The sequence below is a fragment of the Balearica regulorum genome, chromosome 13 (assembly GCF_011004875.1).
Source record: "Balearica regulorum gibbericeps isolate bBalReg1 chromosome 13, bBalReg1.pri, whole genome shotgun sequence".
Taxonomy (NCBI): Eukaryota; Metazoa; Chordata; class Aves; order Gruiformes; family Gruidae; genus Balearica; species Balearica regulorum.
The window spans coordinates 3398953-3471041 of record NC_046196.1 but is presented as its reverse complement, the minus strand read 5'-3'; the positions used below and the strand labels follow the sequence as shown (position 1 = coordinate 3471041).

Here is a 72089-nt window from a genome sequence, read left to right as displayed (position 1 = left end):
GTGAAAGCTGGCACAGCCCGGCAAACTCCCTGGTGGCTTACACATGCTGAAGACTTTGCTCCAGTGCCAAATGAAGCAGCAGGTTTTGTTGCTTTCGGTCAGGAGTGTTTAAAAGACGAATAAAGTGACATTGGAACATGGCTAAATAGTTTCTTTAGAGATAAGCTGGGTTTTTTTTATAGGAGTTGGGCTGGTAGAACATAAGCTCCCAACCACTCCAAGCATTTTGAAACTTCCCAGGCTGAAGCAAAGAGCATTAATTACTACCAGGGTCCTAGTCATAGGAAAATTCTTACTGGTAAAAGGGTTGCAACAATTCTGACAAATTCGGAAGTCTTTGGGGAACACCATTTTGCCATTTCGAGACGCAGATGCCAAATGTGTAGGACTTAGTGAGTGACTCGGGAAGTAGGTGCTTTGCTGTTGTCACTTTTTATGGATGGCCATCATTGAGAACAATGGCTCTATCAGGAGCCATTGGGAGGGGAGCCAAGTGGAAATATCACATCACAGCCAGTGTTTGCTGTTAGTCTGAAACCTCAGTGCCTTGCCATGACTTCATGGACAGAAAGCGCATATAACAAAAGAACAATGCATTTTAGGCTTGGAAGAGTAATCCTTGTTTGAATGCATATTAGTGCTTATTGGACAATGAACTCCTTGTAAGATCATGGAAAAACCATTGTTGAAGGTCTGGAATACCTTTTTGCTGCCAGCCCTGGCCCAGATCGTTGTAGATTTTATTTCAAAGAGTTTCTGAGAGTTTGAATGTTTAGTTTGTTTCAGCAGGAATCACCCCTGTGTCAATGATTTTCTGTTAATTCTGATCTTTGCTTTGCTCCAACCTTCATATCCTGAGATGAGTTAATTCCAAGCCAATGAGCTTGAATCAGTGTTTTTCTTGGAAAAAAATGTTCCAAATCACCAGCATTTCCCTTGCCACGAGTGCAGTTGTATAGCACAATGAGGAAGTCTGTTTGAAGGAACTGTCTGCTCATACAGGATTGTCCCGGGGGAAAGACAGCCATGGCTCAAGCCCAGGAGTGAACTCACTCTCAAGAGTGCAGGATTGCTCAGTATTGAGGCCACACGTGAATGGGCTGCCATATTCTACAAAGAATCATTGTGTAAAGCCATCCAAGTCATCCTGGGATCCTACAAATCACATGGGTAAATAAAGCACCTCTCATATGACAGGCTTAGGGCTCAGTCCTCACCTTGAGTTGAAGAGACCTGAGATCTCTTCGCTCTTGGATTTGTTCATGCAGCACAGTGAAATACAAGAACAGGGTTTCTAAGCCATGGCTTAATGGAGACCCCAGTCAGTAGCTAGAGTTGGTTTTAATTTTTTTTTTCTTTTCCTTCCTTTAAAAATTCCTTCCAAGAGTGACAGAACTTTTAAAGAAGTTGGTGTCTCATCAAAACCTCCCTAACCCATCCTGTTCACTAGCAGGAAAGGACAGCTAGGAACAACCACCTTTCCAGGACACTTCAGTTCAGATGTAGATGGACCCCCATAGCCTACATCAGCATTTCACTGATGGTGTTACAGCAGGATAGGTGAGCTTGTACCGTGACGTGGGAGCAGGCAACAGGCTAAAAGGAAGCAAGTCCCTTTAGTTTCACTTTGCTCAAGGAAATCCATACATTGCTGCAGGTTTTAAGAGCTCCTATAGCTCTTAAAACATACATCCTTCAGCATCTCCATCAACTCCCAGCGTTTAAATTAAGGTTGCCAAATTCCTGTAATTCCCCCAGACTTCTGCCATCCACTAAAAAGTAGTGTGGGGGAGAAGGAACAGGAACAAAGGGTGGCATACAATAAAGCCTTGCATATGCCAAATGTGGATCAGTGCCCAGATGTTGTTATCGAGCAGATATTATGCCTGCTGCCAGGCTAACAGTGAGCCTGCAAGGGTTGGGCTTTTCAACACTTCCTGCTAACATGGGGTGTGATTTGTTTTGGATGCTGAGGGGGGGTAAAAATTGCAGCATCCAGAGCGCTTTTGTACAAAGGCAGGACATTTACTATGAGACATGATGCAAGTGAATAGCATCCTGCTTGTGCCATGTAGGGAAGGAAAATAAAATATTGCATGTTAAAAGCAATGTGGCATTTGAGTTCTGCTAAAGGGGCTGGACTGTGTCAGAGTACATCCAAACAAAAATTCTGTTAGTGCTTTTTTAGGAAAGCAGTTTCCAACTTTTTCTCCAACATTTTGGTGTTTTTAACCACCCTTCCAACCATCTTTCTGAGGGACAGAAGAGACTACCAGTTGCACAGTTGCATCACTATATTAGCTTGGGTGTAGCATGACCCTAACATGGCCATGTGGCTTCCAGGCGCAGGAGAAACATATCCAGCCCAGATGACAGCGTGGACAGGTTTGTCTACAGCCATCTGTGTAAATAGAGGGACCTCCTGTCCCAGATCCAGATGTGCCTTTTCCAGATGTGACAGTGACCTGCTCTTAGCCACCTACTCTGTGGAGGCTGCTGCCCATTGCTGCCCTAACACTATGTCCAGCAAATTCACCAGGGTTGTCCCAAGCCACCCATTTTTAAATAAGCCCCTGCATCATGCCTGACCTGGATTTGGGAGAGCCCACACGGCCATCTCTGCCAGGGGAAAGATACGGGAGAGGAGAAAAATTGAGAAAACCCCGGTGTCTGCAGAAATGAGAGTAGGTCAACAGATGCAGATAGCTATTCTCACTCAGTTCCACCTTGAACTTCACACAAGACCCCAACAAAATCAACAAGATTTGTGTTTTAAAGCATTAAACATTAACGTTAAACATGAAATATTCTTTTTTGCATTGAGTGGAATGGTTGGTTAATTCTCAGTCTCCAAATATAATACAAGTCACTTGAGCTATTTGGCATGAGTCATGGCTTGATTAACATTTTTGGCATTTTTAGTAGAACTCTTAAATAATAGAAGTGGCATCTGAATGGAAATCAGAATAGGCCAGTGAGAGGAAAAGTGCTTTTAAGGCTTTGGAGAATTAGCGAAAGCCTCCAAAATGTCAGAAGATGTTAAAAATTTGAAACCAGTCGAGGTCTTATTTTTAAAACAGTGTCAGAATTGATTTGTCCTTCATTTGTGGGTTTTTTTGTCTCCAGCACTGCCATTGTAAGCCAGGCAGACAGTAGTGTTTCAAGTCAACACACAATACACAGCTCCCTGCCTCCCTTTCCACACAAGCCTGAGTAGCTAAGGTATGTTTCTCCAAGGACTGTTTATGATGCTTGACATTGTTACATCAGTGTTAAAAATCTCCCTCTTTACTGATGTGAAAAACACATTTTGGAGCTTTCTAGGCCATTTACTCTGTGGATAACATATCCACTCTGTGGATATACGGTGGACTGTCATCCCTCCCAGGCAATGACCGTGTAACTGGATCCAAAGAAAATTCTTCAAACTTTATTGGCCACGGAAAACTAAAGTCAATTGGTTAAAAAGAAAAGTGTTAATTATGTTTACTCTGGCATCCTAACCGTGGAGAATTATTAATCATTAAGATCCAGATACATAAATTTTGCTTTTTTTTTTTTTTTTTTTCCTAAGCAGGGCTTTGCCAATTCATTAAACATCATTAAGTTGAAATAAGCCTCAGCAAGAATGTTTTTTCCTCATCTTTTAAAATTATTTTCCGTTATCACACTGCACTTGCTGCACTCCATCAAAATAGTCACCACTATATTCCTGAGGGCCTGGAGAGGGCAGAAACACTTCTTCCTCTTGTCCTGTATAATTTCTGGGGGGTCCTAAAGATGGACACAAGAGTGATCTCATCTTGAGCTGAATCAGACTGAATCCACGGAAAAGTGCAGATTTGTCTCCTTTGTCCTTCTGCAAAGCAAATTAGGACCAATGAGGTTCCTCTGTACACAGGACATATTAAAGGAGATAAAGTTGCAGATACACCACCAACGAACCGTGATTGTTATACTGGATCTCCTTTCTCCGCTGAGATGTTTTCTCTTGAGAGCAATAGCAGAAGTTTTGTAGGGAAACAGGCTCTCTCAACCTCACCAGCAATCAGAGACTCGTTGCACTTCCAGTTCTGGCACATGTTCCCTCTTTGAGTGGCCCCGGTTTTCCTTCAACCTGGATGGTTTAGTGCATTATAGTTTTGGTAGCAGAAGATTGGCACTATTCCTTGAACTCTGTTTTAATAGCGTCAATATAACTGCTGAAACAATATTTTTATTCCACTGACGTATGTAAAAATGCACTGGGCAAGGTTGCCAGGATCTGTCTTTCCACCCCTTTCCCAGCTGATACCACTAAGGAAGAGCTGAAATTGCAAATTAGTCTATCACCTGGTTTGGCAGGCTCCTGTCTCCTCCAGATTTTGCCTTCATCAAAGAGTCATCCTTCCTTTGAACGTGCGAGCCAGGAAGAGAGAAATTACAGGTCCTCGTATGAATAAAACTAATAATGACCTGATCCATGCTGTAACTCTGTCTTTGGTGATGTGTTCACATTGCTGTGAAATACGGAGGTACTCCAATGAGCCTTAAACAACTTCCCTCAGGTAATAGGAGAAGTTTAGTCAAGGATTATTCATTCTGCCAAAAGGTGGCCCTGTTTTGGCTTTGGACTCCCTTGCTTGATGTTCAGGGCACGTCATGATTTTACACTGAACTTCAAACATCTCGGGTAACATTGCCTTTAGACAAGTGTTGATTCTGATACAAGGTACAGAAAGAGCAGGGTCCCCTTCCCTTCCCTTCCCTTCCCTTCCCTTCCCTTCCCTTCCCTTCCCTTCCCTTCCCTTCCCTTCCCTTCCCTTCTTCTACTGCAAATGCATCATATTATTTCTCATTTCCAAAGTTTGAACTGAATTGTGCCCTTGTATTCACTGGTTTGCTTTCACCCTGATACAGTATGAGTGCAGAATGAGAGCAGGTGTCACAAGTCTACAGGTCAGATGTGGGATATTTTGTCTGTTATTTAGCTTAAACCTGGCTAGATCCAACCTGTACACACTGGACGAGCCAAGAGGCATCAGCAAACGCAAATGCAACAAATTCATCTCCCTGAAGATGTATCCCCCAGGGTGGTAGCAAGCAATTGCAACTCCACATTGATGTAACCGGTCTTGACAGCCTCTAGTAAGGACATAATTCAGTGGTACATTAGATAACTTACAAAAAAGTTAAACCATGACCTTTATTTCCTCCCTCTCCTCCTTTTTCCCCAAGGCTCTGGGGCTGTATCTGGGAATTAGAAAGCAACATGGGTGGTGACCCCCTGGTGCCAAGATTGTCATGAAGAATAAACCATATGTTGTGTCTTTGCATGTTGGGAGGTCCCAGCTCTGAACACCTAACAACTGTTTTTCAGCCCGCACAACTTAGCATGCCCAGGAGAACCATTTAGGAAGAAATGCCTGGGGAGCACAACCAAAAGGGGCTGACCTGTTCCTTTGTTTTCAAATGCAAAAACCAACCAGACCAACTTGATGTCCCACTAACCCCAGGTTTGCAGCCTTCTGAAAAATCATTGCAAACACTGACTGCAGCTGTGTTGTGACAAAATTCATAATTCTACCAGCTGGGAGCCCACTAGCAAATGCTCTCATGCTCTATCAGCAGCCAGTGATATCCCTTTTCCAGATAACTGGCCATCCAAGGGAAAACTAAGGGCTGTGAGCTAAGGTTGGAACAATTTTCTTGACAGGAAGACCCAGATGTGGGGCCGCCCGCTCTGGGCATGGGCTCATAGCGCCTGGGGCAGGAGCTGTGCCTTTCAAGCAAGAGCACCCAGCGCCTGCGTGTGATAGCATATCAGCCAGCTGTTTGAGATCTTGCAGAAGAGACATGAGTAGGTATCTCCCCCCAGTTTCCACCATCCATCACAGAGCTTTACTGGCTACTCGCATTTTTGTTCTCTAATTAAAGCTTCTGTCAGGTGCTTTTAAATTATAGCCCCGATTACGGACTTTAGATCAAAATTCAGCAGGCTTTGGAACCTGCCATTTTATTTAATTACTTGCAGTAAATTATTTTGACACCCTCAATTAACAATGTCCGTCACTTCAGCCCAGCTACGATGAGTGCGAGGAATTTGCCATTTGATCTGTTTTGTCTGGTGGAAGGGTGCATAGAGGAAAAATACCACCTCTGCATAAATGTAGTAAGTATTTTAGTAGGTTCTGCCACTCAAGTTAGAAAATATTAATAATTTCTTTTATTAAAATTTTGTTGCTAAAGGAGAGGGTGCATTTAGACTGGATAAAACCATTGCTGCATAGACAGGAATGGAACTGGTCTCTGGTGGAAGGACAGGACGGTTCTTCACACATGGGTGTGATGATAAGACCAGTCACTTAGAAGCAAAATTGCTCCCTGTGACACTCATTTAGGTGCTAAACATTTATCCATATACAAAAGTACTTGCTCAAATCCCCAGTGCAGCAACCCATGCCCACCAAGCCAAGGATGGCGTCTGCATCTCCTCACGTGGTATTGAGGAGGAGATGCTCTCTGAAGATCCCAAAGGACAACGTATGCGGACCGTGCTGTGAACCGAACGCTTCACTGCTTCACTGGCCAGAGCAATATTAAACTCCAGTGTTCTCAGTCAATTAACAGCCTCGTGGGTGTTGATGATGGAGCTAATTAGCCATGTTCTTTAATTTATTAAAATAATAAATATTTCACTTCAAGGGTTTTTTTTTTTTTTTGGGGGGGGGGGGAAGGGAGTGGGAAGGTTAAAGGGAGACAACTGCATGAAATTCTTTGCCTGATTAAACTTTCCATAAGATAGAGCAATATTTTACGTCTGTTAAGTGTTTCAATGGCACATCAGACTTGGTATCTCATTCTTTGCCCTGTTTATTTTTAATTATGACTATTATTTTATTTACCATGGATAACATTAGGATGTGGTATGGTTGGCTGGAAAAGTCAAAGAGCACAAAATCATTTCAGTGTCAGAAGCTTGAATAAGGAGCAAAGGAGTAGCAAAGCCGTAAAACAGATGGAGTTAGAAAGATGTAATATATTGCTCTACCGTGGAACCTCTAGAATAATTTTTAGTACAGTATGTACACAGACCTATGCTTCTTTTAAGAAAAAGTAACCTGATATCCAAACCTTACTTCTAACAAACAAATCTGCATATCAATATTTGCCGTCTTAAATAGACCATCTTGACACTTAAAAAATTTGTAAGTCTTGCTGCGTCATAGTCACCTTGGGAAAGCTTTGTATTTCTCATGGAAAATTCATGTTATGGCCGTTGCAGATTTCACCAGAGCTAGATTTGCAAGCAAAGGCAGAAGGTGAGGGCAGTGAAGGACCCCCAGTTCTGGTGTGGAACAAAAATAATTTAACATCCCTTGCCACAGCCACTATTGCCTAAAGTTAAAGAGATTAATTTAGACTGTCAGAGAGCAGCCTTTTAGTCCTTGTTTTTCTGTGGATGCTTTCTATGCCCACGGACACTGGAGAATGTAGTTTCTCTGTGGGCAGCCGTAAACGTGGTGCATGCTGCAACTCGACTGTTATGAGCAGGCTGGCTGGGTTGTCGTGGTACGCGCATTGAAGCTGTTAGGCACAGCTAATCGTGCCTCAGTTTCCCTGCTGCACAGCGGAGATGGATCTTTATCTTATAGTTTGGGGTGGGAGAAAAGGGAGCATTTGGGAAAGACAAAGATTGTGGGGTGCTCAGGTGTCCTAGAGCCTTTTATCAGCTGCAAAAGCCTGCGGCTATTGTAAATCATAAAGGAGGAGGATGAGAGGAGGAACTGATCCTGGAATGTGAGAGGTGAGATAAAATAAACGGAAAACGCCAGGGCTAAAATCCCAGCTCATTCCAGCCCAGCCCTGGCTGAACCCGGGGACACGCTTTCCCTCAGCAGCAGATAAAGGAGCAGACAAAATGATGCTAAAATACCTGGGATTACCTGTCCTCCTCTCCCCCTTCAAAATATCCCCTCCCTCCATCCCCAGCATGGGAGATGGCAGAGATATATGGCCCATTGTTCGGGGATGCTGTGGTAGATGCAATCTGTTCCTCATTGTCCAGTAATAGCTTGATTATCTAGGGGGGGGAAAATGCAGAGTGGTTGTGCCCAACGAACCATGAAATTGCCACTGCTCGGAGGAACAATTTATCATCAGCCTTTTAGAGTGAGGAGGGCCAGCGGCTCGGTGGGAGATGTGGGGCAGGTATTCATCCAGAGCCAGGATGCTGGAATGCGCCCGGGATCGTCCCGCGCTGAACTTTTCAAGGAGCAAGTGAACCCTGGAAGACGATGAACAGGGAGACCTTCCTGGGGAATTGAGAGCACTGCAATGCCGTGAGATAAATGGCTGCAAATTCTGAAGAACACATTAGTAACGTTGCCTGAGGAACGTGGCTGAGGCTTTTTGTTGCTTCCTCTTCAGCAGAGAGGAAATTTGGCTAAACCCATTAAGGTTTAATTCCACTGGGCTCTGGCCACGTATTTTGTGTCAAACCCATGGTTAAAATGTGAGTGAGTAAATTTTAGATGTGTACAAGGTGTCTGGACACAGACGGGTCTCCCCAGGGCAGATTCCTCTTTTAATGACTCTGGCCCCTAGCTTAGGAACTAATTTATAAGCTAAATCTAATTCCTTCTTGGAAACTGCTGCCCAAAGCTGTTCCTGCCAGGAGTTCCCACAGAGCTGAGCCGAGGACAGGATACTTCCCCACTCGCTAAGCTGCGATAAGTGAGCTACCCCACCGGGTCAGGTATTCATCCCAAAGTCCTGAAGCTTATCGAAAGTTTTTGCTATCATCATCAGATGGGAAGCAGAAATTCAGTTTTGCTGTGCATGAATAGGTCCAGGAGCTCCAACATGGGCCTGGACATGGTCCTAGCAAATAAGTCAATGTATTTGCACCTCAAAAGAGAAGAAATGCTGATTTCAGCTGAAATTTGCTTAAAAGTACAAATCCATCCCAAGTCAATTTAACTGAGTTTCCCATCGCTGGTGGCAAGGACTGATATTTTGTCTGGTGCTTGTCAGCTGAATCAACCCAGCAGGAACCTGGTGAGCTAGATAAATTGGGAGAGCTGAAATTTGTGGGGGCAAAAGACACTGCAAATAAATAGGGAGAGTGGGTTTTGCGAGCTCCTCCCTTCCAGCTCAAATCCAGGAGTTACGAAACTTGATACAGGGAATCCTACGGGGGCTTTAGAGGAAAGGAATTTACTCCCACCCATCCTGGGTTCAGCCTAACTCCTCATTTTTTTTGTTATTTGAGCCTATGGCCTGGAAAAGCGTCTGCACATTTTCTGCCCGGAGACCCATCCCACCCTAACCCTGTGCTCCTCCGTCCCTCTTGCAGAAAGGCCACCTGCAGCACAGAGGCTCCCATGGCTCGGACCCAAGAGCATCCCAGCACAGTCCCATGCGTGGGGGCAAAAAAATCTGCTATTGGCAGGAATTTCCTCCTGGGTGTATAAATACCAGAGACACAGGGATCCTGTGCAAAAGGCCGTTCTGCTCGGAAATCTCTAAAAACTTCCAGGAATTCAGTTCAATAAGTTTTCTCCACACCACATTATTTACTGAAATAAAGTCCCCAGGGTCGTACATGGCTTTTCGTTAATGGAGAATTGTAAATAACTGGGACACTACTTTGAATTCTGCTATTTATCGAAAGCACTGGTGTTTGTTGCCCTATTAAATGAGTGGTCATTGCCAGATCTCTGGCTGGATTATAACAGTCCCTTCTGATGAGTGTTTTATTAACTGGAGAAATAATGAGATTTTATGGTAATTCCAAATCTTATGATGGTTTGTTGAGTAAATCAGATTTTACAAGACTTGGCACCCAATTATCCAGTTTCCATCATCCAAATTGTGACGGGGTAGGTTTTACTCAGGGAGAAATGTAAGATAAATGCCTTAATTTCTCTTTAGCATTTCAGTGTATGGTGTTACATTTGTGCTGTAGCCTGCTGCTGTGTGATGAAGTATTGTAGTCTCTGAATATAAGAATACTGTCCTCTGTTGATCGGAAAGGAAACAACTGCTGTTCATACACCAGAAAGCACCGGCAAAAAGATTCCTACTAAAATCTCTCTGTGAAAATCAACCTGGCTTTCATAATTCCCCTTCATGGTTATTATCAGCCTGGGATATCTTTGAAAATCTGTGTATGCTGGGATTTGGAGGCTCCTAGATCATTCACGTAATCACATATAACAGCTTCTCTTGGGTATTGGCAAAAATAGTGATACATGTGATTGCTCTAGAGCTCTCCAGTTATTGATAGTTAAGACTTCAGTGGGCAGTAGAAGAAACACCCCACTCCCTGAAAATAATCTCTGGCTGATGCTGCAAAGAAGAAGGGTGTACTAAAATGAAAAGGGAGGTGAAATGAGTTTAAATGAGCAAAAGAAAGTGCATTTTGAAAAATCCAGGGGTTAGATCCTGCAGGGGCTGTGCTGGGTAATGCCTACAGCATTTTATCTGGTCGCAGTTTGCATTAAACACAGCACCTCTCAGTTCTTCCCTCTCTGCATCCCCCCGGCTCCAACAGCTCCCTCTTCTCTTGATGAGAAAGAAACCCAAACACCAATTAATTTGCAGGGAAAAGAGGCACGAGCAGCTGAGTCAATAGCTGCGTGTTATCGCCACGACCTGTCACGCAAAGCGCCGGAGCTCAGTTCAGCGGCTGCAGCCCCAGGACGTGGTGGCAGCGCTGGCCGCTCGCCCCAGCAGGGATGTTCAGATGGGGGGTTGTTCCTGCAGCACCATCCCAAAAAGCAAAAAAAAAAGCAGCAGCCTGATCCCTGCCAGCATAAGGGCAGCGCTGTGAGATGCCCTCTTATTAGTGGGAGCCAATTAGCAGTGTAACAGTACCTGACATACACCCTCGGGCTCAGCACTAGCGAGAAAATGTTGCTCCAAAGCAGGATAACATTTAATGCCGACTGCGTCACGTCAACGCCGGGGAGGGTTTGCTGGTGGGCAGTTGCCCTGTGGCCGTTTCAGCTGCTTTCACAGCCCTTTTTTCCCAGCCCGCTGGATGATGCTGCGGGACAGGCAGCGACAGGCTGTTTTCCCGAGAGCTGCCCTGCGGGAGCACGAAAGCGGCTGCTGCTGGAGCTGGGAGAGGAGCCCGGCTGGACCCCAGCTCCTCGCCCCCCGCCGACAGCTGAGGAGAGGTGTCTGTACCAGGCGGATGATGAACCAGCTCTGCTACGGGTGCGGGGACGGGGAGAGAAACAGATGAATATGCAGTTCTTTCTGCCTTCAAATTTCAGCTTCAGGCTTGCAGGGGCTACACCTATTTACATTAGCCGCAGGGTTGTTCTCTTAGGGTGTTTCTTACCGCTCGCTTGCAATGACCTTGTACAGCAGAACTGTAATGCAGCTGAATTATTGCCTAAATACTTAACAAGAGGAGGCAAACCGAGATTTTAAAGGAAACCCCAACTTTTGAGTTGTTTTCCTTCATCACCTGATGTCTTGGAGTTACGTTTTGTTCTGCAAACATAAAAGACAGGCATTGACTTGAAAAATAAAATTGAATAAAAGCTGGGGTTCTCATCACATCCAAGAACTGCAGCTTTAAGGCAGGTACCATATGTTGCAAGACTTGCTAATTAAATCATGCGAATTAGCCACACAGCACATCTGAGGTTCAGCAGCTCCAGGGTTCAGAGACATTTGCATCTCAGGATTTCGGGTTGGCCCAGGCTGACTCTTTGCAAGACTCTGATCCTAAGCCGAGTTCAGATTTCTGGCACCAGTAGGCATGAGCATGTTGACTGTATGCTTTTCATTTCAGCCTGTCCCTGAATATAATTAAACATCGCTCGCAATTTTACCTGCTCGGCTCTTTGCAGCACGCTGTTGAACCCAGCAGGTCTGCTCACCCGTTAGACTCAGGCTGAGCTCGTCACATCTCTTCCCCCTTGGGTTATCGTGTTGTTTTACCTGGATGTGACAAGGAAACCAATGACGCCATCACTTAGCGCTCTCTAGTCGAGTCTTGCTCTAAATTAGTCACTTGAAAGCAACAGTCCAGTCAGCTGGCAAGAAACTCTGGGAGAAAAATTTTCCATGTGCTATTTTTAATATGAAATGGGTCTGAAAGCAAAGACTGGGATGGGCTTTTGTAGCAAAGAAGGAGGTGCAGATGCCAACTGTCCCTATTTAGGAAGGATAGTTTCTATTTTGTTTTTAAAGCAAAATATCTCTTATTTTTCCATTCTGTCCTTCTTTGAAAGCTCTCACGGCCCAAAATATGTCAATGGACTTTAAAGGTGTGTCTCTATTTCTCTCTCCTAAATGTGCCTATTTATAGCTTCACGAATGCCACTAGCAAGCCTGGAAGAGGGCACAAATAAGGGTTTTACTTTCTAACGTAGGAATTACAGAATAAAATAGGGACGTCGCAAAGAGTGGGCTGTAGGTGGATCTTGCCATGATGCTGCACAAAACACCCAGACACCCCAGGATCAAACTTCTTAAATCAGTCCTCTATTAAACAAATCAAAGCAAAGTGACTCAGACAGGCACAAAAGTCCCAACGGATACAAGAAACCCGAAAGTGTCAAGGTCAGAGAGCCCCCCACGGCTCCCACGCGAGATGAGCCAACCTTCTCTACGCAGATGTTGGTGCAAATTTCCCATGAAAGCTCGTGTGTAAAGAGAAACCACTTCAATTTCTCCTATTGGTACAGTTTCCCTGCGTCAGCTCTGGGCTTTCTGTCTCTCTGACCCCAAAGCATGGAAGAATCTTTCCACCTCCTCCTACCAAGCAAGGAAATGACTCTTTTACCAGCTAAAAACAAATTTTCCAGTTTGCTGCAAACACTGTTTTGGGTGTCCACCCGCTGAATTGTGAAATTTGAGCTGTTTTGACTGGACACTGAGGTCCCCCAGGGCTGTCTTGTATTCTGCTGGAGTGTAATCATTGAGGGAAAAAAAACATTCCTGATGCAAACACTCTCGATTGTGAATGCGAAATTCTTCCTCCATGGAAATCCCATGGCTGCTGGAAACGTGCAGCTCCCACAGACTTCGCTGCCAATAAACTCCTTTTAAGGAACGATAGCCCAAAACAAAAGCAAGGCTGTAAGCGTATTTATCTCAAACGTCAAACGAACGGTCATGTATCACTTTGGTCAGATTTGCTCAGCACTGCTTAACAGTCGGTTTGAGCCAAATTTGGGAGTAGTGGGAGGAACAAGAATCCAGCTCCGTTGGTTATATGTAAAAATATGTTAGAGATTGTGTTCTAATGATCCATGAGGGAAAGGGAAAGGGAAAGGGAAGGGGAAAGGGAAAGGGAAAGGGAAAGAGAAAGGGAAAGGGAAAGGGAAAGGGAAAGGGAAAGGGAAAGGGAAAGGGAAAGGGAAAGGGAAAGGGAAAGGGAAAGGGAAAGGGAAAGGGAAGGGGAAGGGGAAGGGGAAGGGAAGGGGAAAGGGAAGGGGAAGGGAAGGGGAAAGGAGAAAGGGGAAAGGCGAAAAGGGAAAGGGAAAGGGGGAAGGATTTTTACAATCCTTTGTAGGAACTTCTGGCAGCAGCAATGACTGTCCCAGGATCCCTGCTCTGTTGCCATCAGCTGCTCTGTCAGCTCGAAGGATGTAGGACCATGTCAGAGGCGGTGTCTAAGGATTCAAACTCACGCCATCGAAACCTGGAAATGACTGGTAAGGCAACACGAGCTGCGGTCAGACAACATCCACATTCCTGTCTGCAGATATGGCATAGCACCCCTGACTGCTCAGTGCTGGGAGATCTCTTGAAATCCTTGATTCTTAGTTGCCTGCATGGGGATTGATAGAAATTCGTTCCTCTTTCTAAACAGTAGCAGAAAGAAAATAAAAATTAAAAAACCTTGTGCCTATTACTAGGAGACAAGCCAGATAAACCTCCTTTGGCACCATATAAGCCCATGGGATAGCAAAGTCTGTGAATCATACGCAGTAATTTTAAGTAACTATGTCATGGGATAGACCAAAATACAAGGCAGCTCTATCGATTTCAACATATTTCTAACCCAAATAACAGAGGTAGGAAATGTCCACTGGGAATATATCCCAATATTGCTTTTAATGGCACTCCATCACGCTGGGAACTGTGCACGCGCAATGGGGGATTTCTCACTGCAACTCAAAGTTAGGAAAAGCTGCTGCACGGTAGTGCTGTGATAAACCTCATGAATCGTCAGCTGCTTTATTTGTAATTGTTTCTTTCTTTTCATGACAACAGGTCACAACACAGTGCTGTTTTGAAGGTGCAAGATACCCATAAATCATGCAAACATTTCTTTTGCTTCTTCTGTCTCTCTCTCCCTGTCCTTTTTTTCTGCATTCCTCTACGATAAACACAGCCAAATGTATTTTTTTTTCTTAATCTGCAGGGGAAAATGACCAACTTTGCTTGCAGGCTGAGATTTCTCGCCGACTTTCAGCTGGAATGGATTTCCATCACTTAACCCCCCAAACAAGAACTCTTCCCTTTCCTCAGTGACTTTCTAACAACAACAACGACAACAATAACAATAACAACAACAACAACAACTTTGAATTCCAACAGGCATTTTTTAAATTTTTAGGATAAAATTTAAGAAATCAATAATTGCTAAAATGAAATATTATTTTCAATGGCAAAAAAGCAGACAGATTATAGATCTAATAGGATGTACGACACTATCAAAGAGCCATCCCAGAGCTTCACAGGTCTAAAATACAGCATTTCTTTCTGCTGCTGTCCTAGGACACTCTTTACCAAAAGCTGCAATTTGAGTAAAATATTTCTACACATTATAGCAGTTCTTCTGCGACCTATGGTTTTGTGACCAGTTGGATATTAATTTAGACTGGAGAGTTAACAGTTCACTTGCTATTTCTGAATGCACAAGCAATGAATCGCTGCCAAACTCGTTGCAGGCTAGTGCAGTCCAAGGGGCTCCTGGGTTATCATTCTGCTGAAGGTGGGAGTCAGAAAAAAACCACTTCTTGCCTTTCCCCAGCCTTGAGGCCAGGTAAGGGGAGAGCTGCTGCCCTGGGAAAAAAAAAAAAAAAATAGGAAGAGCCTGAAGTCTGCTGTAATTTTCACAGGTCTCTCATTGCAACTGGTCATCCAGCTGATGGCAACGGTGTTTTCAGGCCGCTGGAACAGCTTTTGCACCACGGAGGATCCCAGCATGACCTCCTTCTGGCAGTTGCATATTCAGGACTCGCTAGGATCTGTTTTATCCCTTTGGAGATGTGTATCATTTATAGCAGCAGGCACAGAGAAAGAGAACAGGACGGCCATAAACAGCAACGTTTGCTGTGCAAGGTACAATAAAGCAACGACCAAACTACGGTTTATAGTGCTGTTTGCTGGGAAAACTCAACAAACATAAATTCTCCTGACATTCGTAAGATCCATTTTATGATTCAGCAAGATGACATGAAAAAAACCTAATAACTCACCCAAAGCTACAGCAAGTCAGTGGCAGAAATTGAAACAAAATCCCAAGGACCTGATTCCAGCCCCCTCCACTAACTATTAGCCTGCATGTTTTTTCATTACAGAAAATGTTTGGATAAGTGTTCTGAATTGCCTGCAAGATAAAGCCTAGGAAATCTATGGTTTTCATATTTGATGGAGTGAAATGCACTGAGGGATAATCAAAGCTTTATGTACCAGCCTTAGAGAAAAGCATTTCACAATGCTAAAAAACCTTATTACTTTCATAAGGGGGGAAACGACTAATGATACACATATGCTGACTCCCTTCCTCCAGCTAAAGCTGTGGACGAAAGTGCATGGAGTGTGATTCGAGATGCAGATAGAGCCAGAGGGGACTTGCAGCACTATTAATTGACAGGATACATATCTAAGCTTAGGCAAGCAAATGTAGCCACAAACTTTCAAAACAATCTTTTTTTTTTCCTTTTTTTTCCTTCTTTTTTTTTTTTTTTTTTTTAAGAAATTGATGCCAAACTACCTGTTGACAGCATAAGCAACCGGCAGAAAAGCTCCCTTTTTGCAGGTGGCTGGTCCTTGAGCTATGGTTGAAATCAGAGCAAGGAAAATCCAAAATTGAGCGAGAATAAAGGCCACTCTTTGCTGTGGGAAGGAGGAGGTTGCTGTGAGTCGAGAGCACCGTTTCCCTCTGCCTAAAACACCATGGCCCTGATGCATCCCATTCCTCTGAGGAATAAGCAGATACCTATAGCAGACTGTCCTTAAACTAACAGAATATTAATCTGAGAAAAAGCAAGCTTAAGGTTAAGCCTTTCAAATTATCTTTCAATGACCAGGCTATGTTTTTTATTTATTAACATTAATCTAGCAGGAAAATATTCTTAGAAACAGGTAATGGGGTGAAATGTTTTATGATCCAGTGACTGGAGCAGGACATAAAACAAAGCACAAGTTTCGCATGTTTTCCAGCTTGCACCCAGTGTCAGCAGCCCAGTAACATAAGGGGTGGGAGCATTGCCTAAATAACTCTCGGAAGAAGATGTCCTTCCACAACCTGGAGGGCAAGGGTTTTGCAGAGCTCACATGTTCATGTTCTAACAAACCCATCACTTACTATAAGAAGCGCTGTATTTTGTAGGCACATATCATCCCACCATGGCCTGTGTTGGGGTAGGTGGTGTTCCTGATGACTAATATACACATGTCCATTATGAACATGCTCTGCTACAGCTGAAAAGACTCATGGTTTATTTCTACCCTTAATGGTCTCCCAGGTTCCCACATGGTTGCACAATCTGCCCAAGAAGGTCAATGATGCAGTTCCTGCATCCTGCTATGGGCGTGACCTCAAAGAACCTCTGTCCTTCTCTCACACATTTAAGCTACCAAAAAAAAAAAAAATTTTTTTTTGAAATAAAACCCCTATCTTTCCTTGCTGGGATGAATGGAAGATCATGGCACCATTAAAACTCAACTCTTCAAGGCTGCTATTTTTTTTTTCTTTCTAAATGGTACTATTTATCCAAAGGCATTTCTACTGACCACACATTACTTTCAATACCATTTGGCAATTAGAGTTTTGGACAGTGGCTTGGTGACCAGAAACTGTTCCAAACCACTTCCTAAGGGCCATTGGCCATTTCCTTGCGTGGTCCATGGGGTTTCTGAGCTAGCAAACTCTCTTTGTTATTGTGCAATAGGTAAAGAGAAAGTTCTTTTATTTGTACATCTTAGATAACAGTGAAACTCTAATGGCTTGAAAACTTCCTCCCCTTGGGTTTCCCTTTATTAGGTTAATGATTGTTTCGATTTGCCTCTAAAAATCCCTTTCACACTATGGCTGCTTCTCCTGCTCAAAAGCCTCTGCCAACTCTTAATGCAGTAAAGGGGGGGGGGGAAATTTAATAAAGTTCCTTAAATCTCAGGAAATGAAGCTTTGCCTCCTTAAGTTCCTTTTAAGAATGAATGTTCCACTGTGGCCAGCTGAAAGTGTGCTGAGGTTTTGCATGTGGCTCCTCTGGATATACGAATTTATTGATAACGCGTTCCTTCTCCCAGCGAGTTGCCAGTCAGAGCCCAAAACTGCTGACCTTGCAGTCAGCTTGTCTTTCGCTCCCGCATTGGTATTTTGGGGTGCGCCCTGCACTTTGTAAAGTTCACAGCAATCACGTAACAGAATAATGATTTTGTCAGCCCCATTCCTCACCACAGCGGTCACCGGTAACGCTAACCAGCTGGGCAGACACGACAGCTCAGATAGACCCCTGGGTCTGGGTCGGCGGTGGTCACCTACGCCCTGAAGTCCCAAATTCCTCCCTCTGAACTTAACCCCAGCTTTGAAAAGTGGGGAGGGAAAGATAAGAAGAAAAGCAAATCCCATATAACTGTCTTTAAAGAAAAGGTTTCTCTTTTCCTTTTGACTCATTTTTTCTGCTTTTTTATTTAACTACTGCCATTTGTTCTCTTGTAAAAACAGAGGGTCGAACCTTTCAAGCCCCACAGCCCTCCAGTGGGAATTTCATCATTTGAGTAAAAAGTTCAAGGATTGCTCCCACAGCATTTAAGAAAAGAGAAAACAGGGAAAGATGGTTACTTCTGTCAACATTTAGGAAATAACGGTTATTCAGCACCGTTTTCCGTTCCTCCTGCTTTCAGAGTATGGCAGAGCTAATCGCTGTGAGGTTTCCCTCCTGTAGGCATTCCTTGGACTGCAGCAAAGAAATTAACTCACTGGTGCATTTGCTCTCTGTGTAACGTCCATTGGGTTTCCCTCGCCATAGAAGGTTTTTGTGGACTAGCAGGTAAAAATATCTTGTTTCTGTGTCACCCTTTTGTGGAGTTGTGGCAGTGATGGGATTACTGGAAGTGTAAAATTATGATCAGAGCTCTGAGATCTGGTAATACGATGAGTGTTGTCTCCTGAGCCTTCCTCATTCACAAGGAAAATCCTTGGAGCTTCTTTCTAACATAGAGAACCAAACACCTGATGGCAGCACATATAAAGAATCTTAAGTGCACTTGTAATATCCCCACAGTTCAAGTTATTGCAATGACCTTAGGGACTGTTTTTTTGTGGGTTTTTTTTAATGCTTGGAATTTGATGTTTTGAATCACCAAATAGATACTTGGGTCTTCTGTTGCTGAAATGCTGGTTTCTAATTCTTGCTTTTCTGGTCTCTTTACAATAAAACCCAAGATGCTATTTAAGATTCCATTTAAGGAGAAAAACTCCTCTTGCCTTCAGTGTGTCCTGGATGATGCCTTGAGAAAGGAGATGGATGAGCAGGAAAAAATTAGAAAGCAATCAGAAGCAGCAAAAGTACAGAATCTCCGTCTGAAGTAGAACAACATGAATTGTAGCCATCCAGTTCATTCCATCGGTTGATTGTGTGATATTAAGGCTCCTCTCACTCTGTAAATCAGTTTTATAATTTATACCATTGGTTGAGGTAATATGGCAGATGATCTGCTGGGTTAGGAGCCCATTTACAGTAAATGTTTGATTTTCTAATTTAAAAGCCTTTATAGTAACATTTTGGCTCCTGCTGTCATTAATAACCCATTGTGCTATGCATCAGCCAGACGAAGAGCATTCTCCTGCAGCGTGCCAGGACCACCAACCAGCACCCAAGGGATTTCTGATACACAGGGAAGGTCCTGGTGCATTTCTGTTATCTCCATGCTGGTGAGCAAACAGCACTTTTAGTGCTTCAACTGATGTATCTTCTAAGACAATTGGTAACTTCACCATCTGTACTGGTTTTGGGTGGGATAGAGGGTATAGATCACTCAGTGGTTTGGAGCTGGAGGTGGTGGTGAGGACAGGGAGGGCACTTCTTTGGGAATCTAGGGTGGTTCTTGGGGCAAAGAGATGAAGAATGAGAGCAAAACAATCAACTAAAAAACCTTGGGTATGAGGAGGTAAGATTTTTCTTATCCACAAACCTGGGAAAACTTTTAACTGAACAGCATGTAGAGCTTGGAGAAAATAACTCCTGTCCTAACGAGGGCTTTAACGTATGGCCTTATGGCAGAGCATTGGGCTGGAGATCGCTGTATCCCACCTCTCCAAATGACGTCCTTCTAGGAGTAAAATGAGGTTGATTTTATTTGGAACATGTGTCACGAAAACTGGTATGTGGTGCGGTTTGGGAAGGCAAAGCCCAGCCATGCATCCAGGGTGTTATTAGCGACTTTTATCAAACCAGCATGGCTAACTACTGTATGTTCATTCCCTTCAACTATTTGCAGGGCTCTGGGGGTGGGTTGCAGAGTAAAAATATCTGTCTCTCACCCACAAGTTTATGCTATGAAATCTGCTCCAACAGCAGCCAGATAGCTGGTGTAGGCAATTAAAAGTGAAAATAGAGTTTCTCTCTGGCTCTCTCTCTTTCTGCAACTGGAAAGGGTAGATATCACTAAACCTTAGAAATTTTGCTTGATAGTGGCTGGGTTGGAGAGTGTTATTTAGAAAGCTGAAATAGAGGAACAGTTTCAGTAATGTTTCTGGTATCCCTTAATGCCTCTGAATGCATAGATTAGCATACTTGTGCTCAAGGATATATACATTCTTTTTCCCCAGCCTGTGCACTCTAGTCACTGGGAGCCAAGATAAGGGCTTGGTAGACCAGTTGTCCAGTCAAGTTCATAGCAACAACATGGCAGGGGAGGTTTTCAGCACTGAACTATTGTTACGGGAGAAAAATGTCTCCTACTACCAAACAGACATTTGCACTCATTCCTTCTTACTCAGCATTCTTTGCAACAAGCAGCTCCACATCTAATTCCTCTGCTTTCCTTCAACCTGTGATCCAAAGGCTTGAGGGCATCTGGACTGTACTTAAGATTTTCTTGCAAGATAGGTGAGAAAAATGAGGGGTTTAGTGGATTCATTCAAGGGCTGCAGGTCCACTGGGCAGACAGGTTAAAAACTACTGTCCTGGAGCGGACCATCTGAAGCTCCTTCAAGGGGCAAGTTCTCCAAACCTTCCTCAGTTCTGTTGTCATGCTTCATTTTGGCTTCAGATCTCCATAACTTTCTCAAAGTGAGATGCCCACGTAACACCACAACCAGTGGGTAGAGAAGAAAAATTATTTTATATGCAACATATCTGTTTGTTTATCTAGTGTGAGCCTTACTTTTTTGGACTCTGCTAGCCTTTACTAAGGCACTGCTGTGAAACAGCTAACTGCTTAAGGACTCAGTGCTCTGTGATTATATCCATCTAATCCAGCTCCCCGTGGGATTCAAATGGGAGCAGAATTGAATCCTTATGCAGCAGACAGGCTAGAAAAGTTCATTCCCATTTTAGAGATTTCTAATCCCAGAGAGTCCCTAGATGGAAGGTTTTCCACAGGCTGTAGTGGACTTTAAATCAAGCTGAAAATGGGGTATTTTGCTGGAAGCAGTGGGACAAATGTCAGTGCCAGGGGGATTACAGAGCTCGAAAATATTTTGTTCATGTTGGATTTTGGAGACAAGCAAGGGAGCAGCCCCACGAACCCGCACGCACAGACAAATTCAGTGGTTGCAACTCCCTGAGACTAAATTTGCTGTTGAAGAGGCAGAAACTTTGTGGCTGTTGGCAGAGCTGCGTGAGCCAAATTGAGCTCGCTGCCGTGTGGATGGACTGCTGAGGCCAGGTCAGGCCGGGCTACAGGGAGATGAGAAAAGCAAAGAAGAGTGGAGCTTGCATGAAGTATGGGGAAAAGTCCTAGAAATGCATGTGGCATTGGATTAAGTTGTCCCCGGAGTGTTTTAAGCACAGTAGGACACAACATCTGGCCACCAGCTGTTGCTCCAAAAAAGCACTGGTTGACAATAATTTCTGTGCTGCACCTACCAGTCCCATGCAGGTGCCCCAGGTAGAGATATGCCATTAGGAATGGATATACAGGCAACCCAGTCCCCCAGCCCTGAAAGAACATGGATCCGAGGACTAAAACAACAAGATCTGGCCTCTAAAATGAGCAGAGCGTTTCCAGGGAGGCTCGGAAGGCAGCAGCAGTGGCTCTGTGCCAGCTTCCATCAGTATCAGTCGATTTGTTTCAAAGTGTCGTTGTGCATCACCAGACACTTAAATAGCTCTGACGTGGTGGGCATCCATCACCATCTCATCCCTTCTGCTTTCCCAGAGGGAGGAACCTCTGGTGCTCTGGACCCTGCAAGACCTTTGGGGAGATAAATGAATCCTCCCACGGGTGAAGGCAGGAGACCGATGTACTGAATGGGGGTTCAGGGTGAAGCAAGAACCACAGGTAACACTGTCACTGTGAAAATTGATGGTCCCAGTGGAGCCACAGCAATGTTTGTCGTGTTTTGCCCCCTGTGCTGAAGGGCAGTCACATTTTAGCAAAAAAATCCTTGATGTGAGAGTAAGTATTTTCTGTATCACAAAGCACATTGTTTTCTAAACCTCAAAAAAGAAGATCTAGGTTAGGTTTTATTCTTGTTCCTAATGTCTTCCCTAGAAATCCTTTAGGGTGTTTTATTTTCTATGTGCATGGGAAGGCGGTGGTAGGAAACACTGTGTTACTACAGGGCATATGTTTCATGTGGAAGCATCCTACAGTGTCCAAGGCAAATGCCCTTTCTCACCCCAGACCCTAAAACTAAGGCACTGAGCGACCTGGGGACAGGAAGGGGCTCAGCATCATCCAGCACATCTGGATGGTGCCAAGCCCCTCTCTGTCAAGGGGATTTCTCTCTCTGCCAAGTGACTGAATATACAACACCTTCACAATCCCCACAGCGCTCGTAAAATCACAGCTCTGCATCTATTAATGTCAGGAAAGTCCCAATTTGTATATTCCTACTGTTTAGCAATGGCTCTTTTGGGGAATTCCCTCGCAGAATTTGAAAAAGAAACGTAGACTGTGCAGTCACTCGATGACATAATTTCTAGAAATTACCTAAGAAGAATAAATGTTCAGAAAAAAAATATAAACCTGATGTGTTCAGAGGCCTTGGGACTTTAAACTGAACATATTTTCTTTATCTATGATGCAAACAACAGCAGCAGCTCATAATTTACCCAAGGTCATCATGCCAAAACATAAATGCTTTTCATCTTATAAATTTAAATTGATCAAAATACTTATTCTCAGATGTTAGTGGGTAGCCCAGAAAGCACAAATTTGAATGTGGCCATGATGGAAATGAAAAAAAGAAAACACAATAAAAATACTCATAAATATTCATCCATCCTAACAATGTAAGCGCTCTGAGATTTGTATGTTTGTTCAGACTTGATAGTTAATTTTCTATACATGACGATGGAAAAATAGCCAGATGATGTCAGTTATGCTCTAGTATATCTAGAAGAACTCGTCTGGGCTGAGTGGAGTTACTTTGGATTTTACATCTGAATCTCCCCTCTGAATTTAAAGCCAGCCCACCTCCTAACAAGCTTACAGGGCACTTGTTTTTTCCCCTTGTTTTGCCAGGCTGTTAAAAACTTCAGAAAATTTTTATTTAAATGCAAAGAAAAATGCCAGCTGGGCAGACCTCCCATTTGCCTCAAGACTAGTTAGATGAGTGCCAGCACTAGTCAACTTCTTCTTCAGCCTTTGCTAGAAGTGTGCGTATGGATACAGACCTAGAAGCTGGCTATGTGCAAGATGAGCTACCCATGCTGGTGTCCATGCATGAGCGAGGGTGGGTGAAGCTCACGCTCTGCAAACAAGCTCTCAACGCTTGCTGTGGAGCAGATGTCCACTGGTGCAACATTTGCAGGGTTGCATCCCCTCTCGTAGCAGAAGGATTTGCTCTCCATGAGCTCCAAACTCGTGGAGAAAGTCATACACCTTGTTAGGATGGTGTTGCTCCACTAACGTAGTTTCCAGAACTGGCTTGCAACAATCTGGGTTGGAGCAATGCAACCTGGTTAAAGTCAGTTGACTAATGGGCTGAGAAACTTTCTTTCAGCTTGACAGGGAAAAAGAAATGTGATTATCTTTCTCTTTTTTTTTTTTTTTTAGCAATTATTTCTTGTTTCCAAATTCCCGTCTATTTCCTGGTTCCAGCGCAGACATGCCATGGGAAAGCCAGTTCTCACAGCGTTTGCACAAACAGGAAGCATGTGAATTTTCAAAAGAGACCCTATTTTTATGAGTTCTCCCGCTGAGTTTTGCTGACTCAAGAGACCTTGGCCAGAATTTAAATAAGCAACTTTGGAGTAACTGAACCAAACCTTTGCATTTCCAGACTGCTTATCTGCCATTCATTTTCCAAAACAAAGCAAACAGCCTGACTCAAAACGAAACCCTCTGCCCACAGCACTGACTTGCTAAGAGATTGGTACAGAGCTGTGCTTTCCTGGTAGGAGAGAAAGGCTCTAGCACTCGGAGCAGATACGAAGGATCCCATTTTACGGCTGGAAAATTGCTAGGGAATCCCTATTTCTTTCCACCCGTGGGAAGGGGGTCTGGCCAGCCATCATGCAGAGCTGTCAGAAAGCATCACTCCCTCCATCCTGATGCTGCACAGCCCCTGGGATGTCAAAAGCCGTCAGTCCTGAAGGGGATGTTTACTTCTGTTGATGGCAAAGTAGAGATTTGTTATCCTCTCTGAGCAGCACAAGGGCATGCCATCCCCTCCGATTGCTTTTCAGCTCAGCTGGGTTTGCTCAGCCTTTCCGAGGGATGGATTTCGATGCTCTCCCTCCTGGCAGGTGTCATTCGGGCACATGGAAATGAGCCTGATCGCACCGAAACCTGCCCAAGCGCTGCTCTGGGGTCTGAGGGTTGCGATTTTTATTCCCAGATGGAAAGGGAGGCTTTCAGGCGGGTTGGAAGGGGCGGGTGCTCTGGAAAACAACTGGCTTTTTGAAGAATAAGGTGAAAGAACCTTTCTGTGGCTTAAATTCTTTACGCTAATTTTAACAACTGTTCCAACCCCTTGAAAATTGCCACTCTGAAAAAATAAACAGGGCCCATATTCAGCCACTGAACTGGCACACAGGCTTTTCTCGGCCGCGACTGGGAATGCCTAACAGTAGCCAGCCTTATTCCTGCATGCAAAAGCAAAGGCAGAGAGAGGGAGAAGGAGAGAAAGAAAGAAAGCGAGGGCTACTCCAGGCTAATTGGCCCACTGCTGGATTGGGCTGCTGACATCGGGCTGGTTTTAAGTTACATGTAAGCAAGTGAAACGGTATATAAATAATAGCAGGGGGAGAGCTACAGTGGAAAAGCCAGCCAGTGTCTGCCTGACTTGATGTTCTGTTATTCATCAAATCCCAGTGTGGTTTGTGTCATTCGAGGCGCGCTCGCCAGGAGCCAGCGAGCTGCCCTTGGAGAGCACCCACCAGCCCGCCATTGCAACACGCTGGGGAGGACTCTGTCATCCCAAGTGGCATCGCCAAGTCAGGAAAATCCCCAGACAAGGGGGTCCCTTGATTTACAAGCCCTCGGTGAAGCTGCTTTCTGATGAGCTCCATTTCCCACCTTGGAAGAGCCCACCATCATCATCGGTCCCCAGGACCAGATTGAGATGGCCAATGGATGCAGTTTGGGATTTGTGTTGGGCAGGGGTGGCTTTGCTTCAAGAATGACTTTCAGAAAGACTGCAACATAAGTGATCATCTCTACAGACCTAGTGACCCAGCAAAGAGATCTTCTCATCCTTCTGCTTTTTCCCAGACACCCTCAACAGCAGAGCAGTCTTTTAAGTCTGAATAACAAGCCCTGATTGATCTGCTGCAGGTACTCATGGAGCTCAGCAGCTGACAACATCTCAGCCTTTGGGTCTGGCTGAAGGACTTATTTAGTCCCTCAGACTGGCTTCCTTTAATAAACAGTTCTTCCCTATAATTTTAGGCCATGCTTTTTTCTTTTTTTTTTTTTTGTCACCAATGATTCAGCTTTTTTTTTTCTTCTTTTTTCTTTTTTTAAAAATAATTTCAATTTTCAAAGCTCAGGCAACCTGCAGTATGTATTAGGAACAGAAAAACTCTATCACCCCTCCTACATACACAAATATACACCCTGGAGGAGTGAGTACCCTACATCCTAGATTTTGTATATAGCCACAGTTCTGTCTCCTATTTCCTCCTTGGCTGTTTTGTTGGTTGGGTTTTTTTTCCCCTGTAATCTCCTTAGTTTGGTTTATTGTTCTTTTCTTCTCTCTGCTACACTTCCTCTTCATTCCTCCACCATTTCCTGGCTGTATTCTCTCTGCCCTCCTTCTTACTATCTCTGCTGATGGGAGATTTACCCCCATCTCTGACAAGTCACACTTTCAAACCCATTAGGTAAATGGAGTTGGGTTTGTTTGTTTCTCGTTACACAGCAGACATGCTGAAAACCTTTTCTATATTAGCTTTTATTTTATATTGTATTTATAAAGAATCTGGTTTTCTGGTTTTCTCACCAGTACATCAAATTCTCCTCTTCCATCGTGGACTTTCTGAGACTGCAAGGGACTCAGGAAAGTGACGTGTTATCTTCTTGGCAAATCAGAGGCAAAATATGAACCCAGAAAAGGATTTGGAGGGAAAGCACCCCAAAACCAGGACAATCCTGAGAGCATGGCACAGGACGAGTCACAAGGAACGGTCCCCATGGATCAAAACCATGTGTCTGTACAGCCTTGCCATGCTTCAATTTCTGTAAGCAGGTAATGAAAGGAGATGTTTAAGGCATAAAGGAATAAGGTGTAATGGAATCCCGAGATATTTCTGTGCTAAAAATCATCTCCCAGCCCAGCCAGCCCAGCTGCACAGCGTGGCCATAGGACAATGCCTGTGCACCAGGCAGAGGTCACTTCTCTGAGCAATCGTGGGGTTTTCCCCATATATTTGTTCCTCATTTACCTGGTCCCCTCCATGCAACGCAGGGTAAATTTGGGTTGTTTTCTGACTTGCGTGCTGGGACAACTTTAGACACCACTCTGGGCTAAATCCTAAAAGGCAAATCGAAGCAAAAAGCCTTCCACACAGCATGACTGTAAGCACAAGTTTGTTTTAAGGTTTTACTACCAGGGAGTGTTCTTTTATGTTAGAAACTCTGTGATTATTAACCAATGGCCGCAGCACAAGGAGGAGACAAAAAGGAATCCTTACGGGATTGTTGAGCCAATAGTTATTTGCCATAAATAAAATCCAAGCCTGTCTGGTGCCGAGCCAAACATTGCAAGTTTGTCCTGGCAGACATGGTGTTACATCACAAACACAATTATGTCATGTTGTAATGTGAAGCTCCCAACTAGGAAGTCTGAGACAGCATCTCAGGGGCATGGGATACAGGGGATAACCGGTCGCTTCACCGCCGATGATCAAGAGCAGTCCAAGTGCTGAGAGGTGCTACCAACGCACAGGTGATGGGTGGAAAATAGAGGAAAGCAAGCAGCAGGTGGACTCCTGGAGGAGCACGGCTCCAAGGGGGGTTACACTGCAAAGGTCAATCTGGAAGAGGTTTGAGTTCCTGGTGTCCACCACATAAAAAAGGCACAGATTTGAGATAACTAAGTGGAGAAACTGCTGAGGCTCAACAGGAAACAGGAGAGCAAGTGCTGTTGTATGATGGGTAAATCATCCATTTTGGGGATTTTTTCCATTTCATTAACGGCTGCTGTACATTGGCTCATGGAGACCTGCAACACTCTCAGTCCTGGATGATGCTGTGTGTCTTGACCTTGAATCCAGCAAAGCAACTGAGGATAACCTCTACCTGACTTCAAACTTCTTCTTTTTTTTAACATGACTTCTTATCGGAAACAATAATGATTCAGAAAGCCCTGTGGATCAGCACAGAAAAGGAGACGGATCAGTACTGGAAAGCACCTGCAGAGCAGGCTGGATTTCAGCAAAAAAAAGCACAAATGACCACATAGGTCAGCATTTACACATGCAACCACACTTTGTGTGTGAGCAGGCACGTGCTGAGAGCGCACACCATTGTGCCTAAAACTCACATCTAAAAAGTCCAGGCTACAAAAAGAGAAAAAGAGGGGGGGAAAAAAGAAATATTTGGGCAACTGGAAGGAATTATTCTTTCTTCCATACCCTGAGCTCTATTCATAAATCATCCATAATTTTTAGATGTCTAGAACAATGTTACCATTCGATGAAATAAAATATCGAACCTATGTGACATCATCTTTTATCTTAAGAGTTCTGCACACTTGGTCATGTTCCTGAGCCACATTTGTTCTGCAGATATTTAGAACAAACCTGACATTTTATAGACTTCCTTCTGCTTGTGCATGTGTTGGAGACAGTTGTTTGGATTAGCACGATCAAAAAATTTAACACAGCCTTTCAAGATCCCATTTTCATCTGGATTTGCACAACACATAAGAGAGCATTATGCCAAAAATATGTTTTTTGAAAACACATACACTTTGTTGTGACTGTTTGTAACTGGTAAAATCCTGGGATGCCCTGATTACCATGACCTGTGTGCTTTCATACAAGCCTAAGATATAAAAGTACTGTATACAAATGAAAACCGTTAGTTTTCATACCACATGTGTTGTACTTATGCCAGTGGGAAATGACAGAGAATGTACAAGGTCATGGTTTACTAAAAATATAAAAGTTTAACATGTGGTGTTAATAGAACACACAACAGGGGTCACTGGTACAATGGAAAATAATTCATTTCCAATGTCAGGCCAAGTAATTCACTAGGAAAGAACATTTGAAAATGTGTTACTTATATCTTTCTCTTTCTGTTCTTTATGATGAGTTTTAAAAAGAAAAAAAAAAGCAAAATTACTACCAATACAAATGCATAAATAATAGACGCAATTCATATTTCAACTGTGTCTGTATTACCCAGGCACATAAGCCCTACCAGAGCTGGCAAAATTACACCAGTGTGTGCAACATCAGCATTGTACCCCCTCCTTCCTCCCAAATATTTAGCTAGTAGTAAGCACTAAATCCCAACCAGGACGTGTTTAAACCTTGATCACTGTCTCTCCAGCTAGCGGGGTGCCTCAGCCCAAAACTGAGCACCACAAAACCTCTGCCCAACTGCTGCCTAATCCAGGCAGCGCATCAGCCCAGCGGGCATCTGTGCTTCCAATGGTACATACCACGAGTGCAGGAATTTGTCTACACGGACCTGGAACTGAGATCCCACCAGAAATCATCTGACGCTGCTCCCCAGAACAACGTGCCAGGCTGAGCCTCTCACAAGCAGTAGCTACAGGGTGAGGTGGCAACGTCCCCTCCTTTTGCCCATGACATCCAGCCAGAAAGTGCTCAAAAAACCCCCTTGCAGGGGGCTGCCACCCACCCTCCCCACATCTCCTGGGACCACTGCAGCCCCCAGTACATGCACACACTGCTATCGGTCCTCCCTGCCCCATCACCCGGGCTGCGTGAGACCTGGCACTTCAGCATGGATCCCACACTTCTCAGGCATCCCTAATTATTTGGGTAATCAGGAACAGATGTTGCAGAGTTGCTTGTTAAAGCTGATAGATAAGTCTGTGAAATGAAGCTATGCTGGGCACTACGGCTGCCACTGCCGCCACGACGCTGGCTCTAAGGAGAGCACCCTGTGCGTGTCTGGAGCCAAACAGATATTGCGTTAATGCTGGAAGAGCTGATGTAACACCGTGGCTGGCCAGGAGCATCCCGAATAAACCTGCCACACAGCACCCGCTCCAGCTCTGTCTTTACCTGCCTCTTCCAACATGCCACACGCTGCTCTGTCAGCAGCTTTCGCCTAAAGAGAGCAGCAGGTGAAACTGTTTTTCTTTCCTTCACTCCCTTGCTGAAAGTGTTTTCATTTCTGGGTTGGCTCAGTCCATTTACGTAACATGCATCTCCCCGTCCGAATAGTCAAGCTGATTGAAAACATGTTTTAACTGGCTGTCCTTCCCCTCCTGTCTCCTGGTGTTTCTGCTGCAGTCTCCGGTGCATGCTCCGCAGAGCCGCCTGGCACCGGCACCTGGCAGAGGTGTTTTATGCTTTTCAAGCAAGAATGGCCATGGTCAAGCTGCAAAAGTTGTTGGAAACCATCTATCAGCTGGACCGTGGAGACCTATCTGTGGCGCTTCCTCGATGCCTGCTTTTGTAGGACTCGGTTCAAGCCACCGCCAAGTTTTTGTAGGTCAAATCTTGAAACTGTTTGCTTTCCCCTGGGAGCCCCAGAAAGAATCGCGAGCAAGGCTGCGGGCTGATTTGTGCCCATCTACATCACCCACAGTGTCACTAAAGTTTATGGGATTCTTCCAGTCTGACTCAGTCAAAGGATCGTTAAAATAATACAGTGAGAAACGTAGTATAAAATCCACAACGGAGCAATTAAACTGAGCAGAGAGATGGAAAGATGGATCAGAAGGAAATGTATGCTGGGCATTAAAAAATATAACATGGGGGCTGTGCATGTCTTTTCCTAAAAACAACTGTAAGGGTTTATATCACCTCCCGACTGGAAAAGGCTTCATTATAAATGTTTGTTATCTTATCTCCTGCAGCTCTGTGTATGCGCTAAAACCAGCTTTGCTGATGGCATTGGATAATGACACTCGTTTTCCCTCCCTTTGAGTGGCAAACGTCAGTGTGAAATTAATCTTTCATATACAAACATGCATTCGACACATCCTAGTTGCTACGATTAACAACCTGACATAAAAAATATTACAGGACATAGTACACTCATAATAAATTCCTAAGAGATGATATTAGCTGACTGTTGGAAAGCCAGCTGTGTTATGACACATTAAGTTCACCATAAAGGATGCTATTTAGTGAGATTCCATTGAAATACTATGGATGATATGATATACCATGCTTTTTTTTTTTTTTTTTTTCAGAAAAAAAGGTGAATTCTCCAGTTTTCTGTCAGTGAGAATTTGAAATTACATTTAAAAGTTATACTGTATGTGATATGTAGCAGCATCTTCGATGGGGTTAGGGATCACTGACAAGCCTGCTGAAGTTAGAGGAGTCGTCCCACCGCTCCTGGTGAAGTGTCAATGCATCTGTAGAAACACTCAGGAAAAATAAGAGTAAACAATTGTAGGAATCGGAAAAGTGAAATAGCTCAGCATATTGTTTTACAAGCTTCTTTCCTAGTCTCGAGCTGTCCTGAGTTATGTTAAACCACTTTCTTGGCAGCACGCAGAGCCGTGGTTGCAGTGCCCTGTGGGTTATTACGGCTCAGCTGATGGCTGGTAACCTGCTAACCCCCTCCGCAACTGTTTGCAATCAGATAAACCCACCCAGATGTCATATCGAACAAATTCAAAAGGGAGGAGACACCTTCTTTTGTGGCTTTATATACATTTAGAGTGGTTTCTCATCTCTTAGGGAAAAGAGAATCTTTCTTGTTTTTCTTAGGAGCAAAGGCAGTGTTTTGTTGCTGATGCATTGGATCACACACAAAAAAAAAAAATCCATCTATTTTAAAATAAAGAACTAAAGCAACTGTTGCAGATACGCTCATGTGTATGCTCAGAGAGACAGATACCCTGGCAACTATCATGGGGACATTTTTAGAAACTGTCTTAATTATCTGGCCCAGTGTTTTGTTATGACATGTAGCTAAGAGTAGGGAGAGATGTGGTTTCTTTGTCCTCTGCCAAACCCTCTGATTCTCACTGTTTGCTTTGTTAATTTAAAAAGTTAGTAACAATTTTAAGAAGTTACCCATATGATCAAATACAACTGATAGTCGTATCCTCTGCTGGCACGGGCTCGTGATAGGGAAACAGATGTGTGTGGGGCTGCAGGGAAGGAGAGGAGGGAAGGAGCAGAGGAGAGGATGCACAAAGCACTGAACTGAAAGAGCTTCCTCTTGCAATTCTCCTTCTCCAGTGCCCTATTACTTTTATGTCGTTTATTACAGTTAAATAAATTAATTCATACAAATGCCAGCTTAATAATTTGGGCTATGTAGCTTCTACACCATATCTGTCAGGATGTCCCTATTAATGGGGCAATATGAGGAATGTGAAACATCCAAAAAAATCCAAAAGCTAACTAATCAGGTGAGTATCAGTACTTTCAGAAAGTTTTCCTATTGTTAAATTAATTTCTATACAAGCTGTAGGCAGATATATCTCAGTTAAAATGGCTTTTTACATCCACATGAGGGGAAAAACAAAGCAAAAAAAAGGACTGGTATGAAGTCTCTATAGAAGGAAGCACACGTGAGGGTATTATATTATCATAAAAAGCTGTTTTCTCCCCAGATTATCTCCAGACAAACCGTTAAAGTAGCAGAGCTGCAGGGAGGGAAATGCCAGCGTGAAAGCAGGGTTGCGCACGTCCTTGCTCCCACATCACTTTTCAGAGACGCCCTCTCCCAAACACACACGGTTCAGCCGTCACTCCTTACCCCTCTCCCTGTCCTCCCCCCACCCCCGGCTCTTTGGAGAAATGGAATTAAAATAGTCCCACGATTGCTCACTACACTAAAAGGGAATGTGATTAACAAGGTCCTGACCTCTGCCATCAGCAAGTGACTCTTTTTTCCTGCCCCTCACAGGCAAATGCCAGCCGGGCGAAGCATCCTTTGCAGAGCTGGCACCAGTCCCACTTGCACCAGCACAAGCAAATTTGGCGTTTTCTCAGAGCGAGGTGGTTGGGTTCTTCATGGAGGTGAGGATTTGCCTGTACGCACACAGGGCTGGGATGCTGGGAGATGCTGAGGTCAATGGGAAAATTTTAACCGATGCTAATCGGAGCCCAGGAAGAGCCGGGCTCCTGGGAGGGTCATAGGCTGTGCCTACATGAGCCAGCAACGCAGCCCAGGACAAGCACATTTAGGGAGAACCCAAGTGGCACTGAGGACATAACACCCAGTGATGTGTCTCCCTGGAAAGCCCTTATAATGCAGCAGGCCAAACTGAGATACTCAGCGTGTGCCCATTTAATTGGGATGAGGGCTATAATCAAGGCTAAAAAGAGTTTTGTCTGCTTCTCACTGGGCTGTTACAAGATCTATTTGCATCTAATAACCCCTTAAAAGGCTGCGTTTAGGTAGGATAAATCTGTAGAAGAAAAGAGTGGCATGAACTCAGCTACACCCCTCAGAAATAAATCACACCCAGGCCTGAGTAAGGAGGCAAATCGGTCAAGTAAATGACAGCAAATTAATAAATTGCATCTGATCGGGAAGAAAGAGTCTGTAAAATACAGCTCCAACCAAGCTGTTTATTGCAGCTGGGGAAGGCAATGGTACAGGTTCAACACCAGGTTACTTTCCCACACATCATGTTCTCTGTTTGCGCAGACGGATCCGTCTGTCTGCATCTATATTTAACTAGTCCAGAAACAAAGTGAGATAACCAGGTTAAGGTTAGTGTTTGGGGTACATGTGTGCCTGTGTCAAATAGGGTATCCTGACTACATAATGCTTTCCTGTTGGAGTAATTAGGAGAGACATGCTGAGATTTATAGACGTCTAATCATTGCAGACATTCTCAGCTCCCTATCCGAGCGACTGAGCCTGTAGTTTTTGCCAGATTCTCATTTCCACCACATTTTTACAGTTGCAAAATTAGATTAAAAAATGAGACGAATGCAAAGGCTTCTCGCAAGCTAGAGCAAGCCGGCTGCTGGCATTTTTATTTGCAGCCTACTTACATGGACTTTGTTTATGTGTTGCTCCACTTTAAACAAACTCTCTCTTTGTCTTTTCCCGACAAGAGCTGTCTAGATGGAAATAGAGATCCAGCCAGCCCTGCTCTCACTGGGTGCCGTTGTACCTCTCTGGGAAAGGATGAAGCAACACGGACCACTTTTATCCCATTAGTACATGTGAAAAAGATGAAAACTGGCCTTGACATAAATTAAGTCGGGCAAACCAGAAATCTGGCTGGCTGTAGCCAACGTGGCAACAGCACAAAAGCCTCGGAAGATGTGAAGATTTAGGGCTCTGACTCACAGACAGAGCAGATTAAACTCAGACTTCCCACAGCTTCCTGCCCTGCCCCATTTTAAAGTCTCCCTCCTCCACAGCACGGACACTTCAGCTGCCACGGCACAAATCCCTGCCGGGCACCGCAAGCGAACCCATTAACATTCAGCAAAGGCATTTGCATGGCACCTGCGCCTCAACGATTCCTATTTCTTGCCCTCATTTTTGCCAGTGGGGAAAATGAGGTGTGGAGCAACTTTGCCCAAGATTTTTAGGACTGGGTGCTCAAAGCTGTATTTGTAGATCAGTGTACAGGCATCTACTAAAGACCTGTAAGGAAATTCAGGTGACTCGTGGAAGTATCTCAGTATGGAGTTAGGAACCAGGTTTTAGGCATCATTTTCTTCCACCCCTTCCTCCCATGACTTGCCTCTCATACTACGATAGAGGATGGATGTGAGTGCCGGTGTGGATACTTCATTACAAGCAGGATAGGAAAGCATTTTCGCTCCATTTTCTTAGCCCAGCTGAACACAAGCTAATGAGAAGTCCAGGTCCGACCTCACTCCCATCACCAGCAATCAGCTATAAACCCAAGCTCAAGGCCAATGATTAGCAATTACATCTTGATTTAGTTATCACAGCTAAAGATCTCAGGGACTGTGAATCACAGCCCCAGTTCGCAGCCAAGAGCATCAACGCAAGCTAAAATTGATGAGGGTCAGGATTAACACGGGACCAGCACTTCGGATGGGAGCCCTGGGGTGGCAGAGACAGGTATGGACTCAACCCATGCACAAACACTTGTGGTCATGAAGATTTTCCCTCTGCAGGTTGCTTTCAGAAATCCATGGTGCAGTGGTGTTTCTTTCTGGGGGTTTTCCCACTTATCAGCATTTAGCATCTGCCAAGCTATTGAAATGTGATTTAATTTCTCATCTATGTGATCTGGACATTAGTATTCTACTTCAGTGCTGAAAAGTTCAGAGTAAGCCAAGAGGTTCCTGGAACCCAACGGTTAATGAAGAAAAGTTGTCTTGGCAAGAGAAATGGTCTCATAGGCTGGTTCGAATATATTAAAGGTGAAATGTTTTGCAATGGGGAGGATGCTCTTTCCAGCCCAAGCTTTTAAGGTTGAGTTTCCTGATTTGCATTCTTTTGAAAGCATAGATAAAAGCTTGGAGTCATTTCTGCTTCCTTTGCTATTTTGAAAAGTCCAGGGGCTAGTGTGTAGATGCTGAGGGGTGTACTTGGCACATACCAAAAAAAAAAATGAGGGGAAAAAAAAAAAAGGCAGGAAGAAATTAAGGGTTTGGGCATGTGATAACAGGATATCGTTCCTCTGATTTGAAGACTAGTGACTTGCCACCAATGTGAAGAAACTCTCCTGTCCTGTACCTGTATCATGCCATCAGCTGCAATGTTTCATCAGGGAAACATGAAATAACTATTCTGTGCAGACCAATTGATATTGGTGGAAGAAGGCACCCCAGTGAGCTCCTTCCCATCTTGAATATCTCTTGGCTGCCTCCTTTGCTGCATTTCATCTTTTCACATGGGTCTGGTTCAGAGGAGAGTGGCTTGCCCATGCCTTGGCAAGCAGGGCATCTTGTTGTCTTCAGGAGGCTGCTCCAGTTTTTAAAGGAGATTGAGTAGTAGGGCAGTCAATGCTGGAGGAAAACCATCTCTTTAAATCATTGCCATTCACCATGCAGCGTGAGAGTCCCTCCTGCCCATTTTCACACATTCATGGTGGAATACGATAAGTCATAATCATGCTTTCAACCCTGCCTGTTTGTCTCCCTTCTCTCGGAGCGGCCGTTCGCCGCCGCCTGCCTTTGAAGTGTATCTAAGCTCCTAGTAGCTATAAGATGACACTTAAGTTACACCTCTCCTGCATTCTTATCTCTGTCAGCGGTCTTTGAATCGCTGACACATTGGCAGCCCGATGGCCTTTCTGGTGAACGGGTTGTCCCCTGTGTGACCTTTGGGTTTCTGAAGAAGACACCTGAAACCCCAAATGGAAGGGATCAGAGGCAGGGGGAATCCCACCTCTTCTTCATCAGCTGCCAAAGAGCTGTCTCCCCTTCCACAGGAAACAGCATCTGTCTTATCTCGTTATTTGTCTCCCTTTTTTAAACTTTTCTTTTAGACATAGGACCTTTTGAAATTGCTTCTTGTTTTTTCTTCTTTCCCCATGCGTCTTTGAACCCACGCTCTCCTCCAAGAAAATATCATTACAAAAGGGAGGGTTGCTAGAGGGAAGGAGGTTGCGTTGCTGTTAGTGATGCAGAATAAAGATGAAGCCCCAGAAAATGTCTGAGTTTTTGGTCAGCTGCAAGATTTTGGGGTACAAACCAAGCAGAACCACTACTGCAGCAGGCAAGTTTCCCCTCATTTCTTACTTCTTTTTGTACCAGTGTGAATACCACTAAAAAGGAGCAGCATGCTAATACTTTTATGTAATAATTAAAATACATTAAAAAACTAAGTCTCCACTCTACTTTAGATATTGCTGTTGAACATCAAAGAGCATCTTCCTCTCCCCATCTAAGTCTTCACCTGCACTCTTTTCTCATTCTCATCCCTCAGTGTTACACGGATAATAAATCTGGACTTTATCAGCATGTAAATTAGTTATTTTATAGTGTTGTCGAGTATAAATGGAGAAATCCCAGAAACAGCACCAAGCCTGGTACCTCCTCCCAGAAAAGTCCACTGCCGTTACTCATAGAGGACAGAAAAATTAAGTGTTGGCACGATGGTACCTGCAGGCTTTAAACTCCCCACATCCCAGACTTGGATTTGCTGAGTACCCCTGGCAGAAGGTCCCCTGAGCAGTGAGGGGCACCATGGGGCTCCTATATGTGTCAGATGGTCTTGGGCAGCGTCATGTAAACCCACCGCTCAGGGCTTGTCTTAGCTTTCTTACCTGGGCAGAAAAACAAGGAAGCCCTCATTTTGCCTCAGATGACCAACTCACTATTGAAAATCTGCTGCCGGCATCATTCCCTCTTCTCAACACCCTGTTTCTCTCTCCCCTGCTACAGACCCGCAGCCCCATTTGCATTTGTACTTTTCAGCCACGTAACGAAGACCAGAAGGGCTGCTGTGATGGACAGAACTAGTTCAGCTCTTGCTGGATTTTGATGAAAGGCAATTTGATTTCCACAGCCAAGTTATTTAATGAGCCTCTAAAATTACAGCCACAAATTATGCACATACAAAACTATGCATTTGTGCACTGAAGAGGCAAGATTTCCAAAACAGGAAGCCATTGGTCTGCATTAAAAGAAAAACCCTGCCTGCATAGCTGGTTCCCCATGTCAATGCATATAATTATTCAGTCTGCCCAGCTAACACAGTGGATTGAATGCACAATGGCTCTGTAGGTACCTACCTAGCCATTTTCACATTATAGATGTCTTCTGCTGTGTTTATATACCCATTTGCTGCAACTGTGCATGCAAATTTATTGCTGGAGCAAGGAAGGACACAGCTCCCATCACGCAGGAAGGGTGGGCACCATTTCCTGATGCTGAGTGGTGATTACCTCCTTCCACCCTCAAGGATTCAACACCTGCCTAACCAACTCTTTGCAAGATGTCTGCGATGTCCATAAGTCCACAAACAGCACCAGCTGCCTTTGCACCCCATGCAGTTGAATGGGAAGGAAATGCATGCATAAGCCATGCTGGTTTTGGTTCGTTCACGTACTTGCATGGCTGCAGCACTGCTCCACCAGCAACCATTCTTCAGCTTTGAGGCTGGTCATGATTTGTTGAGATGAGGTGATAGAGACATGAAAACCTCCACTGCAATATGCAAGTCAAGTTGTAGAAAAAGCAGAAGAGGAGAGGTGCACGCCCCCCAAATGAAATTACTTTCAATAAATAAACCCCATCTTTCACTCTTCCTCATCAGTTAAAGGAAGTCTGTCATCAAGGAGGGATTTAATCACTTCTTGCCTTATCTCTTCATCTACTCTCTTTTTATTCAGCTCCAGAGGTCTGATTGGCCCTTAATTATAATATATACTTTTTCTCCCCTCAGTTTAAGTGGTTTAGAGTCCTATTATTTTTTTGTCTTTTTTTTTCTTCTGACGTTATAACACAAGCCCACTGAACACTGACCTGTTATTTTAAACCTGTTGGCAACCTCACATCAGATCATTTTCCATCATATCTTGTGACCCTCCTTTGCTTCATCCTTCAAGTTTCCTAACAGAGCCCTTGAGAGCAGCAAGATTTCACCAAAGCAAAGACGAGACTCTTGAATGTTTTTTTCAAATCTTGACTATCCTTCCCCATTCGGTTCATACTGCTCTCAAAGAATGATGTTGGAATAGCTGTCAGAAAGGGGTTTTTTCTAATTCCACAAAGCTCAAGAAACTCTCTAGGAATAGTGGGAATATTAATCAGTTTTCTGTTCTCAAAGTAATTTTTACAGCAGAGAAAGGAGGTCCTCAATTGACAGACCTACAGATGACAGCTGTCTTCTCCAGAGACCATAGAAAGCATGACGAATACTCCAGAGCAGCATACATTAACCTTATAGTGCTGTCTCCAGCACACTTGCTCCGGTTCAGTTTCCAGAAACTCCAGAGCTCTGAGCCACGCGTTTCTTTTTTAACTCTTGCAAAACCCTCTGCAGCTCTGTGGGCACTGTGAGCAGCTGGAAGATGGCTGATCTGCCCTTTTTTGGTTTGTTTTGTTTTCTGATTTTCTCTTTCTTGAAGCAAGATCATTTTTGCCAATTCCTCTTAAAACGAGCACAATCTCAACCTTTGCTTTTAAGGACTCGCACAGCCGCCATCAGTGTGCAAAAGCCAACAGCATTAAAGCGATCTTAATGCGCAGTCAGCCGTGGCATGAATTTATTTTTATTTCCTTTTGAGTCAAAATGCACGTCTTTGTTTTTCATCACGTATTCCCTAATCCAACCTAAGCTGCTATTTAAGCACAGGGTTTTTTATCTTGAATAAGTCCTTTGTACAACCTGACCATTTACCTAGCTGTTATAGAATCAAAATTCCCCAGAATATAGTGACAATTCCCAAAAGTGGAGCTTCTGGGAGAGCAAAAGAGCTTCAGAAATAAGAAGAGCTTCCTGTGAAGCAGGAAATGCCAACACTGGGCAATGCCTCCCTGGGCAGAGCATTATTGGCCAACCGACCTGGGAAGGAAGTAACAGCAAGGCTAGAACGGCTGATCATGGCATTTCCTAAACTTAGCAACATAAGAAAATCAGAAAGGAGCGGCCTCAGAATAAAGGCAAGACTTTTCAATGCAGCTATAATCTCAGCAGTTCATATACAAGACTGTGAGAGCTGGCAAGTCACTCAGAGGTTAGGCAGAAAACTAAATGCTTTCCAAAAAAAAAAAAAAAAAAAAGGAAAAGACTGCAAGGAGGTCAGGGCAGAGTATGGAAAGATTTCATCACCAGCAAAGAGATTTGAAAATTCATCCTCTTCCAGCTCTTCTCTGGATATCTAAATATTTTGGGAGCATGCGTGCTGGACGACACACGATTCCCACAGCAAGCACTGAAAACCTCCTGGCAAAGCTGGAGTGAGCTGCCAGCTCTCGCGCTGCAGGAAGGGAAAGCAGGACCCTACAGCAGGAGGGGGACTTGAGCCACATGCCAGTGCTGGGAGACAAGCATCGGGCAAAGGCTGCATGGTCAGCATGGCTTCAGCAGCAGAGCCGGAGGGAGAGCATCTTCGTGGAAGAGATTTTTAACAGCCAGCTCAGGAACCAGCTGCAATTGCAACACTCATCTTCTGCCAAGCTGGACACAACAGCCCACAGCTGAGCCTTGGAAATGTGCAGCAGAACATCTCCAAGAGAAATCTTTTAAAAAGCCCTAGAAAAGAAAGCAGTAGAGTTGGTTTCTACAGTGTTGAGTTGATGGAAACCACTGCAAAGGATGGAGAGAAGTGAAAGGGACGAGTTTCCACCCTGCGTGCCAGCGTTGGCCCAGGGAACATGTAACATAATGTAAAAATAATATGCTATTAAATATAATGGACAAGTTGACCCAAATGAGTCAAAGGAAGAAAATCAAAATTAAATGTTTCTATGGCATTAAATTAAAATGACTTGTCATTATTAAAAAGAAGTGGGAAAGCCAAAATTCTACATCTCACCTTTTTGGAAGTTGTAAATTTCTGCCTGTGCTGGTTTTGGCTGGGATAGAGTTAATTTTCTTCATAGTAGCTGGTATGGGGCTGTGTTTTGGATTTGGATTTGTGCTGGAAGCAGTGTTGATAACACAGGGATATATTAGTTCCTGCTGAGCAGTGCTTACACAGAGTCGAGGCATTTTTCTGCTCCTCACACCACTCCACCAGCGAGTAGCTGGGGGTACACAAGGAGTTGGGAGGGGGCACAGCCGGGACAGCTGACCTCAACTGTGACCAAAGGGATATTCCATACCATATGATGTCATGCTCAGCATATAAAGCTAGGGGAAGAAGAAGGAAGGGAGGGATGTTCAGAGTGATGGCGTTTGTCTTCCCAAGTCACCGTTATGCATGATGGACCCTGCTTTCCTGGAGATGGCTGAACACCTGCCTGCCTGTGGGAAGTGGGGAATGAATTCCTTGCTTTGCTTTGCTTGTGTGCACGGCTTTTGCTTTACCTATTAAACTGTCTTTATCTCAACCCACAAGTGTTCTCACTTTCACTCTTCTGATTCTCTCCCCCATCCCACCACAGGGCAATGAGCGAGCGGCTGTGTGGGGGTTAGTTGCCAGCTGGGGTTAAACCACGACACTCCCAAATTACTGCATTTCACATATAATTTAGACAACATTCCAGTGCGGGTGGAAAATTGCTCCATCAAAAACTGTTGGCCATCTGCACTCAAAAACTGTTGATATGAGAATGGCTATCATTGATTTTAAATGGACTTTGGGTCAGCATCTCGCAGAGCCAAAAAGCAGACATCCTACTCTGTTATATTAATTTCAGCAATAACATCCTTTCAAATATTGCTTGCTTGTCAGTATCAGTCCATATTTAAAGATGATTTCAAGGCTATGCTTGAATCCTCCAGTTCTTAGATGTTTTACCGTGCACCTGTGGGAGGGGAAAAGGGCACTGTGTTTTGAAAGAACAAGGTTCAGCAGAATGTGTATGCCATGTGGGATAGTTAGAACTACAACAAGAAAAAAAAAAAGTTAATTAAGGTACTAGTTAGTAAGTGCCAAATATTTACCATTATGTAATAAGAATGGGAGCGGATTTTATTTTGAAAGGTGTTTGAAGCCACACCAAATGTTTCTCTAAACATAGAGAACTCAGAGGTTCAAGTGCTTCAGGATGTATAAAATGTGGATTTTCCTCTCATACATTTGCTGTTTATAATGCTTGTTTATGGCTGTACCATACAGTGTGCGCTTAGTATGAGAAAGGAAGAAGGTTTCATTTATTTCCAGAAAACTTGTCAGTTCCAAATAACCTTCTATTTCTTTTAACACTGAGCAGGGAAACAATAGCCTCCAATTAGCAACAGCACAAAGCAGCTGAAGTTTGAAATAAGCTGATCTTAATGAGCGCCGGAAGATCAGACTTCTCCATGTTTAATTCACAGCCACGCAAGGATGCTCTAAACCCCCATTTTCAGCTGCTTCACGGAGACAATAATTAGCATCAATAATTAGTTGCAAATTGCATCTGCAGAGCACTTGGCACACACGACCTGGGTTAACCCTGAAAACAGCCAAAGGTGGTTTGTGCTGGAAATATTGAGGTCTTTGTTGAACCAGATCAAGGTCATCAGCTGCAGGTCACAAAAAGGTCCCTTTCACCATTCCTGGAAACTCAAGTGAGAAGAAGGTGGGGAGAAAGGAGATCACCCTTACGCATCTCTAGCAGGAAAAAAAATGCCGTGCTCCCTTTCTCCCACAGGATGTTTTCCATCCACATATGATTGTTGGGGGGATAACTGCTCTTTTTTTTCGCTTTTCATTTTTAATCTTGCTTTCACTAAACTCAGGTCACCAGCTTCCTTCTCTCACGTGTGGATCTATTTGCCAGGGCAGCATTTTCAATGGCTGGAATGGCATCCCAGCTCAACCATCAAAACTTTCATCCTGAGTATTTTTATATTATTCAGGATGCAGCAATCCCAGTTATTGCAGCCCCTGTGATGGAAGAAAATAAGGCTCTGTCACCTTTCAGTTTTGTTGTGCTTTGTTTTTTTTAAATTCCCCAGCCAAGCAGTCAAAGGGGGGTAAAAAATGATGTGGGATTTCGATACATACAAAACATCTGAAACCAACATTTTTGAAATGTCTTGATCGCAAATAAAGAAAGAGGTGATTTGAGATTTTCATATTTGATTGCGTCTTTGAGGATGTTTTCCGTCTTTCATCCCGTTTTGAAGGCGTGTCACCTAATTACGACTCTTTCATCCCTCTATTCCCTAGTTAGAATATGCCAATCCCTTTTACGGCAATTGATTATGACTTGGAGGTTTCCACATTCCAGCCAGTTCAGAGAGCTGGGATATTTGTGAATACCTGAATAAACTTCTTTAATCCAAAAACAAACTCCACCTGAAAGCAGCGGTATGAAAAGGCCATTCATACGGTGTTTTCAAACTTACTGGTTCATGGTTTCTTTGGATTTGACCTGACTTCCTGTACTAATGGTCTCTGAATGCATTCCCAATTGTGGCTTATTGGTCTATAAGGTACCCAGCATTTACAGGGAAGAGGAAAAGGAGTTACACAGCAACTGCTTACACAGAAAACTGTGCCCGAAAGAGCAAAAAATGGACCTGAAGTTAAAAGGAAACATAAAGTGTACAAATGGCCAGCCCCTTCTGCTAAAATTTTTTAAACAAATAGTCCCTTGATGTTGCTACTTTAAAAAGATCTTGGCTTCTTGCAGATGAAAAATACCTTTAAAATTACCACTACAATTGTAATTCACAAGTGTGAGAATTGACACTTTGCCGGTTAAGGTAGGACCGTGTTTAAGTAACCTGGTAACATAAGTGCAAACGTGTCGATGATCTCACGCAGCGGGGAGAGGCCGCAGAGGGAGATCTCTGCTCCTGATAGCTGGGGGACAGAGCAGGATCCCTGAAATCACGGGGAGCAAAGTACCTCGGCTACTGCCAAGATCAGACCAACAGAAGGAGATTGAAGTTTACAAACACACATAATCACCTAATACAAGTAATACTTTTGGATCCTGCGAGAGGGTTCACAGAGGCAGCATTACACATTTGCACTATTCCTATACATTTTTTTATGTATCCTCTATGGACTACTGCCAGAAACAGGACTCCTGAGTTCCTACGAAAGTCAATTAAACCTACTCAAGGGTGTTCAGCTTATTGGAGATCAGGCCAATTATAGTTAGAAATCTGCAGATGGGTTTTGGTGGCTAAACGTCAGGTCCTACCTTTAAAAAGTTGGCCCCTGAATTATAGAAATGTGTTGGTCAAAGTGGTCCAGCTGCCATGGGTGAGATGGGAGATGCTTTCGCTCTGCAGCAGCCCTGCTGTCCCCAGCCAAAGCTCTTCCTGATATTCAGACAATAATGCTGAGGCTCAGCAAACCACACTCATGACGACGGACTTGCACTCAAGACCCCTTTTAAAAAGCTAGTCGGTGCTTTTCTAAAACTTTTTCTTAATTTTTGCGCTTACCTCGTCATAGTTTTACCGGAGAATGTGAAAACATAACACCCACAGATAGGTGCTTGTGTTTGAATTTCCATTATTTGGTGGTCTGACCCAATTTATCTGTCCGCGAACACACGGGGCCTTGATTTCAGTATCCTGTGAAAGGCAGGATCTAATGAGGCAGAGGAAAGAAGTGACAGATTTTGGCTTCCTGCAGCCCATCCTCGGAGATGGAAACTCCCGGTGTTGACTGACCGGCTTGGCTGAGTGATAAGCCAAAATGGGCTTGGGCACCGGGCCAAGAAAGGGACAGTCCCTCCTTCAGGATAAGATTAATGAGTTTTCTGGAGGGCAGGGGGGGGCAGAGATTCTGCACTCATCTTACATCTGATTCCTCCCCGCCCCGTGCAATGGTGACACTCGTCTCGCCAGCGCGGAGTCTTTGCATTGCTCTCAGGCAGGCTCGCTTGGTTGCCATCAGACTCTGGATTGCTCAAGACACGCCAAAAAAGCCCGTTCCCTGGAAAACAGACATTCCAGCCTGGAGAATTTGGCAGTTCTCCTTCACATACAATATCCTTGGTAAAGGAGATTTTTTTGGAACCTATAGCTAACACTCCTTGCTGGTAGTGGCTGTTTGCCTACAAAATAAACAGGACCAGAATATGCCTCATTACAGTCACACAGTGGGTTTTATTTTTCTCTGACATTTCAGGAGGTGGTGCAGAAAATGAGAGTCTCTCCAGAGTGATTCAGGCGGTGGCCAAAGAGGTCTCTGTGGCTGACAGTAAACCGTGTGACCTACCCATTTCCCAGTAAGGATCCAGCGCCCGGCGCCAGCACGGGACAACGGGGCAAGAGGGAACGAGGAGGGAAGGCTCTTGGAGAGAGATTTGGTTTGGAAACGTGTCTGGGTGAATTTTGAATGCAAAAAAAAATAAGAGGAAATGAAGGCAAAGTTTAAAAAACACCAAAACAACTAAACCTCCTCAAACTGAAGCCAATCTTTGATTCCTTCTCTGAAATGACATCATCGCATACCCAGTGCAGCCACAAAGCATGACAGCCGTCATGGGCCTGCTTTGGGAAGGATATATCACTTCCCTTTGAGAAATATGGAAGGTATTGTCTGTAATCACAGCCTGCCCCAGCCCGGACAGGGGGGCTGGCTTTTGCAACGAGATCCTTCTGCAGCCTTTTTTGTTTTTCCCTTGGTCTTTCACACAAATTAGACGACTCCCAGAGGCTGGAATGCTCTGCTCTCCGCATCCACAGGCATTAAGCAAGGAGGTCAGAAAGGGAGAGAGTTGGATGAAGAAGCCTGATTCATGCGGATGTGGCTGCTTGCAGCCATGAGGTGGTGGCTGCAATGTCCCCTGGTGCCATCTGTTGCTGGTGGCACTCATGCCTTCATGCTTAACCCCATAACTACCTTCTGTTCTCCTTCCCTTCTTCAGTGATGAACCCAGGAGAAGCACAAAGGGTCTTGTTCTGCAGAATGTATGGGTACGGAACAAGCTAGCGGTGCCTCATTAGATGCAAGTAGATATGTAGGGATTGTATTTGCAGGAATCATCTTGTCTTGATGTCAGAGCAGATCATGACAGCGAATGGTGAAACTAAAGCCCCAGGAGCAGAAGATGGCTTTGGTCTGGTTTTTGATGCGATGCCTGTCATGGGCGGCGGGAGTTTTACTCCATGACTCTCCTTTCCGTGACTGAAAGGAGAGAAAAGGAGACTGAGGTTTTGGATGGTCAAATGGTCTGCAAAGAGCATGCACACATCTGCCTTCCAATAGCCAAAGCTGGGTCAGGAGGAGTTCATCCCCAAGGGAGAGACATCAAGGTCCTGCTTCACTCCACAAACCAGACTCTGACAAAAAGATGGACAAATGCTGAAATCTGAAAAGATTTCATCTAAAAGATGTATTATTAGGATATGTATAGCTCGTATTTCATTCTTCCAAATGTCTAGCTACATTAATGAAACCCATGTTTCATTGTTTCAGAAAATTTTAAGGCCAAAGGGACCTTTAGATCATCTGGTTTGACCTGGGTAACATGGACCAGAGAATTTCATCCACAGAGACAAATAATGTGTGTTTGATTAAGTTCAGTTAACACAATGTTTCACCAAAACAATAGAAATGGATGCACTTTCATAATCCATATTTTTAGGAAAGATCTTACAATTTACATTTTCCCTTTGGGAATAGGAGCTCAGCCTTTATTGTTCTTCTAAATGACAGAGCTGCCCACACTTCTGGCCTGGCCACGCTCCCACCGAGGGGCAGGATGGGGAGCGGAAGCCACAGCCACATCACAGGGGACCGCACACCATCGTATGCCATGCCAGTGGGGCTGGAGCCCTCCGAGCCCCCCCGTGTCAAGTCAGTGGGGTCTACCCAAAACACACCTTGACCTGTGGAGCAAATCCCACTAGGGAGATCCTCTCTCTCTCTCCCAAAACCAGCTCAAAAGAGCAGTGCTTAGACTGAGCACAAGCTGAAGACTCTTCTGCAGTTTGCCTTTCTTTTATTATTATTAGCAGGAACGCAGTGGAAGATACTCAGACATTCTGGCCATGAGTAGAGAAAGAAGCTTTGAAATAAAATATCATTATTATGGCTGCATATTTCAGCTGGCACCAGATTAAGACTGTTGCGATGAGCACTGCACAAGGAATTGCTGGAAGACACCATGAACAAATGGCAGGAGAAGACTGACTAGTGGTGAGAAAACCAAAATATCTTTAGAACCACTGGAAATTATTAAAGTTTCGACAACATTCTTCATGGCATCCCTCTCCTCTTTCATCAGCTGTGGAAGTGATCAGCATTTTTTCTCATTCAAATTTTGGCAAAAAGCTGTCTTTTGCATCCCACAAAAGAATATCCCTTGTTCTTATTTCCTTTTCCCAAATTATTGAGTGATAAACGGAAGCACAAGGAGACTTTCCCAAGGTCACACAGGAAGCCTAAGGAAGGGGCCAGGAAACAAAACCTGAATTTCTGGGTCTGAGTCCAACATTACAATCAATAGAGAAAAGTATGATAAACTTTTTTATTTGCTATATGATATACAATGCACATTCCTAAGCCTAAATAATGTACGTTTCAGACAGGGGATAATTATGAAGTTAAGAAGAGCTGCAGCTAGTTCTGAAAGTTTCCCAACTACCGCCAATGCTTGTGCCATACTTTAAACTGTTAAAACGAGAGGGGAAAATTTTGTCACATTGCAATCGCTGCCACTTTGCATTTTTCTGATGAAACCCATGCAAATGGGTTATGATCCTGAAAGAGAGATATCTGTGGACATAATTTTTCACAAGGCTTTCCATTTCCTAACTGGTAGAGCTTATTTCAACGGAGTCTTCTGGTAACGGACTTGTTCAAGATGTTCATAGCACATAGTGGAAAACACTGACGCTACTGTCTTCTTTTCTCCCTTCTTTTTTAAGACTCCTTTTTTTTTTTTTTTTTTCATCTTGTGGTCCACATTACTCATGGACTGCAAACGATTCCCAAGAAAGCCACAATCAGTGGATTCTCCCTCTGTCTGTAAAAACAAGACTGGATCCGACCTGCTTTGAGGTCATCGTTAGCAGCCCGTTTTTGGCTGGAACCAAGCCGTGAAGCCAATTCACACGCGCACGGCCACCCTTCACGAGGTTTGTGTTGCAGAGGACTAGCAATGCTCCCACGGTCACTGCCCACTCCTTGGGCAGCCAGTCCCGGTCGGTGAAGCAGGACTTCTTTGACCACCCTGCTATCTGCCACGCCGGTGGGACTAGATGGGGATTATGCTTTTAAAACAACATGGGGTATAAAATAACGAGAACAGAGCTGAGGAATAATTAGTGGCAGGCAGTGGGGTGCCACAGTGGTATCGCGGGGGGTCAGCACCCCTCGTGGTGCTGAGCTGCTCAGATGTGGCAGAGACAGGGCAATGGAAAAGGCTCCTCAGACAACCATGGGCAAAGCGCCATTGCAGCCCAGGATTATCTGGTTTCCAGTCTGAAACGTTGTGACCTCAGCTCCATTCCCTGCAGACTTAACCCAGCAATGCTAATTTAGCACCAGCATCCTGGTTGGCAAAGTCAGCAGGGAGGCCACGAACTAAAGCTTTCCTCCTCCCCTCGGGAGGCCATGAACTAAAGCTCTCCTCCTCCCGTCAGTCCTCCTCAATGGAGATCTGAGTCACACGGAGGGCTGGGAGACGGGTGGAGTAGGCAGGGGAAGGTGTCACTGGAAACAATGATCGGTTGTGCTACCTGCCCCTGGATACAGTGGGACTTTGTTCTTCCACCAGCTTGCACCAACACGGGAGTCCCTCCTCCACGAAGCACATGCATCCCCTTTGCCAAACAGTAGACTGAAGAAATTAGCCCTTACCACCAGAAACGCCTTGAAAGGTGGCAGGTTTTAGCCGTTCATAATCACATTAGAAGGGGGAATTAATTTTAAGTTATCACAAAAGGTGACAGAGTTGTCTTGCTTATGAACTGCTGCTGATTCTGTGTGTACTGATCTGTCAAGGAGAAAAGAGCCAGAAGCCTTTATTGGCTTTGCTGTGCCTAGCGAAAGTGTCTGCCCTCTTCCAGAAGATAAGTTCAGCCTTGTTTATTTTCATTTTAGCAATTCAGAAAGCTCCGTTATGTGCCGTACCAGACAGTATCGCTGTGCCTTTAAAAAGGAAAGGAAGTGTGGTCCTGGCAAACATAACCGGAGCAATAAAATATAAATCTTTGTAATTGTTGTGGAGACAGAAAGCAAAACAAACTGTACTTAAGTACATTGTAAGAAAATGTCAGAGATTTGAGGGAATGGTCATTAGCATACGAAATCATTTATCTCCCATGAGTAAGTGAGTTGGACGGAGACCAACCCATTTAATTTTCAGTATTTTTCCTTTTGGGATTTCTTGGAATGTCAAAACTACTATTTTTTCCTTCAGAAAAGAAGATTGACTTCAAGGCTGATGTTCAGACACCACAGAAACAAGTTGAACACAGTGTCAGATCCCCCAGTCACCCCCTGCACACGTGCATAGCTGAGTGCCCGGCCACGGGTGCGGGTGCCCGTGTGACGAAAGCGCTTGTGCTGATGACCCGTCTGCCGCGTTAGAGCCCGCGCAACATTCATGGCTGCTGCCTGGCATTGACATCCAGCTCCGAGAAGACTCGCAGACTGCCTTCTCTCTCATCACTCCCAACCATGAGGGTGTCCCCAGGATGTTAAATTTGCTCAAATGAAAACTACGATTTCCTGTAGGTCTGCAATCCCCATGGCCACTGCACAAAACCATCCCAAGAGCAGCAGGATCCTTTTAGCGTCACCTCAAACCACCCACTGTTTAACTGGTCCCACTGGTCCCTTTTCTGCCGGGAAGCTTGCCTGAAAGCTGCTTTCACAGACAGCCACTTCTTCGCCGTGCCTGAGACTGTATCACCCCACCAACATCACATCTCCTTTCTTTATTTATTTTAAAGCTAAATTGTGGAGGCAGAAGGCTATAGGGAAAAATGTCACATGAAGTATCTCCACCCAGCTGGCATCAGGTGATGGGTGAGGTGTCCCAGTTCCCTTCAGCTCCCCCCCAGATGGTCCCTCTCCCAGGAGAGTCAAGGGACAGGGATGGGCTGAACTTGATGGGGAGCCCCATGCCGCTGCTCTTGGTTACACAGCTGCCGAGCTGAAATGCATGAAGTTATTTGAGACAGTTATAGAAACATTTGGGTACCCTGAACTTCTCCCTGCTGGATTCTTATCCCAGATGGAAGAAAATGAAGTTCAGATCTTCTGGGATTAATATAATCAGAGAATCTGAGAGGAAAACTCATGAGTCGTTTTCCTCCTTTCTTTGATGAGGGGGTGTCTCCAAGGTTAATGAACTGCATCCCTCACAGTAGGCGAAATGATATCACACATGTTTCAGAGCAGAGCAAGCTTGGAGGTACCATGGAAAAGGTTTATTCTTTTAATTATAGAACAGGAAAATCATGTTTCAGCTCCCTAGTAAGACTGTTTCTAGCAAGAAAATACTGAACAGTACCAAATGCAAATATCTTGCCTCTTTTTTTTAATAAGGTGGTCAAAAGGTCTAAGGGGAAGCAGGGATTTTGGAAGTATGCACAAAGTCAACAGTGCAGTTAGCAATGGGATAGTAAGATTTCACAGCTTCGCTTTGATCAGTATTTCAGAAAAGTGAAGCCATAGTACAGAACGTCCTCTGAACTGAAACCAAGGCAGGCTTTGTCTTTTATCTCAAATATCAGCTAAGAAAATTAGAATGATATGAAAATGCTGAACTCATTACATTTTATTCGTGGTTTTACAAAACTGCTCCAGCAAGGCATATGGTTTCTTAATGAAGGTAAAAATTTCTGGGACACTCTAAATGCTTTCTAGGGTCTATGTGTGAGCCAAAAAAGTCATCATCTCCCCAAAATGCTTTAAAATTTGAAGCTGCAGTCACTTATTAACTGTCCTTGATTTTTGGAGCATACTGGTGGTTTCACTTTCTTTTCAGACGACACTTTGAGAGTTCTAGCCACTAAAAAGTCATGTAGGAAGGGAATGATTGATTTTGCTTTTCAGCCTAATTATTTTCTCCTTCCTTTCTCTTTATTTAGTCCTTCTTCATTATTTTTCTTCCGTGCAGAAGTCCTTATGATGTTTGTTTGAACTAACGTGCAAGCAAAAGAAAAATGCCCATCCATAATTTGAAGCAGATGCAGCTTCAATACCAAAAGCTTGGATTGTACCTGGAGGTTGTGTTATGAACCCCTCTTCAGAAAATAATTACAGATGGATTTGGTGACATCTGTGGCTTTGGTGACTTCACTGGATTTGGATCAGGCTTGTAGTTGTATAATAGACATTCATTTTCTTCCTGAACAGCAAAATGATGTTCACTACCTGCATTTTCACAACCAAATGGAGAAAGCCCTAGGTGGAGGAGAGCCTAAGCAGGAGAACCAAGCATGATGTTAAGAGCTTTTGCTAACACTTTTCTACCTGTTCCCTTTTTTCTAAAGAATTTTCTTCCTCTAGAAGGAGTCATTATTAATAAATAATTACTTAGAGCTCAGAAATGTTCTTTGCTTTCCCCTTATTATTGTCAACGTGAGATTTCAGACAACAAAACTCCTACCAAGCCTCTTATCATCAAAATACCTGCAGAACTACAGGTGGCACACCATCAAGCAACAAACCCCATCCTCATCTTGGATGAGAGGACCTCAGCCTGCGCCACAGTGCTGGTCCTGATCCAAACCTCTTAGATGTAACGGGAGATCGGACAGAGCTGGAGGTCAGGGCCTATTTGTGTAATTATCCCGTGTCTGTTGTTCTTAGCAAAACCACAAGACCTCACCAAAGCAGCCTCACCCAGGATGCTTCTACCCTACGGGGGTAACATAACAGAGCGAAGAGTTGCATGAAATTTTGTTTTCTTTAAAGCAAGCAGAGTCTTTTAAATCTTTTCTGAATCTCAGGCTCAGCGTCATGGGGGGGGGGGGGGGTTTGCTCAAAGTGATCTGCAAACAATGAGTGACAAAACCAAAACCGCTCCGAAGGCAAAGTTCAGCCTGTCTGTGGGGAGGGGTGCAGGCGGTGGGGAAGGTCAGAGCCACCTCCAGCAACAGTGCAGACAAAGTTAAAGAAAGCACATGCTTACTGGCAATCTTTGGTTTCTAATCTTTAAATTTTATCAATGCCTCTGCACTTCAGTACCAGACTAAACAATTACCAAGTGCATTGTGGAAAATAAGGAATGAAGTGGAGGCAAACCAAATTTTGCTGTCCCCAGGATGAGGAGCTCTTCTTCCACATGTCGGTGAAGAAACAAGACAAACGATGCTGGGAGTGGGCTGGGATGACGATGCCAGAGACCTGGGGCAGGTCTGGAGCAGGAGCTAAGCTTCGTGCATTCTGGACTTCACCAGAGCAAATGTCCATGGGATGAGGATTTCTACATTACCTCAGCACATTTTCAGGGAAATAAAATCCTATGCTCTTAAGTGCAACTATTCGCACCAGAAATGCCCCATGTTCATTCAGTTGAGGAACACAAACAGCTCCACTGCACTGATCCGTCTGTGATCAGGACACTCAGCAAAATATCTGAAGAAGCATTTTGCAAATTAGTTTGCTCAAATGCATTTTGAGACCATAGTAATTGGCCTGGCAGTGTTCCTGAATAGAAGAAGAGTTTAAAATTGTCCTCTAGAAAGAGCTGTTGGCAGTTGTTCTCTGGTCTCTTGCTAAGGTATATCCCCATGGAGGGCAGAAGGAGAAGGAAGGGTGGTAGAGGACCAGGCAGCAGCAATTTAAGGAGCTGCTTTGCTCTGTGCTTGCCAGTGCTGTTCTCAGATACAACCTCATGTCCTGATCTTCCGTTCCACAGTACCTTCCCCAGCTCTCCCAATCGAAGCAAGCTGTGGTTGCTCTCACAATTTGCCCATGCCTTTCCTAGTGTGGATTTTTCCAACAGCTGCTAATTGACTTAAGATCTTACTTCTAACTCCAAACCAAATCCTGAGGGGCTCCAGGGAGGTTGTTCCAGCCTGTCCCTGCACATGGGGTACGACCATCAAACCGAGGAACAAAAAACACATACATGTTTATTTTGGGATGCAATGGTGGCTGGTGACTAACCTCGCTAAGCCTTTGGCCCCGGGATGCGGCTTGGCTTGGTTTTGCTTTTTGCAAGCTGGCAGGTGACGCTGCACCACCGCAATCCCCTTTCCCACTCCAGGAGCTTTTTGTGCTGAGACACAACATCACCCCGGGGGCTGGACGCTTGGTCAGCGTGGAAAACCAGCTGTTCCCAGCCCTCAGCAGCGCCTTGGTGGCTTCACGTCCTGCCAGAGCACTGGCCCCACACTGCGTGTTTCCAGATGCATCTCTGGACACGAGGCGTCTGGGACACCTTTGCCTGCACTTCTTGTTTATGAGCTTCCTGCTGTATTTAAGAATTATTTCTCCTTGTCACCTTCCTGAGGTAATGTAGGGGTATTATCAGCTAGAATGAAGCTTTACAGAGACAAGACCTCTGGCCATGGATGAAAGCTTTACAAAATTGTCCTCTTTTTTTTTTTTTTTTTTTTTTTTAAACAAATTCACTGGCTACAAACCCATTAAATTACTTTCTTCTTCCTCCTTCTCTTCCCACAGCCTCCTGCAGTTTCCGGTTCGGAGATGCCACGGGAATGGCAGCCCACCAGCTCTACTCTCCATGAGCCCACTTGAGTTTTAACCCCTGAAGACAAGGGGATCCAGCAGTCCCCAAGCTGACCCTTGCAACTGCCCTTGTCACAGAGATGCTAGAGACTGAAGCAATCTGAAGCCTTTACAAACATCTGTATATGCGGAGAAATAAGGAACTTAACCCATTTAAAACTGCATTATTTGTGGGTGGTGGTGGGAACCAAAGCAAGGCTGCTGGAAGGGTCACCCATAAAAGTGTTTTTCTTTTCATTCAGAAAAAAAATGGATCTTTCCTCTACATTGGAGGATATTTACGATAACGAATGACGCTCTAACTTATTTACATAATTTTCACTTCTTTCTTTTTAATCATGTGGGATTTATAAGAATCCATATTGAGAGAATCCACTTAAAACCTCGTTGCCCGTACATTTTCCATTGCAGATGTTCTGGGATGACAGAGCTCTTTTGTCAAGGGCTTCTCCACAATGGAAAATTTATTAATCCTAATTAACTGCACAGCAAATTGTGATCCAGTGCTGGGATCCAGCCCACCCTAACCTTCATTTTCCCACTCTGTTGTACAAACGTACTCAGTGCCTCTCCAGCGGCACAGAAGTGCTGACTTAGCAAAGCCTGTAAGCAGATGCGAAAGTTTAACACTGAGTTGAAATCTTTTTAATTTCTATGAAACTACTCCCAGGCTTAGAGTTAAGAATATGCTTAAAGTCTTTACTGAATCATTGCCTACATATAGAAAAAAAAAAAAGCCAATAATAGTTCTTTTTTTTCCTTTGGCTTCTGTGGTCTTTGTGTCATTGCAATGTGATGACTGTCAATATTTTCCTCAGTAGCATCATGGTGGTATGTATTCGTTAAAGAGAGTTTCATATCAGAAGGGATGTGCCTTACTACAGAAGCTGAAATGTTGATAATGAGATTCTATCAAGTGGAGCACCTCTGTTATCCGTCCCTTTGGAGGCATGGAGAGGTGGTTGGCCAAGGGAAAAACAAGCTTATGAAAGTGCTCAGCATGAGAAACACCACTCACAGTGATGTGTGAAATCAAATAGCACTGGGTTTGCACAGATCTCTCCTCATCTCCTCCCAGTAGTGATATTTTTATTTTTAAAAAATGGAAAGAAAAGCAACCTTCCAACCATTACTAGATATTAATGTACGTTGACATAGGTGCATTTTTACCTGAGCACAGGTGAATATCATTTTGTCAGAAAGCTACTGTGCTTTTTAACTTTGGTTCGTGCCTCAACCTCAGGAGGTAAGCTATCAATGAGATCAGTGATCACTAAGGAACAGTGTCATTTATCCAAATGTCAGTAAAACTGTGCATTGCTGTGTCGCTCCCTGGTGTAAATGCATGTGTTGGTTCCCCATTCACAAGAGTCTAGGTCTAAACTAACTCTTGAAAATTTACTTCACTGTAATCAGTTTTAGTAGGGGAAAAAAAAAGAAAGATGGAAAAAAATTAAAAAGAAGAGGGGGAAAATTCCCATGCAAGAAAAACTCCATGGCAGCAGAATCCAGACAAACAAATAATAAAAAAATACATCCTTTAATTTTAGTTGGGTGCCATGGCTTTTCTGACTTGGCTAAATTAGCTGAGAGCGAGAGTCCCCGTGCAGTCCCATCCCCATCCCAGCCCGTACAAACAGAGGAAGTGGTTTCCTGGGAACAAAACCCACATGAAAGTTTTGCTGATGGAGCTTTACTTCCCATCATTTCCTCCCCTCTTCACTTTTCACACGTAAACCCGCCGGAAGGACGGAGCACCTGGTACCCGGGTCAAATTTATTCTCCTATCTGAAAGAAGAGGGGAACAACTCATCGTCATGCTGTTGCCATGGTTACTTTCATTGAAGAATTAAAAAGTGGCTTTCTTAGGTTCAAAGTGGTTGAATTTAGAAGCACCTTGGGAGCAAACAAATATCTACAGTGTTCAGGTCATTTCTGTGGTCTCACCTGGCTGCAAGCAAGGATCATACAGGTCTAAGGGATGATGTCATGTTATCAGTCTCCTGACCCACCCATTTCTTGCTGTATAATAAAGTATATTTAAGACTGTAGAAGGATTAAAGCCTAGTTGCTTCCAGAAGCACATTTCCCAAGTCATGGCAAAGATTAAATGACTTTAATGGATTAAAGCACCCTTCTCTGGAGTCAGGACAGCATACAAAATATTGACTGGAGTGTCTCTTGAATGCAGCATGAACCACACAGAGCAGGGGCATGCCTGGTTTTTGAGGAATAGTGCTTACGTATGTGCTGTTTAGGGAACCATGGAACATTTCATGGAGCAATGAAGACAGTTTGATAAGATTGGACAAAGTAATCGAGGAGCTCATAGTCAAAAAGGTTCTGTTTCCAAATCAAAGCAATAATGCCTTTCGTTATAAAAATGAGCTATTTTGGTGTTTTGTTAATTACTTTATGTTAGAATATTGAAAGTCGACATTTTGCAGAACCGTGAAGAGCAACACAAGGAAAGGTACTCCACTGAACACCTCAGATGGTAATAAACTGCAGGTCTTACAGTGGTTTATGTCTTGAAAATTAAGCCTTTAACATGTGTTTGAAGATTCAAACTTCAGCTGTTTCAGTTAATTAGAAAGCTTAAAAATGCAACTTAATGAATTCAGTGCTTGTTTATGTTAAACTGTCAAGGAGTTAAGCAATGAAAAAGTGTGATTTGGGGAACATCTGATTGCAGCCCATGTGGAATTCCATATGTCAGAGAAGCTGGAAAGCATTTTATTGAACCATTGTCTAGAATGTGAATTAATTTCCTACTACTTCATAAAAGACTTCTTAGTAGGGTTGACAAAGGATTTATCATAATTATTGCTCTGGCCTGGATCATGATCATAAATGATACGTGTGTGTATTTTGTTTATAAAATTCCCAGTTTGCAATTAAAACAACCTGTAATTTACTCTTTCCCTGCTTTCTCGTCAGCGGCTGATCTGAAAATCTACCATTTGTTTTCAAAATTAATACCTGTCAAACATTTCTTTTGCTTTACAGTGCCAGGAAAAGTGAAAAATAATAAATGTTTGAAAGATTTTAACAGAAGAGGATTGGTACCGCGCTGGTAGAGAGTAATGATGCTTCATAGTTTCTAGGACAAAAGCTGCAACCACTTTTCTGTGCGTAGCTGTTTCATAGCTCGAGAGCCAAATCAAACACCCTTAATTATGTCAAGAACTAGCAGTTTGTTTGATTTTAATGAAATCACTTCTGAGGTTCCTGAACTTGGTTTTTCTCTAAATTATCACTGAAAGTGTTTGCATGATTTTTGTTGCAGGTGCGGATGTCACATGCCTGAAAGGGATGTGTTAAATTAACAGGATTTAATGTACTTTTCCAGGCCGTGTTTGGATGTGTTTCCAGTCAAGGAACAGAAGCAGCATCGCAGGATTTACCTGGCCAATATTTCTTGGTTGGTGAACATTGAGGAGTCATGCAGCATCAAGTAAAAATAATATGGTCATATTAGGCCAGGAGTAGATGAGGTAATCTGGCATGGTGTCCTATGGGAACTACTGAACACCAGCAGACGAAAAGGCAACTTGGGCATTCCTAAATCAGGTGAGTTGAGGATGCAATGAGAGGGGTGAGATGGGTCTCAAAGATGCCTTGGGTCTTACTGGGGTCATCACCCCTAGCAAAAATTTGGCATTTATACAGCTGGGCCTGGAAATGAAGAGTCTCAACCCGGGATAATGTATGTCCTCTGCGACTGTCATTTTAGATGCGTAGATGATCCTTCAAACCATAACACTGTGTGCTCCAATAATAAACATATTCTAAGGTAATTCAGTCTGGGCACCTTGAGTCCTCTGTCTTTCCTCCTCTTTATTGGCTGGGAGATTTCTTTTGCATCCCAAACGCTTGACCCAGTCCTTTAGGACGCACAAGAGTCTGGGTGAGGAGCTGACTGATTTCAGATGGATCAGATTGATGTCTTTGGCTTTAGAACATTGCTGTTATTATTAAATCACCTCATCTCGTAAATGTGGAAAATACTGGTTGAAGAAGATATTCTGAGTCTATTGAAATACATACTGATGGTAAAAGAAGGAACCTGAGTGGGGCTAAAAAGAACGTTTTGATAAAATTTCACCCAAAGTAGCATTTTGAACGTGAAAAAAATCCTTTGAAGGTCATCTTTCAATTTTCTTAACTGTGTACAATAGCTTTAAGCCTTCCAATCTATTTTTTCCTCTTTGATACTATCTCTAAGTTTACATCCTGGACTCCTTGACTGCTGTAAGAATAAACAATTCTGCAGACATCATCGAGCCTACAAGTCAGTTGTGTCACTTGTGGTTTGTATAAACCCACGGTCCACTCTCTTGGAAATTTTGTCTTAAATGCAGTTGCAAACACTAGCGATACTGCATATACCCAATGTCAATAGATGGTCTATTAAACATAGTAGCTGCCTATGCAAAAGTTTTTTCCCCTCCTAGTAAATCAAGCTCCCATTTTCCATTCACAAAATTTGTGTATCTGTGTGTTGTTTTTGAAGTTGACTGTTTTGGATGGTGTTCAAACATCAATACATTTTTATCACAGGTTTTTTTTTTTTCCATATGAAAGTTAAAAGCCTAATGTGATCGCTGCACAGAGACGGAATAGTTCCAGGGGAGGAAGTAATATATGATAAAAAGAAGGGTGTTTGATTTCAAAGACTTCTAATAGAAAGTTTCAGAAAACCATGAATAGAAAACGCTTACACTAATACTGCCTGCCTACATTATATATATAAAAAAAAAAAAGTTCTTTTTTTAGCTCTTGGGGGAAATTAAAATAACATACTTGTACAGGAGAATATGCAATCTAAGTGAATGCTTTGTTTATATTTAACACAACACAGGGAAAGTATTTTTTAATTTACCAGAGCAAATCAAGCTGGGTAGGTTGTGGTGCCCTAGACTGACCACTGCGATAAGCCTTGTGCTGGGCCATATCCTGAGCTTAGCGTGGGTGCCACCACACTGATTTCACCCACTAACATCACTGGGGCATCAGACAAAAGTCAGACATTAACTAAACCCCTTTTCATAATCTTAAATGTGTTTCATTTCTTCTCACCCCTTCCTTTTCTTGTTTGATGTGAAGTTTTCCAGAGCGTTTTTCCTTGGTTGGGTTCCTAATTTTCTCCCTGGAGACAGGATCGCATCCATCTTCCTGCAAACAGTTCACGTCAGTTCTCTGTCCCAGTTCCATAAATACGTGTGAGCTCATAAACCTATTTTCCAAAGGTCAAGTTTTCTCTGACAAGAAGAAATATTTTTTATATATGATGAAAGTGATAAATAATAGCTATTTGTATAGGTAATGCAAGGTTTGTGGAAGCTTTATCCAGCTACTGGAACACATGGAAATGTAAAATGGAGCTCTTGGTGTTGTTTCTGCTTGATGATCCAAGTAGAAACGCTTGGACCATCTGAACATGAAAGAAACCTTTACTCTCTATGGAATCATCCCACAAGGGAAATTCACTTCTACCTTCAACCCAGCAGAAGTTTAGCAAACCTTGGCTCAAACTGTGATGCCAGCTTGCAGGCAAGCTTAATTACTCCACTACTTTATTTTACTTTCTTGCATTTCGTTCTCATTTTACTTTCTCAGGCCTGTTTATGAGCAAGTCCAACTTAGCCAGTCCTGTGTTTGTACCCAGGCAAAACCTCACCGGGAGGTTTTCCTCCCCCAGGACCCCTCTCCGGGCAGCACAGACACACAGGGTGCTCCCTTGAGCTGAGTTATCGTTGTGCAGCATCAGCTACCGTGGGCATCGGAAGGCAAAAAGGAGGAAAGGAAAGATGTGGCTGTGTTTCAGAAAGCAGGATTTGTCCCTCGTTACATGGGATGTGGCAGGACACTCATTTCAGTGCATCCCATGTACACACCCTAGCAAAGTGTACTCACAAACACGCTTGCTAACTCTGACCTCCAGCTGAATTCAAGTATGTACAACATCTTTTCTTCACTTTTTTCTGCTAACAATGTTTGGCCAGTATTTATTTGTTTGAGCGTTTGAAGAGGGACTTTTATTCATGTGAATATAGGCATTCATCATGTAAATGAATGTATTTATTCTGTAAAGGCTCACCCTGTCTCTGCTACACTCATGCACTTACTTGATAGGAATGTGACAAGAGGAAATTGAATATAAAGTCTACTGGACAGCCAATAAATCAGGCTTATATCTTTCTCTCTACCTCAGACAGGAAGGAACCCAGCTATTTTTAAATCTATGGTCCATATAACTAGCCAGAGCTGTTTCTTCTGTTAAAAAGCAAAAGGAAAAAAAAAAAACAAATCCCACACTAACAAGATTATAAATGTCCTAAAATTCCTTAGACACACTTACCTGGCCATGTGCCTGTCCCCCCCGAGAGCATTGCCTCCCCTTCCCCGAGATGCACAACATGCTCATGAGACAGCGAAACCCGTTCAAGGACCCAATGTCAAATCCAACATAGGGCATAAACATCAGTCCTAACCAAGAGCTGGATAAAAAATATAGCAATAAAAATAGTTCTCAGACCATTGCCAACACTGTGAGCCCTGGTCACCGTTCTGGAGCCATCCTGTCCAAATACGACAAATCCTGTCTGCCAAGCAGGCTGTGGCACAGGTCTTTGAAAATCAAGTTTCTCCAGCTTGGAGTATTTTTGAGTCAGCGGAGCCGGTTACACACACATGACCTCGCCAGGGCTGCTGGGTAGGAGTGATTCATTCCAAGCAATCCCCCAGTGTGAATCTTTGCTGATTAACATTTTCATTTGTCTTCCTTTAACAAGCAAGTTACTGCTGATGAGGAGATGAGGGATTCTTAAATTTCCTAGAACTAAATTAACTATTCCTATTCGATTTGCTCTGGCTGAACTTGTATTATATTGCCCTCAAGGCTGTTAATTTGAAAAATACTCTTGGATTTTTTTTTATTTTTATTTTCAGTGTTCCTGATAGAGATCCAAGTGCTAATAAGGAGTTAAGTTACATTTCTTGGTAAGATTTCTTAATTGCCAATGCTGGCTGAAACTTGAACAGTTCAGAGATTCTGTTGATTATGTCGGCCTGAATATTATTACATCGAAATCCCTTCAGGATAACTGCAGCTTTTGTTGTATTCATTGCATCATTTTCCTAATGTTGTTCAAACCCAGTACTATAATAATTCTGTGGATTGGGAGGAAATTAACTGTGTCCATAATGCTGTGCCTCTCGAGTAGGCACTGCTTTGTAACTGTCTTACAAAAGGGTTTTTGGTTGTGTTTGCTCCACCACCTGGGTGAAGCTTCACGATGTTTTGAAGAAAATATTCACTAGACTGTAATTCTTCTACCCACACAGCTCAAATATTTTAGGACAGTATGGGAGAAGTTCCTGTGCCCGTCAGCTCAGAAACAAGGGTTCCAGAGAGTTAAAATCTATATTTTTCTCCAGGGACACCCGATTTGTGAAGGCTGCTCTGGTCTGCTGGAGATGCCCACACTAGGGCTGGGTGCTCTAGGAAGGACACGGACACCCAGAGTGAATCCACCCAAAAACAGACACTGGAATACTTCTGCATAGATGCAAAGCAGAAGACCTGGGTCCTTTGAAGGCCAATTAGCGATTTCAAGTGTCAGGTCAATGAGATGAGATACATGTGGCATTACCCATTTCCCAACCACTCCCAGGGTCCCTGTCCCCATACGGTTTGCAAAGCAAGCAGCTGCAGTGGGAAATGTCCCCAGACACGGAGCGATGCTCATCACAAGGCAAGACATGGGAATCAGCTGGGACAACGGGTCAGCCTGCCTGCACGAGGTCTGCGGTGCCTCAGCAGCGTACCTGCCGCTACCGTCAGAGCTCATTTAAAACCATGACATTTCTACGCATGCACCTAAAAAAAAAAAAAATGCCTTCAGACATCTCATCCATTACTCCAAGTCACCAGCAGCTTCAGAGGCCATTTGTTCAGTTTGAAAAATCGCGTCTCTGAAGGTACAATATTAGGTTTAAGCTGCAGCTATCACTGTCTCATATATCAGCTCATTAAGAACACAGCTCGTCTCGATGGGGCCGATGCAGATGATAAGAGACATCAAGTAGCAGCCCGTGACAGGAGGAGCATGAGAGCCCTGGCCAGGCTGATTGGACTCAGCTGTCCTTTCCTCCCCATCCCCGGCTCCGCAAGGAATTCGCAACTATGTCTTATTTTCATGGTTGCTTTTAGACTACTCTTACTCAAGTTGCAGTGAGACTTCTTGTTTGTTTTTATTCTCTTTTCAGGAAATGCATCATTTTCTTCCTCACTGCTTGTTAAAATTGGTGTGCTCGCAATGCCTGCTCTGCAAATTCAAATCCTTGCTCCGCCAAGGAAATGTGTTTCTCGTTTTCCCGGTGTCAGTTTCTCAGAAGTAATTTCTGTATAAACTTTCCGCCCTTCTTCTCCTGCTGTTTTCTGTCTTATGTTCAAAAGGCCTTAAAACATGTCAATTTTCTGTTTCCGCCTATGGTACAACAATATTTTTAGTAAATAGGATAAGCATCTCTGTTGAAGATGCAAAAATAATTCACTGCTGTTGGCTGCCTATTTCCCTCATGTTGAGTAGGCACCAGGAATAAGGAAAAAATTACTTACAACCCACAAAGTCTGATTTCATCTCTGAGATTAATATGAACACTAGAAAAATACAATGGATGGCATTAGAAATTTTGATTTATTCTGTATTTCCATGCACTTGGTTATTTGCAGCATTCCCTAAACCTAGGAGGAATGGCACAAATCTTACGCTAAAGGAAACCTCACAGGTGACAAACATGGGTGGGAATTAATGAGATATTTAAGAGTCTCAGGAATTTTCCTTCTATAATATTTGCTGTTGTTTCAAAAGCACAAAAGCAGCGATGATTTTGTCTCAGATTAAAGAAATCAGTTTTCAGCCTTGGTTTCTGAACTCCGTTACTGACCTCCTGTGTGGCCTTGGTTGGCTCTTTCCATCTCTTTATCCTCCATTTTCCCCAGCAACAATAAACTTGGGACTATGTCACTGCTGCAACAAGAAGCAGATTGAGACCACAGCTAGGAAAAGATATGAAATTACAAAATGTGAAAATGCTAATTTTTGTTTTGTTTTGTTAAATTTTGGTTAAAAAAAAAAGAAAAGAAAAGGAGTTTTCCATGCAGGGAAAAGGAGATTTGTTTGCTGGCCTGGTTACTCAGCGCATTCACCCTTCCATCCTCCAGCACACGGGCTTTATGATGTTCAGACCCTGCACCGCAGTGCTCTCTCCGCTCAGGTGATGCTGCCACGTGAATGTCACGCCTGTGCAACGCAATTTTCTCTTGAAGTGTGAACAGGTTCTTGCGAGGTGAAAAGTTCAGATGAAAAATATTTCCATCCTGAGCCTAACCTTCCTGCCGTCAAAACCGATTGCCAGATTCCTATTGATATAAGTGCAGAATCAGCGCTTGGATAATGGCAAGCTTTGTTTTTTCACGGTTTATTATTACTATCGGTGACTCCTGTGTTACTGAGGGTTTATTCACGCTGTCTCCTGGATATCTCTCTCTCTCTCTTTTCATATTCATTTTTCACTTCTTTGCACTGTTCCTGGTTGGGTGAATGAGATCATAGACCTTGCAGTGTTGCTTTTGGACGGACTCGTACCTTATCAGATGGGATCAGAGTATCCCATCTATTTGACAAAGCTGCATAGCCGGTGAATTCTGCATTTCGTAGGAGCTCGGTTACAAAAAATCGGTGTGTTTGTTTATTGACCTGAGCATCTATTTGGTGATAAAATACCGCGGCGAGCCCCATCTCCCCAGGGCTGGTTTGGGCAGTGATGGGTTCGCCTGCCCCGTGCACCCTGGGAAGCAGCTCCGACACGCTGGGTCGGGAGCCCGGGAAGTGGGGAAGGAAAGCAGCCAACCCTGAGAGCAAATGCAGTAGCAACTGCTTTGCCATTCCCAAATGTTGTGAACTAGAGCTGGCCAGAAAAACAAGGGGAAAGGGCATTTTTTAAATTTTTTTTCCCCTCAATTGGTCAGAATTTGAAATGTTAAGAAATCTTTTGCTGACTCTCCAAGTAATGCTTAATCCACTGCTGTTCCCATATAAATGGGAGAAATTAGGAAATTGCCATATAACCCTGTGACTTCTTAAAACAAGACCCTTCTAAAGAATGAGAACCAAATTATTTCCCCTCCCTTTGTCTTTAAAATGATCACAACCCTCCAATTTGGACTGCATTTCAGCTTCCAGTGCAGCAATTTGAAGAATGAAAGAGCCTATAGCGAGTGATAATCTAATTTATTAGCGCTAGGGCTGAGAAAACAAGGATAAGTATGTGGGAAGAGAGAAACGGAAATGAAAGAGAATATAGAAGATAGAAATCACCAAAAAATACATTCTTGTGACTGAATTTCTCAAATCCTTTCACTGATGAGCACACTTTTCAGCGCAGTTGTGGCAGCAGGTCCCACCTCAGAGGCTGAGCTTCCCCTGGGCTTGCAAGCCCACTTTTAAATGGCACAAGCCCACTCAGGCTCCTAACCCCTAAGTTGGGATCCATAGTTGGGCGAGATGCCCCGGGCAGATAGGCAGGTTTTGATGCACACACAGACCCTAAATTTCCACATCTTAACGAGTAAAAATGGAAAGAGTTGATGTCAGCGACACGATCCTACAAATTTTATGCCGGTTATCACGGGAAAACTTTATCAGATGAGAAGGTTTTGTGGCATTTCTAAAGACAGGCAAGCTTGGAGTTCACCTGACACTCACCAGAAGCAAAGCTGATTTACTAGGAACAATATGTCTAGGGATGAGCAAGGCAGAGTGCTTAATCGCATGCCTTCACCCAGCACCTCCAACTGGCATCACACCAAAAGAATTCAACATTCAAAACATTCCCTTGTTTTTCTTTGGGGTTTTTTCTTTCCATTTCTACACTTCTAAGTCCCAACCAAGATGAGAAGAGCCCAGAGCACCATCAGAGAAGACAGTTCACTCTTCACCAGGAACAGGGGGAGAAGATAATCAGAACATATTTTCAAACCAGATAAACCAGTTCCCAATATTTATCTTCTGCAATGCACCAGTTTAATTTTTGCTAAGTGAATAGCTCATTCGCTCTTCAAAATCCACTTGCCAGAAAGAAGATTGATTAGATAAAGGAAAAGAGAACATCCCCAGAGCCAGTTAGCAGATGAACTATTGTCAAAGGAAGGAAGCTAGAGGATGATTTCTAGCAGTCAGAGCCTTTCCACAGTGATGAAGAGGGGAAAAAAAAAACCAGGGAAAGTTTAAGATAGGGTTGACTTGTTTATGAAAAAGATCACATGAAGTGGTTGATTGTGCTTAGAGAGAATTTGACTTGACAATCAATATTTTTCATCTCTAGCAACTGTGTGAAATACTCCCTGCCATTTTCAGCACAATCTGCACATTTTTTTAAGAAAATACTAAAACTTTCTCCAAAAGCAGAAGTTAGAGCTTGCAACAACATGAATCTACTGCACCAGAGCGCAAAATCAGGGATCCCATGACCTGAGTTGCGTTATGCGTGAAAACCGAGGCATGTACGAATGAACCAGGATGCTCTGCCGCTGCACGAGCCTCTTTCTGCACAGGAGAGCAAAGTTACAGCTACACTGGGAAGTAAATCTACTCAGGCAGACACTATTGGTATGCCATGAGAGAGCAGCCATGGGAATTCATAGCCTATCCCTGATTTCTCCTCTAGCATGCTGGTTTCTCAAGTGGAAGCAAAGCATTTATAACCTTTAACATCATCTTCCTTTAAGACAGGGAGGAGGAGAGGTGGGCACTGATCCTTCAGCTGCTGGTGAGACCTCCAGAGTCCTCTGTCCCAAACCTCAGTCACTCAGAAGTGTGGTACAGAGACTAAAGGGACTTACTCCCTTAACTAATTTAGTGGGAGCGAGAAGAAAGGCATCACCTCTGAACGTGAGGTCAGGGAGGCAGACAATTGCCTTGCATCCACCAGAGCATCTCTCTGTGGGGTGGATGAAGGGGAAGAAGGATGCAGGACACCTGGTTCTTACCCACTGAGTCCACTGGAGAGACAAGTTCCAGCACACAAACGCAGAGCAGCAGTGAGAACCGACTGCTGCAATTTCAAAAGAACAAGGGGACTGAATCCAAAGCTGATTTATTTGCCCTGGCTTTCGCAGGCACTCTATGAGCTTGGATCCAGCTAGTCCACTCTGAGGACAACAACATGCGGGCTCTGTTTTACCCACTGTGACCAAGAGAGGGATCCTTTCGCCTGTCCCTGGAGGCTCTCCTGACATTTCTTTTAAAAATTAAGAAAACAAAACCCTGTGAGTTGAGTGAAAGTGCAATTACACAACGCTTTGAAGTGCCTTGCTAATCCTCTTGCTCCCCCAGGACATGAGGCACAGGTTTGCAGAGTGACAGCCACGTCGCTTCACCCAATTGTTGACGCTGGCTCACAGCAAAGGCGGTGGGGGAACTGCTGCCTCAGGACAACGCTGTGCACATAGACAGAAAGTGGCCCAAAAACCCTGTCCAGATAGACAGCTCTTTGCTTCTACTGCGAGCAGAGAAGGAGGAGAAATGATAACCCCAGTGGGTGCAGAAGCAGCCAGTATTGGGGATAATTATGAAGCAAATCTAATCTCTAATCAACTATGGTAGGAACGTGGTATCTGTACTATTTTAGGATACCTCAATACAGCTCCCAGGGTGCTCTGCAGATGAAGTAAGGCCAGATGAGGCTGGCGTGGACCCTACCCTGCCTGCTGCCTTCTTAACCCTGACACAGCTCTGAAAGGAGCTGTGGTTTTGCCTCCTGCCTTCCCAGCACCTCCCTCTTGGAGCCAAGGGATGTCCCAGCTGCAAAGAGCAAAGAGAGCAGCAAGCCGTGGGGCTCGCAGAGGGACTCGGGAGAGGTGTTCCCACCCCGCCTCCAGCATGTTGGCACAGCCATTTGCCCCGATCTATTTACACAGCGTTTAATGCTCTTGATGTCAGTGTGAAGATGTGTTAATAACCCAATTAAACTGTTCATGCAGCTATGTCAAATCCAATCGCTTGAGGAAGGCTTGTGTATTTTGCTTTGTAATTCTTGTACCACGTTACAGCATGCAAAAGTGATGTCCCTGTGGCTCACACCTAGCCCCAGCTTGTCATCAACGGGATCTCATGCAATATTGGGCAATGAAGTGCTAACACCTAAAGTTGTCTTGTATGAACACCACTTGCACTGGCAGACGGCTTCCTCCCCATCGTGAGGATGGAGGCAAAGGCACACAAGTGCGTGAAATCATGCGTGAAACTTGGCAGAAGGTGGTCAGGAGCAGGTCGTGGCTTTCTGAGGTGGGAAACATCAGTGCAAGACCTTGGCAAGTGGGCTGCAAAGGGGAGGGATTAAATGCCTGTGGCAAGGACATTGCCTCGATGGCAGGACAACCCAGCAGATGCCCACTGGTAGGGCATGGTGCAGAGTACACGTGGCACCTACCATGCCAGCTGTGGCTACATGCAGGCAGCAGGACGAGGGCTCAGGTCTGCCTGAACATGCCCATGCATGGCTGACACGACTGTGTCTCTGCAGCAAAGGAAGGCAGGAATGTTTCCCTGCCCCACTCTATTGCTTGGGAAGCTCCAGTCACTCCTGTCTGCGAAGGGATCACAAGTCCGAGGCACTTTTTTGCTATTACTATCCCTCTATCATTACCCTTGACTGTCACCCTCTGGATGTAAGCGAAAAGCCCGTGAAGCACAGCACATGTGCAGGTATGTATGTGTCCATATATATCCATATATGCAACAGATCTGTGAATATATCCCAGTGTATGAATCACCTGATATTTGAATGATGTGATTTGTATTTCTTTTAGATTGACCTGACTTCCTTCTCCACTGACCAAAATCTGTAAGCTCTGAGTGTCCTCAATGCTGTCCCCTCAACTACAAATTTAATACAAACTCTTCCTGAGGCAAAGAAATTGAAAACTGTGTTACGTGGTCCCACTAGAAGAAAGAAACATCTCCCCTCCAGATCGTTCTTAAGCATGTACTTAACTGTAGGCATGTTTAATGCCAGCTGGTGTCCACAGAGCTGAAAAACACATCAATAAAGCTGAGGTTAGCTTCAACAATTCACTTAAGGGCTGTTCTGAACAGGGACCGACTTAAGCATGTGCTTAAATAGTTTCTTGAATCTAAGCCTGTATTAGTGGAAAAGTCATTGTTCCGTACTAGATTTTTATATGTCTGTGACTTTAGGATAGTTTTAGTATTCTCAATAGATTGCTTCTTTGGATGGATTCCTCCACTCATCATTAATATTTGGCGTCAACTGTCTTTCTTTCTCATCCATTCCCAGAGACAAGGAAAAATTTTCCCTTCTTTCCACAGATGTATTTATGTTCCCCATGGAAATTCTTCTCTATGATATATGAACTATTTTCAGAGAAGTTTAGCAAAGCCTAAATCACAAAGGGGAAGAAAATCTCCTCGGCTTGAGTTCATAAGGGGAAAAGTTGGGATTGCAGTGACCTGTAGTGTGAATTTTTTCTCGAGTTTAATTGTTATTTCCATTCAAATCCCTTATATCCTTAGCCATAAATAAGACTTCTGAATAATCCTTAATTTTTGTCCCCATATCTGCCTCCCATAAAATTAGGAGGGAATATTTAGGATCTGTCAAGATGACAAAGTGTCCTTTATGGTGGCCGAATGAAAGAAAGAATATAACTTTGGGAGAAAGCAACATGCTTTTCTTCAGCGTAGGATTTCCTCCACGGAGACATCATCACAGACTGTCAGAAGCTGGGCAGCTCTCCAAAGGTTAGAGACGGGGCCAAAACTTATAATTTCTGCTTTACAGAGGCCCATTTCTGTCTCTGAGATTTTAAATACTGTCTCACCGCAGCTGTGAAACTCAGAGCTTGCAGATTGCAGCTAGCACAAGACGTTAGCTCGCCAGCCTGGGATATTTCACACCCAGGGCCGTACAGACTATTTCTAGTAAACAAGCTGGAAAGGAGTTTTAAAGCGTGAATGCCAGGACAGACACAGCTCGATCTTGCGAGATGACTTGCAATCGCTGCAACCGCCATGGGAAAGCTCAGCTCCGCTGCCCTCCACCTCCCTCCCTCCGCTCTGAGATGCATGGACCTCTCCACGGAGTGCCCACACCAAACCACCCTCAAACCCGCTTCCCCGAATAACCTCCCCTCGCCCTCTCTTTGCAGAGCCGAGTGTGGTCTGCTCGGTTGGGTGCGTACCTCCGTGCCAGGGAAGCTGAGTCACCTAATTGTTGTTGGGGTGTTGTGCGTAGCCTGGGACACAGGACCCTTTGTGTGAGACCTCTGCAGAGACACAGGAAGACGTACGGTCTTGAATATTTTACATGTGAAGTTTCCGTGGTGCATAAGGTCACCCTGTGGATCGAACATCCACGTGGGGCTCAACTCCTACGCCTGCCACCATGCCTAAGTCAGAGAGAGCTGATGGCGAGGAGCCAGGCTGTTCTCAGGCCACCCAGGAGAGATGCACCGCTTATGGGACCCAAAAGATTCTCTCATTAGCTGAGGATGGGGGTAGGGAGTAGGTGGGGTGACTTCACCTTCGATGCCAGGGCAGGCCGCTCTCTTAAGAGCAGGGGGTATCATCTGAAGATACATCCCTCGCTGTATAAAACACCACATCCACACCTCTGTGTCACATACACAGGACTGCAGAGATTTGCACAGGACTCTGTGCAGCCACAACCTCGGGTTTGCATCGAGCCCTTTTCAATGGATGCAATCCAGCAAGAAGCTGAGCCTGGGAAAGGTCTGTGCAGCCCAGCTCCCCGGCAGTCGTCCTCTGGGCCAAAACAGAGCTGCTGGTCTTACCCTCACTGGGGCAAAGTGGGCCAGGATTTATGAGTTTGCAGATGCTGCTCTAAGCACTATGCACACACGCAAATGAACACACAGGAAGCCCCAGTTCATCAGCTCACAGATCCTTCCCAACCTTAGGAAATAAGAGGAGATGGATTTTCCCTTAGACATCATTACTGTGATAGAGTTTGGGAGGCAAAGACGCGGCCCTGGCACTGATCCAACCAAGTAAGTCTGGGATAGGTTTTCTTTCAAGAATTTCAACCCATTCGTGTACTTTCTTAATGATCCAAAGTCTTCAAGGAGTTGCCTCTTAGCTTTAGCTCCCTTTCAATATTTGTCATGTGTGTCGAAGTCAGTCCTTCATGTTTCCTCTGTCTCTTAACACCCTCAAGGAGAAACTTCATTACTTAGACATTTGAAAGATATTTTTCCCCTATTGATTTATTTTATTAATGGAAGAAAAGATGATCACTTTTAAAGTAAGCAGCAAGAATATAAAAGTGTGAGCGGAGGCAGCATACCTCATTTGGAGACTTTGATGCTAACGTCCTAGCATGAAGTCTTAAAGAATGACTGGAAAAGGCCATGGAGTCACTTGTTCCTCATTATGGTTAGATAGACAAGCAAGTTTTAGTGCAGAGCTGATTCCTTAAAGTCACCTGAGTGGGGAGAAGATAATTTGTTTTTTCTTTCTGGAGTGGAGCAGGGTTGGGTAGCTCACGCGTGCGTTGTCCACACGCACCAGTGGATCTGTTTATATTGTATATGAAAGGTGGAGGCTAAATAGACCACGCTGGGATGGAAGCAAAGCAGGGGCAAAGGGAACCAGAAGTCACATGTTGGACAACACGTGCACCGTTCACATCAGTCTGATGTACCAAGAGGCTTGGACTTACTGCAGCATGACTGGTTTGCAAGTACCTGTGTGCAGGTACTGCTGAGCTCTTGGAAACCCTGGAGAAATGCCCTACACCAGGTGGTCCTGCTAAGGAGCAGGAATGGGAATGAAAGCCTCCCACCCTCTGGCTTCTCCAGGATTTTTTCTCACAGCGTGCCTACACCTTTGGAAACTCAAGGAAAGGCCAAGAGGTCTTCCACATTTGCTGAACCACCAGGGTGAAGGATGACTAGTCCCGTCTTGGTTAAAGACTCGACAAAAGCATATGATAGAGCAAGGGTGGGCATACAATCCAACAAAGCCCTGTTAGATGCCTGCCCAAACAAAGCCTGCATATCGCAAATTAAGCACTCAGCGAAGCTTGCCTGAGCCCTGACACTGGGAGAGACAGAGTCCCCCTCCAAATGTTGCCTCTTGCTCCTCTCGGCCCTTGGCCCCAAGGAAGTCAGACCAGCAGGAGCTTCTTGAGCCAGGAGCCCAGCCCCATGCCCATGTTGGCAGGAGAGCTCCTCCAACACCAGCTCCCCGTCCTTTCCTGCCGATGCGTTTAACTGAATAGTTACTTGCTCTGCACCGAAGCTGGGATTCTGCAGTTTGCACACACCCTGCAAATACTTGATCTCTCAGTTCTCGAAGAGACATCTCTAATTAAAATGCATATTTTTCCCTCTGTCAGGGGCTTTAGTTTGGGATTTTATTTTTTTTTTTTTTCTGAAGCAACAGAAATCATATATGGATACGAAAAGAATTAGGTCACGAGACTTCAAAGGGCTGACTCACATCTCAGTCTGATCTTGGGCTGTCTCTGTTCAGCCACAAGCCTTATCAGACAAAGGTATTTTTGCATGCTTTGCTACATGATTGCATTTCACACTCTAAACAAAATTATTTTCTTAAAATTATATAAACTACAGCTACAGTTTTGTTCAGCTTTGTTTTGCTAATGTCTGACCTGCTGTTTCTTATTGATTCTCAATCCATAAGTAAAATATCTCTGAAATAAGCTAAGAAAATCAAACTAGGCAATCAAAGGTTTCAAGAGACCCATCGTGCTGCGAAGGAGTGCAGAGCAGCTAGGTGCCCTGTTTTAAGCTTTAACTTAGCCTGTTAATATTTATTCAGATGACTCTGGCTTAATTTGGTTTGCCAGGAATTTACTTTAGGATAATTTAGAGTAGGATCAGAGTCACCAGGCTTCCCCCCCACCCACCCCCCGCCCCCCCTGCTTTTAGGAGAGAAGATAATAATAGAGAGTTTTTTTCCATGAAAGCATATGCAATTTCCTCTATAGCCATCCAAAACAAATAATCAGGAGATTTCCCCATGTTTACAATGGGGCTTTCTACTGACCTTCCCTGCACAGCACTTTAGGAGAAATCAATGAAAAATACTCCACAAGTGGGTCACAATTGCTGTTATTGTTACTTAGAATTCATGTTGGGTCTAATCTGAAACCAGACATAATAATGAAGGGCTTCTCATTGCCTTTTTCATAACAAAACAATTACATTTAACAGTAGGTACAGTGAAATTGGAATAAATCTAGTTTGTATACAGAGACATTTCATGTTTATTAATAATCATTGTGTCCACAGTGTTTAGACCAATTCCAAATATAAGCTACAGTAATGTATAAAAACTTTTCTTATTGGCACAACTGAGTCAACATGACTGACGTGGCTCTCCCGCTTTTTTTTGAACGACTGTAATTACATCAGTGCAAAACTGGATACATGAGCCTCAATTTGTAGCAAAGCAAAGATGGACAAAAGTGAGAGTAACACTTTCAGATCTCATGGGGAAAGAGATTTATTTGGCCCATAATTTGATGAGTCTTTGCAAATTTCTTTACCTAGTACCTCTGCTTGGGGAAGCAACTACTGGGCCACTTTTAAGTCACATCACTAGTGGTCCATTTGGGAGTCCCCGCTCTAAACCATCCATGGAAGCAAATCAGTGATGTCTTACCAACCAAGAACAGCTTGTAAGGAAAATAAAAGGAGCCTTTTGGGTGAGTTTAGAGAGGATGCTGTTTAGGCAAAAGTTGCATTTGTCAACCAAGCTGACAGCTAGACTGGAAGAAGCAATCTGCTGCAGGTGGATTTCACCTCTTCATAGAATCATACAATCATAGAATGGTTTGGGTTGGAAGGAACCTTAAAGATCATCTAGTTCCAACCCCTGTGCTACGGGCAGGGACACCCTCCACTCTTCCAACGCTCTAAAGCACAGACCTTACCCAGCTCCTCTGTATATAATCTAAATCTTGTGCCTGGGTGGTTAGAAGTTCAGCTCTCTGAAGGTACTTTGCTTTCCTGGCAGATTCTGGAGCCAGTTTCGATGGCCAGCTTAGACCAGGTATTGACTTGTTAGATGACTAGTGTTGATTGAGATGAATCCCATGCAAAGTGCCCTGCCCAGGTTTGCATGAGTAATGGCAGAGATGTAAAGAGATCTCCGGGAAACAGTACCCTCACCTCTGTGCTTTAATGTTTGGCAATATGATTAAAATGCTTTTACGCCATGCATACCAGGAACTTAAGGTCCACGTTGCCTTCAGGACTCAGATCCTTGTGATGGAAATAAGTGAGTCTGTCTGCTGAGCTGAAAAAAACACAATTTGAGGATGCTGTTACCATGACACGGCTGATCACTGAGTCCTTGCTCCTGCAAAGACCTCCAGGAAGATCTCACTCATGTGAAGCTCTTAGTGAGACAGGGACAAAAAGGAGAGAGATATTGTTTTTAAAATTATGGTTAATTGCTATGATATAAATGAGATATCTTGAGATCTGATGTGGCTCCAAACAGCCCTGCTAGAAAAGAGACCTGCTATGTTCTGTGAGACATATATGTATATATCTGTACATCTGCTGGTACAGGCAGTGGGTGTTGGTACAGGAAAACACAGCACTAGACCCCTCATATATTTGCGTTTCTGCAGGACTAACTCTACCATCAAAGCCAATGCTGTACAGCTCAAAAGTAGAGTGGAATGTACAATAAGAAATAAGAGAGAATAAGGATGATGAAATATAACCTTTTGCTGTTCTATACATCTACCTTTAGGGAGGTAGATGCTATCAGTTGCTTATTCAGCGTCTTGCTCATTAGGTCTCTGCTGTGCTGATGGAGGAGTGTACGAACAGCTGAGACAAGTGGAAAGCCAACGCCAG

General features: G+C 43.9%; 1 long non-coding RNA gene across 1 annotated transcript; it reads right to left on the bottom strand.

Annotated features, from left to right (window-relative positions):
* Positions 1 to 30197: 30197 nt before the first annotated feature.
* Positions 30198 to 33217, bottom strand: LOC142603746 (uncharacterized). The gene is made up of 3 exons (XR_012837632.1): positions 32979 to 33217; positions 31837 to 32037; positions 30198 to 30370 (listed from the first exon to the last, which is right to left on the bottom strand). It is a non-coding gene; the product is annotated as an uncharacterized LOC142603746 (long non-coding RNA).
* Positions 33218 to 72089: the final 38872 nt, after the last annotated feature.